Source organism: Bubalus kerabau, chromosome 16 (assembly GCF_029407905.1).
Source record: "Bubalus kerabau isolate K-KA32 ecotype Philippines breed swamp buffalo chromosome 16, PCC_UOA_SB_1v2, whole genome shotgun sequence".
Taxonomy (NCBI): Eukaryota; Metazoa; Chordata; class Mammalia; order Artiodactyla; family Bovidae; genus Bubalus; species Bubalus kerabau.
Window position 1 is genome coordinate 48,254,767 of NC_073639.1, and position 71,723 is coordinate 48,326,489.

Consider the following 71,723-nt stretch of genomic DNA (forward strand, 5'->3'; position numbering starts at 1 on the left):
CAGGACTACAGGGCACTTTAGTAGGAAATAGCCACAGTGGCTGTTTCACATTTGCTCAAAGAGTTGGGGAAAATTAAAACAGAAATGGAAACTAAAACTGAGCTCCTCTGCCGAGTTTCAAATTAACCTCTCAATCCTAAACTTTATCCCCTCTCTTATTCCACACCTGTTCCCCCTCAAGACTGAGGAGTATCCAAGAAAAGCAGTAAAATGTTAACAGAGCAGGACCTTATAGGGCCTTCCGGGAATAACTCCCCCCACCACCCCTCATCCTGTTCATGCATTCAGAAATGTAGGAAAACTTTAGCCTCCTAGGCCTTCCTCAAGTTCCAAAGAACAAATTTAATCAGAGAAGTGAGAAAATGCAGAAAGGAAAACAGTCAAGCAAGAAAAAATAATAGATTAGCCATTAAACAAAGTCAAAGACCTTTAGTTTCTCAAGGGCTATAGATAACATGCTAATAAGCCTCTTCCTTTGAGCTGTTTTGCAGATACCAAAACCCTCACCAGGTTGAAGAGGTTAACTGTAAGGTGCCCACTAGTACTAGACCCCAGACCAGTTAGAAACAGAAGGTTGGGGATCAGTTCAGTTCAGTTCAGTTGCTGAGTCATGTCCGACTCTTTGCGACCCCATGAATCGCAGCACGCCAGGCTTCCCTGTCCATCACCAACTCCCGGAGTTCACTCAGACTCACGTCCATCGAGTCAGTGATGCCATCTAGCCATCTCATCCTCTGTCGTCCCCTTCTCCTCCTGCTCCCAATCCCTCCCAGCATCAGAGTCTTTTACAATGAGTCAACTCTTCTAATGAGGTGGCCAAAGTACTGGAGTTTCAGCTTTAGCATCATTCCTTCCAGAGAAATCCCAGGGCTGATCTCCTTCAGAATGGACTGGTTGGATCTCCTTGCAGTCCAAGGGACTCTCAAGAGTCTTCTCCAACACCACAGTTCAAAAGCATCAATTCTTCGGTGCTCAGCCTTCTTCACAGTCCAACTCTCACATCCATATATGACCATAGGAAAAACCATAGCCTTGACCAGACGGACCTTTGTTGGCAAAGTAATGTCTCTGCTTACTCCTCAGCTAGCTAAGGAGTAAGCGTCTTTTAATTTCATGGCTGCAGTCACGATCTGCAGTGATTTTGGAGCCCCCAAAAATAAAGTCTGACACTGTTTCCACTGTTTCCCCATCTATTTCCCATGAAGTGATGGGACCGGATGCCATGATGCTGCTGACTCCCAATTACCTCACCGCCAGCAAATCAGAATGTCCACAACCTGATGCACCCCACAAACCCTCTGTCTCATCGTGTCTTTAAAAACTTACTGAAAACCTTCAGGGAGTTCGAGTCTTTTAAGCACCACTTTCTGTCACCACAAACCTGTTCCCGTGGATTGGTTGTACTGTGGATGGCTGAGCCAATCCAAGTTTAGTTTGCTAACAGATCATTTTTCTTTCTTGTCTCTAATCTTTTTTCATAAACTGTTCAGCTCCACCTAGCATAAGGTTCCCTCATTCAGTGGGCCTAATCTCTCCTAACCTTCCCATCTCAATACAAAGCTTCTCGCCCTACCTCCCATCCCCTCAGCCCGGAGCTCTGTCAGAGCTTAGTCCTGTGTGTGTGCTCGGGACCGAGCTGTCAGCATGGGGAGGAACAGAGCTTTCGGGGCTCCCTCTGGAGCTTCAGGGTAGAAGCCCGGCTGCCGCCTCTGCTCACGCGGACAGCTCGCCAATCTGGGCTCGGCTTGGGGACGATCGCCGATGGCCGCCCCGACCGCGGTGGTTGAGCTGCCACACCGGACTCCAGGGTTTGGGAGTCAGAGTCCCTCAGGTAGGAGGGTCCTGCCACTGCCGCCGTCTGGACTGTACGTCTTGGAAGCAAAGGCAAGGGCTGCAGTCGATTCTGGGAACAGTAGTCCAAGCGTGGATGGCTTGAACTCAGGCTGAAGCCGCAGTGGACCCTGGGAAGTGTAGTTGTTTGAGGCCCCGTTCACCTTGTGGGCGCGGGGCGTACTGGGAGTTGTCGTGTGGGGGGCTCTCTGCCCGCGAGGCGCGGAGGCCGCGGTGGGTGCTGGGAAGCAGAGCTGTTTGAGGCCTCGGCCTGGTCGCGGTCGGTGGCTGAGGCTCCGGAAGGGGCAGTTTGCGGGACTCTGGCTCGGGGCCCCCGTTGCAGAGACAAGAACTGTCCTGTACTGACCGAGGTAGGAGAAGGGCCCGCCCTGCCCGAGCCGGCACCCGCCGGGGCTGAGGTGACCAAGGGCAGTGGCCTTATCCCGAGCTCTGGAAGTCGTGGCTGCCCAGCCGGCAGCGCGGAGGAGATGCCCCAGCTGCGGCCCCGTTAAAGGCTGCGGCGCTGCAGCCTCGGGTCCGGCCCAGGCTGGGTGCCCCTGCCGCGGCGGGGAGGGAGCTGTCGTGGACGCCCCTGATCCTGCGTGACGAGGGCGGTGGTTGCGGAGCGACTGGCCCCCAGCCCGGCCCGGTTTGCCCGCACGGCGCCGTGGGCAGTGCCTCAGCTTCTTTCTCTCCCCGCCAGCTCCGCCCTCCACGCTGCGTTCTCAGCCGGCCCTACCCTGAGCCATGTCGCAGGTAAATTGTGTTTCCTTTCTTCTAAGTGCAGCCGTGTTTACACAGGCTTTCCTTCTCCTGTAACCCCTACCCCTGTACCTGCCCTGCCTCCCTCTCTTGTGCTTGAGAGGACGTGAGAGGGTTCGCTGGGGGCGCGGCGCTAGGGGCGCTGTCCCGATGTGGGCGGGGTCTGAACGTAGACCTGGCTGTCCCGTTCTCCTTTTGCCAAACAAATTGGGTGGAATGAGGAGTGCTTTAGGCTTCTCTCTCCCGCTGCCGTTCTTTCACTTATTCGTCCTGTTTTTATTGATTATTTTATTGTTATTATTTTATTGATTGTTTTCGTTGAGGCTAAATGCTTGGCAGGCAGTTGTGCTTCACAGAGGTGGGGGACAAGAAGGCCAGCCAGTCCAAATTATTCCGTCTGGATGCAGTTTCATTTCTCTGTCCTGCTTTGTTTTCATGCTTGTCTCCAAATCCAGAGGCTCTCCAACTTTTGCTGGGAGTCCAGTTTCCTTCTGTACTGCAGATCCCAGTGCAGTATATTATATTAGGAAACAGCTTCCTTTATTAGCCAATAATCTATAACAAGTTATAGGGACTTGAATTTTTGTTTTTAACTGTAAAATATAACTGTCATACCTCTGGAACTGTTACTAGTTTGGGACTTTTAAAAATCCCGTTCATGCCTAATGGCTATGTGGATCACTCCAGTGCTGCAAAGCAGGGGCTTATTATTCCCCCAACCCTGAGGGAAAAAGCTTTAGGTTCCACCCTGGAATGTTCTTATACTTTAGTCTTTATTCTCTTGTTCCGTGACTTTGCTGAAATTGTCTCCAAGTTTCACAGCTATTTCTCAGAAATGGGGATTCCTGGGATAAACCTGGGTGTGTGTCCCTTAAACAGGTGCTGCTGCTGTATGCTACAGCCAGTAGTGACTATGAAGAAATTTTTGTCAAATCATTTTAAAATGTTGTTGTTGGTTTAGTCACTAATGCATGTCCAACTCTATGCAACCCCATGGACTGTAGCCTGCCAGGCTCCTCTGTCCATGGGATTTCCCCCAGGCAAGATTAGTGGAGTGGATTGTCATTTCCTTCTCCAGGGGATCCTCCCGACCTGGGGACCGAAGCCATGTGGCCTGTGCCTCCCACATTGGCAGGCGGATTCTTTACCGCTGAGCCATCAGGGAAGCCCCCGCTAAAGTAGGCTGGTATTAAGGAAAATATACATCCCCTATTAAACATAAAGGGATTGTCTTCATTATTCATAAAGTGTTGTGAGATCTTAAGAATGTTTACATGTTGTTCACATGTACAGTCACAAAATTATAAATTATCTCAGGACAAAGCATATTTTTTTTTCTTCAACTACACAATAAAACAAAACAGCTAAGCTCTTACTTATATTCTTAATAATAACTCAGAATACTGAAAACTGTCACTGCACTACTTACGTACACTGTCCACCCTCCACAGTGGACTCATTTCACTCCTTGATCAGGGCCTTTGGGAGCATAGATGCTGGTTGTACAGATGTATGTATGTCATTTCAGGGGTCAGTGACATTCAGAGATGTGTCCATAGACTTCTCCCGGGAGGAGTGGGAATGGCTCCAGCCTGCTCAGAGAGATTTGTACAGACATGTAATGTTGGAGAACTATGGCCACCTGGTGTCACTGGGTAGGTATTTCCTCTCATCTCCTCTCATGCAGAACTTGACCTTTAGGATGACTGTTGTGAATCTTGATTATCTGACTGAATATTCCCAAGGAAGGAAATTTTTTTTTGTTTTTTGTTTTTTCTTCCAAGAGGAGGATTATAACTTCAACTAGTGTTGTGATGCCGGGGTCCAGCCCCGGTGGATCCAGGGAATTCGAAGTGGGGACGGCGTCGGCGAGATCAGAAAACAACTGCTTAATTAAACGTTTATTAAGGATATAAAGAGTGGTGAAATAAGGATAGCTCAGCGAAGAAATTCAGTGAAGAAAAGAGGCTGAATAAAATTCCAAAGCAGGGAATTTATGTCACCTACGAAGGCCGCAGGCGTCCTCCTGTTCTCCCGAAGGAGAGGAGACACTAAGGCCTCCCCGGTCAGATCTTAGAAGCCCAGGCAAAATTAGTAGGCTTGACGAGCTTCCCCGCCTCAGAGGAAAATTTCAGCTAGAAGGTTAAAGAAAGAACGACATGGGGAGACCAAATTTCGGTGAACAAAAGGGCGTACTTTATTTTCCAAAGTAGTTTTATACCTTAAGTTGTGCATAAAGGATAATGGGGGAAGGGGTAGAGTCATGCAAGGACAGCAGTTCCTGATCCTAATTGAAGCCAGGCTTTCAAACTTATCATATGCAAAAGTTTAGGTGATTTACATCATCTTCTGGCCAGGAGGCCTGTTAACATTTTAAGAAACTTATTTTTCTCTAAAGGTGATTTTTCTAAAGTCAGGCGCCAGCCTCCAAAAAAGCATTGGATAAAGTTGCATTCCTATAGGGCAAAGGTGAGGTGGGCTCAATCAAGAAAAGAATTAACTCAAAGGTCCAAGGTTACAAACATTGAGGCTACTACTTACATTTCTACACACCCATTATATCAATCAATACACTGCCAAGGACACAGTAGGTAAGGGATATGGAGACTTAGCAGCAAACATTGGCCCAACAAGTGAAAAACCCTTCACCAATACAACTTCTAATCAATCTTTTAACTACTCAAAGGAATCTGTGTTTAGACAGTTTAGAACATCTCCTGCCTCTCACAGTTGGGAGGCTCTGAACAATCACATGTGGCCGGAAAAACCTATTCAGGCAGGCTAGAGGACTTCCAAAGGAGTTTGTAGGTTGAAACACTGTCACACCCAGGAATTATTAACTGGAGCTGTAAGCTAACTCTTTTTTCAAAGAGAGGTAGTGGGGGACAGCCCCCCGTAAAGTCAGATGTGTAGGTGAGAGGGCAAAGCAGAAAGTAGGCAGACTCTGGTTTGGGGGGTAGATGCTCGAGAATTTCCAGGGGGACTCCTGAGGCTCCATCCCGCCTTTGCGTATGCCGAGCCTCCTTTCTCATGACCTTTGCCATGGGCGGAGTTCCTCATGCTGGCTCCCAGCAGTGATAGAATTCTAGTTGAGCTATTCCAGATCCTGAAAGATGATGCTGTGGAAAGTGCTGCACTCAATATGCAATATGCACTCAATATGCAATATGCCAGCTCCCGGCATTTTGACATCTTTCATATTTATATCTGGCATTTCTAATAATGGCCTCTTTTTTGGTAAGGATTCAAGGACTAATTTTGAATGTATTTCATTTTCCACAAGCAGGTCTTAACATGTCTAAGCCAGATGTGGTTTCCTTATTGGAGCAAGGGAAAGAGCCCTGGCTGGGGAATGGAGATGTAAGCAGAGAGCTGTTTCCAGGTGAGTGAGTGAGAAGCTGGTAATGAAGTTTTTTAAAATAACAACCCAACCAGTCAGTGAGAAAGCAGTACTTTTTTTGTATGTTGGATAGAAAGTTTTCCTTGAAAGGTACCAGAGATACGGGAGGGGACTGTGAGGTCTTGCCCATGCAAGGGGATCACTTCACACCTACCTACCTGTCTGCCTTCAGTTCTCTTCTCATCCTTTTTCTCACTTTATTTCTCTTCTCTTTCTTTTCAAAAATTGGCATATGTGCTTTTATTGTCTTAAGTTAAAAGGTGTATATTTTTTCCTTTATATTGCTGTTCTAACCCTCTTAAGTGATTCATTATGCTTTGGTTAATTAATGGGTTTATTCCTTCACTAATATATTAACAATATTTATTTTTTAATCTCATTAAGACTTTCTCATAGGTAGTATGCCTCAGAGAGTAGAAGGCATGGCATAGTGAGATAGTGGGTCTGTAAATAACTTGGTTAGAGGTCCTCAAGTTGGCAGTTCAACAATGAGAAGAAAGGAATTTCCAGTTGGTGTTAAAAACCTGGGTAATTCAAATAGGGATAGTAATAACAGAAATAGAAAAGACAGAAAAAGTGTCAGTTTTTGAGAAAATGTGGTGAATTAGTTTGAGATATGCATGGTGTGAGTAGAGGACGGTATTTCCAAGTAGAGAGGTGCAACAAACTACTGGAATATGTCTTAGAAAAGAATTCAAATTAGGAATGTAAAAGTGGGAATCTTGTTTCAAGAAGGAAAAGATAGAAGCAATGAGATTGATTGAGAAGGGCTTTGAAAGCCTTCTTCATGTTACGTTGAAATAAAATTGCTGGTGAAGCTCTTTAAAAATCAATATGGCCATGCTCCACCATTTAAGATTCTGACATAGACGACCTTTGGAGCCTAAATTGTATGTATTTATGACAATTTGCATAAGTTCTGTAGTTGATTCTGAAGCCAACCTCTATTGGAAATATACTGGCCTTTAGAGAGTGGTCCTCTGGAGATAACAGGTGAACATTTACATTTAAAGAGAAGAAGCTAATGGAAGGACTAGTGACAGGACAGAAGATGCCTTGAAAACAGAGTTCTGACTTTGAGAGCAAGACTTTCAGGAATAAGGACATGGAAAGAGAGTCCCGTATGGCTGAAAGTCACAAGGTGGGACAAGTGCCCAGAAACTTCCTCATCAAAGAATGAGTTGAATAAAAAGCCTCGAATACCACTACTTTAATATAGCTCTTGAAATTTTTGTGTGCTCCTTCCAGTACCCCTTTTTTTGGCGAGTTAAATTTTATTTGGGGCAAAATGAGCACTGCAGCCCGGGAGACAGCACCTCAAATAGTTCTGAGGAACTGTTCCCCCATAACTTTTTTGAAAGGTAAAACAGCTCACAGAAATAAGGCATAAAACATAAACATGCAGCTTAAATTATTATAAGACACCCATGTAACTACCACTCAGGTCAGTAAACACAGAAGTCCTGAGTCCCTAAGAGCTCTTTGGGTGCTCATCCCAGTCACCCCCCACTGCACCCCCTGCAAAGGTAATTAATTTTCTTTAATGATAGTAACTTCCTTGGTTTTCTTTATAGCTTTTTCAACTGTTTGTGTCTCTAGTCACTAGTTTACGTCTGTAAACTGTTTGTGAACTTTTTATACAGATAATCATAATATGTATGTTCTTATTTATTTCTCTCAAAATTATTATAGTATTCAGGTATTTTGCATATTGATCTAGGAGTTTGTTTCATTGTACAAGTAGATACAACCCAGTTTATTCATTCTGTTATTGACAGCTTCTTGGGTTATTTGCGGTTTAGGGCTGTTGTAAGTAACATTGCTGTTGTCCTTGGGTCCTGGCACATCCTGGCACAGGGTTCCTGTGGTTTATATCTAGAACTGGAATTGCTGAGCCAGAGGATAATGTACCTCTTTCACATCATTAGATGATGCCAAAATGTTTTCCAAAGTGTTTTTACTGACTTTGCACTCCCACAGACACCATAAGTGAGTTCCTCTTGCTCCCCATGTTTACCAACACCATGTACTATTAGATATCATAATCTTCACACCTGTCAAGAGATAGCACACCTGTCAGGAGTGTGTGCAGTGGGAGCTTAATATAGTTTAAATGTGCATTCTATAATTACTGATGAAGTTGAGCACCTTTTCATATGTTTATTGAGTATTTTTATAAATTTAAAAAATAAGTATAAAATTATAAAATAATTTATAAATTAAAATTTTTATAAATTTACCCTCATTTATGAAGTGCCTCTTAGTTTTTGCTCATTTATTGTATTCCTTTCTTGTTTTGTAGGAGTTACAAATTTTGGATACAAATCCTTTGCAATTCTATTCACTTCAGATATCTTCTCTTACATGTGACTTACTTTTCCCCTTAAAACCTCTTTTAATGAACAGAAATCTTAATTCTAGTGTGGTCAGATTCATCAGTCTTTCCCTTTATGAGGTTTTTTTTTTTTGGATGTGTTTAAGAAATATTTCCCTACCATGAGGTCATGATGATGTTTTCCTAGATTTTCTTTTTTAAAAGCCTAGTCATTTTGCCATTCACATTTAGATCCATGGTTCACTTTGGATTTATTTTTGTGTGTCACATGACTTAGTGGTCAATTTTGGTGTCTTCTTTGTTGTCTTCCATTTCTCAAGGTACCATTTACTGATATGTCTGTCCTTTCCTTCACTGGTTACTCATAAATTAAGTTTTTGTGTCCTGGGTAGGAAGAATCAATATTGTGAAAATGACTATACTACCAAATGCAATCTACAGATTTGATGCAATCCCTACCAAATTACCAATGGCATTTTTCACAGAACTAGAACAAAAAATTTCACAATTCATATGGAAACACAAAAGACCTCGAATAGCCAAAGCAGTCTTCAGAAAGTTAAGTTTTTGTGTATGTTTCTGGGTTCCCTATTTTTTTTCTATTTTTCTATCTTTGCATAAATCAATACAGTCAGTTATGGATTTAATACTGGATAACATTTGATTGTATTTGCCTCACCTCATTCCTTTTTTTGCTGAATAATGTCATTTACAGACATCTTGACACTTCACTATATAGTACTTCATTATCATGTATAAAGTATAGAGATATTTTCTATACAATTGGAATATTTTCACATCAGAATAACAGTTTTCCCTAATTTTGTTTTAATGCACTATCCATATATAAATGACTCATAAATGTGTTTATAACTGGATTATCTTTTCCTTGTGGGATGATGAAATATTCCTCTATGTCCTGTAACTCTGAGTTGTAACTTTTTTTTAAATATTAAGACTTTGGGTCTTATTTAAATCCAGTTGAGATATTAACTTTATTTAAGCAGGCTGTCAATATGGATAAGTTCTAACCTGTTTTCTCTGTACATGGTTCCAACGACAGTCTGGTTTTCAAAGCCTTTGCAGGTCTGTTTTATTTGTCCCCATAAGCACCTCTTAGTGGCCTTTCTGGAACTTAGACAGTAGGTTCAGCTTTAGGTATGCTATTTAGGGTTAGATCCATGCATGCACAGCTCAAGGATGAGCCCAGAATTTCATACACAACTTTATGAGATCACTTTCTTGAGCTCCTTTTTTCACAATCTCCCCTTTCCTTTTTGGCTCCCAGGGCCCCCTCTTTCAGGTCTTCTGGATAGAAAGTAGACCTTTAGGTTCCTCTTTGCACTTCTGTAACTTTGTCTGCCTCTGTAGCCATGCAACAAGGGGACGGAGAGAAAAAACAGGGTGAGGGGTATTACCCCTGTACTCTTAGGACCATAGGTGTTTCTGCTGAGGGAGGAAATGTTACCCTGCCTTGGAGTGTTAATTGCCTATATGGCCATCCCTGCTGCAGCATGCTTTGAGTTTGAGCAGAAGAGAATGGGAAATGAACAAACAATAAGATTTCTCTGTATGGACCCCCTTTCCCATTTATAAGACAGAAATAGAGGCTTCTCTTGGAGCTCTTTACCTGTTGCCCAGTTCTTGCTTTCAGGTTGCATTTAACTTTAGGCCTGGAGAGAGTGGAGATGGGAAAAAATACAAGAAACTCACCACCAGTTGTGTTACTTTGTGTTCTGACTTCCTTCTGCAGTCAGCTTGCTACCATTTACCCTTTTAGAGTGCTCAGCTAGCTCCTTTATGTTCATGGTTTTCACTTGTACTTAGTGGGAGAGCAGTCAGAGTGTACTTACTCCATCTGTACACGCTGGGAGCCATTCATATTTTACAAGTGAAGGGAAAAAAAAAACCCTCAGAGTTACAGCATGCATAAAGATCATGCTAATAAAGTGAGAAGATGAGGTTCCGTTTAGATTGAGCAAAAGTATAAAGTGTAGGAGGAAAATGGTGAGAATTAAGGATGGTTCTGGGAAGCACTGGTCAGATCATGCAGGTATCTTACAGGCCGTATTAATGAACTTAGAGTTCATCCCTAGGCTAACAGGGAGTCATCCAAAGATGTTAGGCTGGCGAGCACTTTAGTGACATCCTTCTGGCTGAAGTTTGGGAAACAGATTTATTGGAAGCAAGCCTAGGAAACAGGATAGCCATTTAAGAGTTGTTTCCATAACCTAATCTAGATGTAATCATCACCTGAACCATGGAGGTGTCCAGGGAATGGAAGAAGGTATACAAATGGCAACAAAGTAAGGACGTGAACTCAGAAAGACCTGGTGATTGACTAGATAAATGACATGACGATGATGGGGGAATTGTGATTGACATCACTTTTTTTGCTGGTGGTATTATTTCTTGGAAGAAAAAAAGGATGAGCAAGTTTGAAAAAAGAAAGATTATATCAATTTGTAACTTACTAAATTTTGGATCTTTGGGATACTCAAGTATATAAATTCAGTAGGCAACTGAATATCATATTCTAGATCTTAAGAGAGAGATCACAGTGCTTCTCAAATTTTAGTCCTCTGGATTGTTTTAAAACATACTTCCAGGCCCCTCTCCAGAAATTTTGAGTCATTAGCTGTGGAGTAGAACTCAAGAATTTACATTTTTAACACGCTCCCGTGATACTGATACTGAGTTAAAGTACACTTTTAGGATTTACCTGTACAGCTTCTCAAAATTTTGAATTTTCTTTGTAAAATCTCTGTACCCCTGTTGTTGAATGTATTCTTAAGCAACTTTTTAAAGTTTCTTTTCTAAGAAGTTATATTGCTTTTCTATAGGAATGCTAATGACTTTGTATATTTATCTCTCTCAGTCTTTACTGTAGCATTTTAATAATATCTTAAACCTTCCCTGCAAATAATATAATGATTTTTCTATTAATTAATAAACTTTATTTTTTAAAAAAGCAGTCTTAGGTTCACAGCAAAACTGAGTGGAAAGTACAGAGTTCCCCTGCCCATTCCCACCCTTGCTTGGTCTTCCTGACAACATCCACAGTATTACATTTTTCACAACTGATGAACATACCTTGACATATCAGTATCACCCTAAGTCCATAGTTTACCTTAAAGGTTCTTTCTTGGTGTTGTACATTCTGTGCATTTTGACAAATGTTTAGTGACATGTATCCATATGTTAGTATGATACAGAATAGTTTTACTGCCCTAAACATTCTTATTCTCTGCCTATTCATCACTCTCTTCTCCCAACCCCTGGCAACCATGGATCTTTTTACTGTTTCCATAGTTTTTCCTTTTCCAGAGTATCATATAGTTGAATTCATAGTATTTAGCTTTTTCAGATTGGCTTTTTTCACTTAATATTATGCATTTAAGGCTTATTCCTTTATACCTTTTCATGGTTTGATAGCTCATTTCTTTTTAGTGCTGAGAAATATCCCATAGTCTGGCTGTATCATGGTTTTCCATTCTCTTACTGAAAGACATCTTGTTTCTAAGTTTTGACAGTATTCAATAAAGCTGCTGTAAACTTCTGTGTGTAGGTTTTTGTGTGGACATGTTTTAATTATTTATGTAAATACCAAGGAATGTAATTGCTGAATTGTATGGTAAGAGGATGTTCCGTTTTATAGGAAACTGACAAACTTTTTCAAAGTGGCTGTACCATTTTTCATTCCCACAAGCAATGAATAAGAGTTCCTGTTGTTCCACATCCTTCTAGCATATGTTGAGAATCGAATTTTGGCTATTTTGATAGGTGTGTAGTGGTATATCATTTTAATTTACAATATCCTAATGACATGATGTTGAGTATCTTTTTATATTCTTACTTGCCACCTATATATCTTCTTTGGTGAGGTGTCTGTTCATGTCTTTTGCCTATTTTTAAATTGGGTTGTTCATTTTCTTATTGTTGAGTTTTAAGAGTTCTTTGTATATTTTGGGTAGTAACTCTTGTCAGATATGTATTTTTGCAAATATTTTCTCTCAGTCTTTTCATCCTGTCTTCTTACTCCCTTGACATTGGCTATTTCGGAACAGAGGTTTTTAATTTTAGTGATGTCCACCTTATCAATTACTTCTTTCATGGATTGTGCCTTTGATGTTATATCCAAAAAGTCATCAATATAACTAACATCATCTAGGTTTTCTCCTTTGTTATCTTCTAGAAGTTTTATAGTTTTGTGTTTTACATTTAGTTCTGTGATCCATTTTGAGTTAATTTTTGTTAACAATGTAATCTGTGTCTAGGTTCATTTTTATGCATGTGGATGTCTAGTTGTTCCAGTACCATTTTCTGAGAAGGCTGTATTTGCTTCTTATGTTGTCCTTGCTCCTTTGTCAAAGATCAGTTGACTTTAATCATGCAGATCTGTTCTGCGCTCTCTGCTCTGTTCCATTTATCTCCTTGTCTAGTCTTGCACCAGTGCTGCTCTATACTGATTACTGTAGCATTACAGAAGTCTTGAAGTCAAGAGTCAGTCCTTTGACTGTTGTTCAGTGTTGTGTTAAGTATTCTAGGTCATTTTCTTTTTTGTATAAACTTTAAAGTCAGTTTGTTGAGATCTGTGAAATAACTTGCTGGGATTTTGATTCGAATTTTGTTGAATCTGTATACCAAGTTGGAAATAATTTTAAACTTCCAGAGTTGCAAATGCAGTTGTCATTTTCAAGTCATTCTGACAGCAAATAAAGTTTAAATAGAGGTGAGGATGATTAACCACCTATCCTTTACAATTATTTATCTTCCTAATAGTTTTGTTTTTCCCTCACCTTCAATTACTTATTTTTAGTCTCCTAATTCACCTACATCTTTCTTATTTAATGTCTTCTGAATTTCTGGATATACTGCTCAGATTTCAAAGACATGACAACTATAAAAGTCATGCAATGCTAAGATAATTTTTTCAATGTAATTCTCATTTTAAAATGGAAGAACGACTTTTATGTTACTCAATACAAAAAATAAAAAAATATTTGTTTTGTTTTTTCAGCTTCAAAGTCAAATGGTGAGATCAAAGAGTTTTCTCCAAAAAATGTCATATTTGAAGATGATTCATCCCAGTATTTGATAATGGAAAGATTTCTAAGCCAAGGCTCTGAGTATTCCAGTTTTAAAGAAGGCTGGAAATGTGAGGGTGATACTGAGATGCTGCAGGGAAATCAGGGATGCATCAGGCAAATGACAGCTTCACATCAAGAAGCCCTGTCTCAGCATGTGAATGTCAGTACTGTGGAGAGACCCTATGGATGCCATGAATGTGGAAAAACTTTCAGTCGGCGCTTTTCCCTTGTGTTACATCAGAGAACTCATACTGGAGAGAAACCATATGTATGTAAGGAATGTGGGAAAACCTTTAGCCAGATTTCAAACCTCGTAAAACATCAGATGATACATACAGGAAAGAAACCCCATGAGTGTAAAGACTGTAATAAAACATTCAGTTACCTTTCTTTCCTCATTGAACACCAGAGAACACATACTGGGGAGAAACCCTATGAGTGTACTGAATGTGGAAAGGCCTTTAGTCGTGCCTCAAACCTCACTCGACATCAGAGAATTCACATAGGAAAGAAACAGTATGTATGCAGGAAATGTGGGAAGGCCTTTAGCAGTGGCTCTGAACTCATTCGTCACCAGATTACACACACTGGAGAGAAACCTTATGAATGCATTGAGTGTGGAAAGGCATTTCGCCGTTCTTCACATCTTACCCGACATCAGAGTGTCCATACCTCCAAAACCCCCTATGAATGTAATGAATGCAGTAAAGCTTTCCGTTGCCACTCCTTCCTTATCAAACATCAGAGAATTCATGCTGGAGAAAAGCTCTATGAATGTGATGAATGTGGTAAAGTTTTCACATGGCATGCATCCCTTGCACAACATATGAAAATTCATACTGGAGAAAAACCCTACGCATGTACTGAATGTGACAAAACCTTTAGTAGGAGCTTTTCCCTCATTCTACATCAGATAACTCATACTGGGGAGAAGCCCTATGTATGTAAGGTATGCAATAAATCCTTCAGCTGGAGCTCAAACCTTGCTAAACATGAGAGAACACACACTCTAGAGAACCCCTATGAATATGAAAATTCATTTAATTACCACTCATTCCTTACTGAACACCAGGGAATTCACACAATAGACAAAACCTAAGAATGTATAGGTTAAAAAAAAAAAAGTAGTTAATGCCTTACTTTGACTTCAGTGAACTCTTGAAAAGAAGCCTTATGTGAATATGTTGTGATTAAAATGTGGTCTATGCTGTAGTCAGTATTCTGGAGAAAACCCCCAGGAATATTTGGGAAAGCCATTAATAGCTGCTCATTCTCTTTTGTAACAATAGAAGATGAAATCAATCAGTATTGAGAAGATTCTTCATCTGGTGGTGGTGGTGGTGGTGGTGGTTTAGTCACTAAGTCGTGTCCAACTCGACCCCATGGACTGTAGCCTGCCAGGCTCCTCTGTCCGTGAGATTTCCCAGGCAAGACCACTGGAATGCTTTGCCATTTCCTTCTCCAGGGGATCTTCCTGACCCAGGGATCAACCCTGCATCTCCTGCATTGCAGGCAGATTCTTTACTGCTGAGTCACCAGGGAAGCCTGTACTTTTTCCTGGAGATCAGAAAATTCATAATGAAGAAAAGTCAAACAAACACAATGAGAAATTTTAAAATACTCTCCCTAAGGGGGAAAAGCAACCCTATAAATGAACTTAACACAGGGTGACTTTCTTCAGTATTTCAAACCTACTGAATTATACTGGGGAAAAACCACCATTGTAATGAGTGTGGCAAAATCTTAGAGTTCTAAGAAGTTATACTGGACAAAATTGATGTGGGAGTTTTCTGGGGTTTTTTTTTGTTTTGTTTTGTTTTAATGGGAATGTTTGTTTTGGCTTTTTTAAGAAGCAAATTCATAAAAGCTATGAATAAATCTTTTGATTTATAGTAAATTAAATGTGGTACTGGCTGAGTTTGTTTCTTCACAGCAAGTGTGATTCTGAAACTGCAACTATCACAATATTACATCAAGAGTAGTGTGCTTTTGTAAACATTATAAAGATACAGAAGCATTTTTAGATATTTTATGGTTTTAACTTTGAGTCACAGTTTGGACCTAAGGTTATGATTATTCATGTTTACCCTTGAATCTGACTAGTTGTCTTAATCAGTCTGAAATAACTGTAAATAAGGTACATCACAGGAAAATGCCAAGGTTGTTTTCCTATTTTGCTCAAGAACATTTCTTTTGTAATCACATATTTGTCAAATCAATTATGTTTTCATCTCCACCTATACCTGCCCATTCTTTATTCTCCCATTTTAAAGATTGTCTTATCTTTGAGGCATCTGACTGCTCCTTTTAAAGAACTTCTCTTGCATTTAGTACACGAAATACATGATTTAGCACTTGGATAAGTGCTTCATTCGGAGAAGGCGATGGCACCCCACTCCAGTACTCTTGCCTGGAAAATCCCATGGACGGAGGAGCCTGGTAGGCTGCAGTCCATGGGGTCGCGAAGAGTCGGACACAACTGAGCGACTTCACTTTCACTTTGCACTTTCATGCATTGGAGAAGGAAATGGCAACCCACTCCAGTGTTCTTGCCTGGAGAATCCCAGGGACAGAGGAGCCTAGTGGACTGCCGTCTATGGGGTCGCACAGAGTCGGACACGACTGAAGCGACTTAGCAGCAGCAAGTGCTTCATTAATGCATATTTTTTCATGTTCTTTCACAAGGTGAGAGCTAACATATTTCTTTTCCACTCAATGTAACAACAAAACACATAGCAGCTAATATTTACTTTTCTAGAACCATTCAAAGCCTCAAACTATTAGAATAGCTCCACTCTATAAACCCCCATTTTCCTATAGTGGTGGCCAATATGATTAATTTCCCTTGCACCCTGTGGCAATCTTTGATGAACAAGAATATATTTATCATCTCAAATATATTTGTTACATTCAGAGGTATGACCATAAACTTCTCCCAGGAGGAATGAGGCTGATTAAACCCTGCCCCAAATTTTGTATGGGAATGTAATGATGGAGGACTATAGGAATCTGGTCTAAGGTGGGTACTATTCCTCCAAATTCAGAATCTGAATTTAGGAATCTGCCTTCTCCATAGGAAATATCAGGACGTAAGCGCCAAGTTGCCTGGCTGAATTTGTAGCCCATGTTCTTGAAGTAATGTTTTAAATTGGTACAAGTTGGAAGTGGCATGCATTCTGCTTTGGTTCTTCTACTGCTTCTCTTCCTTAGGATCTAGGAGAAACAATATTTTGAATTATCTGTTTTCTCCTTATAAGCAGAACTTTCTATTTCTAAACCAAATGTGGTCTCCTTATTGGAGCAAGGGAGAATGAAGAATGATGGAAAAAATGGGAACAGGCCTATGCTCAGGTGAGTGAGGGGCACTCAGGAACACAGTGTCTTTGCAGGTCACCACAAAGTCAGTTCACCAGATATGTTGCTTGAATAATTTTATAAAAAATAATAACTTTCCCCTAAAATTTACTTCATGCAGCATCATTCTGAACTACATAATTCACCCAAAGTTCCTCTTGTTCGTTTGTGGTAAAATACTTCAGAAAATAACTATGTTGTTGTTTTTCATTTAATTAAAGTACAGATAATGCATCAAATACATTAAAAAATAGTTAATTCCTAAATTATACAATAAAAGATATGTCAAAACACTGAAAAGAGAAAGTGAAAGTTTGGATATTTTCATTTAGACAGTATGCTTTCTTTGTCATAGCAGTGTAGTGCTGGCAATTTTGCTTTCACTCAATTTTAGTACAGAAATCTGTGTTACATCTTTCCATGGTTAACATAACAATTTTTTTTAATAAGCTATTGCAGAGGTAGCAGAAGACTAAAAGAAAAGCTTCTTGTTTTTCAAGATGAAATTCAGTAACAATGGCCAGCCAAATACAAGATAGAAAAGAAAATGGCAGAAATAAAGTATATGATGTACTTTAAATTACTCATATATTATTTCAGTTCCAATTTGTTCGACAAAGAAACAATAGTGACATATAGTGTGACCATCTCAATACATGTGAAAGGGTAAACATCCAATATGAACATTTTAATCTATGTAGTATAAGGAGTTTGTATTTCAGATATACAAGTATCTTAGGTTTGCATACTCAAAAGATGTGAAACACCAGAAGGAAACCATTGTAGCTCTGAAAGAGTTGCAATATTTTTATTACTCTGTTGTCATGATTATCCAATTATCCATACTAAAACAGAGACAGAGGAGAGAGAAGGGAAAAAAGATGAGTGTAAGGCACAGACATTTAGGACAAACTCAAAAGTTCTAACATATGTGTAGTTACAGTCTTTTATGAAAAGAGAATGACAGAAGAAATAGTTGAGGAATTCACTCAAGAATCTTAGAAATGATGCAAGATAATCTACAGATTCAAAAAGCTGAGCAAATTCCAAGCAGGCAACTATCCACATTGTAATAAAAAGTAAAACCTGGTTATCTAAAACTGGTATGGGATAGGAGAGATTACCTTCAAAGAAGCAACAATAAGACTGAAAACTTCCTGCTCAAATGAAATGATGGAAGTCAGATGATAATGAAACAATGCCTTTAAAGTGCTGACAAGGAAAAAAACCAGAGATCAAATTGCCAACATCAGTTGGATCATAGAAAAAGCAAAAGAGTTCCAGAAAAACATCTGCTTTATTGATTATGCCAAAGCCTTTGACTGTGTGGATCACAACAAACTGTGGAAAATTCAAGAGATGGGAATACCAGACCACCTGGCCTGCCTCCTGAGAAATCTGTATGCAGGTCAAGAAGCAACAGTTAGAAATGTGCATAGAACAACAGAAAGGAGTATGTTAAGGCTGTATATTGTCACCCTGATTATTTAACTTATATGCAAAGTACCTCATGTGAAATGCCAGGTTGGATGAAGCACAAGCTGGAATCAAAATTGCTGGGAGAAATATCAATATCCTCAAATACACAGATGATACCACCCTTATGGCAGAAAGCAAAGAAGAACTAAAGAGCCTCTTGATGAAAGTGAACAAGGAGAGTGAAAAAGTAGGCTTAAAACTCAACATTCATAAAACTAAGATCATGGCATCCGGTCCCATTGCTTCATGGCAAATAGATGGGGAAACAGTGGAAACAGTGTCAGACTTTATTTGGTGGGGGGGGGTGTTCAAAAATCACTGCAGATGGTGACTGCAGCCATGAAATTAAAAGATGCATGCTCCTTGGAAGAAAAGCTATGACCAACCTAGACAGCATATTAAAAAGCAGAGACATTACTTTGCCAACAAAGGTCATCTAGTCAAGGCTATGGTTTTTCCAGTGGTTATGTATGGATGTGAGAGTTGGACTGTGAATAAAGCTGAGCGCCGAAGAATTGATGCTTTTGAACTGTGGTGTTGGAGAAGACTCTTGAGAGGCTGTTGAACTGCAAGGAGATTCAACCAGTCAATCCTAAGGGAAGTCAGTTCTGAATATTCATTGGAAGGACTGATGCTGAAGCTGAAGCTCCAATACTCTGGCCACCTGATGTGAAGAACTGACTCACTGGAAAGGACCCTGTTGCTGGGAAAGATTGAGGGCAGGAGGAGAAGGGGATGACAGAGGATGGCATCACTGACTCTATGGACATGAGTTTGAGTAAGCTCCAGGAGTTGGTGATGGACAGGGAAGCCTGGCATGCTGCAGTCTATGGGGTCACAAAGAGTTAGACACAACTGAGTTACTGAACTGATACTGATACCAATCTAGATTTCTATACCAACTAAAAAATCCTTCAACGTTGAAATAAGGATGTTTCAGATAAACAAAAATGGAGGGAATTTGTGCAGCACAGCTATGACTAAAAGAAATAATACAATGAGATCTTCAGGCAGTATGAACTGATCCTAGATGGAAACTTGCAATACAGAAGTATTGGGAAACTAAGGCCTATGGGCCAAATCAAGGCCAGTGAGCTAACAATGGATATTTTAAATGGTTGCTTTAAAAGATGAATATGCAAGAAATATAAGTGAATTTGACACAGTACTTTGTGGTAGTTTAAAATATACATGAAACTAGAGAAGCATGATAATTAATACATGGTAAGAGGGGATGGATGGATGGAGCCAGCATTGGGAAAGTGGTAAAAGTACTTGCTTGGCTCTCTCTTGATCTAGGGGCCAATTAATTAGTATATTCTAGTTGAGAAAATTCATTAAGCTATACACATTTCTCTATTATGTTTCAGTAAAAAAAAGTTTTTATAAGTCTCACAAAAGATTATTAAGCTTCAACTTTAAAACAATAAGTTACTGCCAGAATTCCATATTGTCTTGGAAAGCAGCAACCAATGCTTCACAGGACTTAAGATACCCACACAGAGTTAAGACTGGATCAAGTTTTGTTACTGAGAAATGACTTCAAATAATTTTCTATTGAACATTATACAGTACGTCTCAGAACAGGAAACTTGTTCAGTCCTTCAAAGAAATTTCAAAGCAAAAAGGCAGCAGACCTTGGACACTGGGTGTTAATGACTTGGGAGAAAGAGAGCAAGTCTTCAGTAACACTTTCAAAAAGTCTACCTTTAAAGGGTAGGAGAGAGGAAAGGTAGTAAACAAATTTGTTATACTTTTAAAACTTTTTAAAAATTAATTTTTTAAAGTATTACATTCTGTATCACCAATACTCTCAATGTCACAGAGGAAAACATTATATATAAAAATGGAAATTGATCAGAAAATAGAAATTTCAGATTCAATGTGAAATTTTGCTGACTGGTGAAAAATATAACTTTACCTGTTTGCTATGTCTTTCTTAAATTATAGGGCAGTTTATGTCATTACATTTATTAGTCTGTGAATTTCCTACTGATGTTAAATATGTTAATTACTGTCTTAATATAACTATTTATGCTAAGTAAATGACAATTTTCTGTAATTCAAATTTCACACAAGAACTGCTATAGTAGACTCCTAGTTTCCCAGGATTTTTACAATAGCCAGTGTAATTTTTTTTTCTTTTTTTTTAAATTTTATTTTATTTTTAAACTTTACATAATTGTATTAGTTTTGCCAAATATCAAAATGAATCCGCCACAGGTACCTCTGAGGAAAGATTTCTAAAGAACTTCTGATAGCTCTTCAAATAAAATATACACTCATGCTGGAGCTGGTATGTGGCCTACATTCCAACCCAGTCTCATATATTCTCTTTACCCCCTTGCCTGTCCATGTTCCACTGACCTATGATTTATTTAAATAAACAAACGAGGACTTTTGTTCTTGTTATTCTACTTACAAAGCTATTCTGTCCCTCCACCTCTCCAATTCCCCATGGATGACTCCTTTCCTTTCCTTCAGGTTTCAGCTTGAATGTCACCATCTCATGGAAGCCTTTCCTGACTGCCTTATCTAACATATGTTTCCTTATTATAACATCTCACTTGTTTCCCTTATATTATGAATTTTGCCTAGAGGTCAATTTAGATGAAGTCTAAAAAGAGCCCAAGCCCTTTAGCAACATTTTCAAAACATGCCTTTAAAAAACTGTAGACAGAAAAGCTGGTTTAAAATATGTTTTTAAAAAATTATCTGATATTTTTAAATGGCTAGAATTTATATGTTCAACAATAGCCTGAGAAAATATATTTATAACTTTGAAGATATTAAAATCATGCTTTAAAAAAAAATAAATAAAATCATGCTTTTGAAAATTATCTAAGTAGTTTATGATGGAATTGCTTACTATTTTAAAAAAATACACAACTTAGCTCCATTTACTATGTAACCTAGAAACTTGAACAACAAAGAAATAAAACAAAAAAAATTATGACTCAGAAATAACCACTGATAATATTTTGGAATATATCCTTCTAGGATAGTTCAATACACATATATACATACATATTTACAATATATATTTTAACAAAAACATGGTTATACTCAACTTAAATGTGAAATGCCAGGCTGGATGACTCACAAGCTGGAATCAAGATTACCATTAGAAATAGCAACAATCTCAGATACACAGAAGATACCACTCTCATGACAGACAATGAAAACTTTTCACCCTATTAATGAGGGTGAAAGAGGAGAATGAAAAAGCTGGCTTGAAACTCAACATTAAAAAAACTAAGATCATGGCATCCAGTCCCATCACTTTATGGCAAACAGAATGGGAAAAAGTGGAAACAGTGACATTTTATTTTCTTCAGCTCCAAAATCATTGAGAATGGTGACTGCAGCCATGAATGCAGCCAAGGAGCTTGAATGCTCCTTGAAAGGAAAGCTATGGCAAACCTTGACAGTGTGTTAAAGAGCAGAGACTTCACTTTGCTGTATAGTCAAAGCTACAGTTTTTCCAGTAGCCATGTATGGATGTAAGAGTTGTACCATAAAGAAGGCTGAGCACCGAAGAATTGCTGCTTTATGGTGCTGGAGAAGACTCTTGAGAGTCCCTTGGACTGCAAGGAGAACAAACCAGTTAATCCTAAAAGAAATCAACCCTGAATATTCATTAGAAGGACTGATGCTGAAGCTGAAGCTCCAATACTTTGGCCCCCTGATACTGGGAAAGACTGAAAGCAAAAGAAGAAGCAGGCAGCAGAGTATGAGATGGTAGATAGCTGCACTCACACAATGGTAATAAATTTGAGGAAACTCTGGGAGAGAGCAGAGGACAGAGGAACCTGGCATCCTGCAGTCCATAGGGTTGCAAAGAATTGGACATGACTTAGCAACTGAACAACAGCAACAATTTAAAAATCAAAATACAGTATATTCCCAGCTGTCAATAAACACAGAACATTTTAATGAGCATATTATATTCCATTTTATGGAAATATATAATTAAAAAAAATTAGCTGTTAGAGGAAATTTAAGAATTTTAGTTTTTCACTACAGTATGAAACTCAGGTGACTATTGTTACTTATATGTCGGGAGCCACATTAGGCATTACTGACAAAATGGAGGCACAGCCCCAACTCCCTCTCCTTGTCCCACAGGCACAGACCTGGGATGAAGGAGTTAGGCCTTGTGATTCTGACTTGTTTTTTCCTCTCCTTGGCTGAGTTGACTGACAAGAATATTAAGGTGCTTATTGGTCTTGAGAGGAACATGAGAAGGCACAAAGCCTTCTGCAGCTGTGCTCAGAGAATAATTCATAGGGTTAATCATTGACATTTGTTCAAGGACCTTTACAGAAGAGTGTTCCAGGATGAGCACGTAGGCCGCAGCTTGAGGCCATGGGAGGGATTGCTATCTGAAACCTATTTGTGAGGGAAATGTTTATGGCAAAGGAGTTTACTGAATTTAGGACTTCAGATCAGATCAGTCGCTCAGTCGTGTCCGACTCTTTGCAACCCCATGAATCGCAGCACACCAGGCCTCCCTGTCCATCACCAACTCCCAGAGTTCACTCAGACTCACATCCATCGAGTCGGTGATACCATCCAAGCCATCTCATCCTCTGCCGTCCCCTTCTCTTCTTGCCCCCAATCCCTCCCAGCATCAGAGTCTTTTCCAATGAGTCAACTCTTCGCATGAGGTGGCCAAAGTAGGAATAATTAAAATAGAAGCTAAAGATTTAAGGAATGTTGTGATGTTAGCGTATTTTACTATAGCTTCTAGAGATTAGGAATTTTGGAGATATTAGTGGTTAGAAGCCTTTTAGAGAAAGTGAGCTCAGGATACTAGGGGCAAACAGGATTTAGAAAGATAAGAAATAAACTGAGAAATGTGGTATGCAGCCCAGACATTAGCATGAGTTACTATGTATTCATAAGGACACATGAGAAGAAGTAGATAAGAGAATCGCTGAGGCAGGAACTCCTTTTGAGGGGCAACAATGATTTATGGAGACAACAAATCTGGGTCAGGGGGAAATGAAGATGCCAAACCTCTAACCTAATGCTTTTGTAAAAGTATAAAAGAGAATCTTAAGCTTGAAATAAATATTCAGTCCAAGAAAAATGAGATGCTGCATCGTTACTCGCTGATACCGCCCATCTCTTCAGGTTGATTCCCTGGCTGCTGGAGCTGGACTCCAGCACTTATACATGTTTGAATGAAGGATTCTTCTATAAAAGCTAAGAAAAAATTGCTAGGTTAAAGGCTAGGAATATTCTCACTCTGCACATATACTGCTTACTTGTCTCCCAGAAAGGTTTTATGAATTTTTGCTTCCATCAGTAGCCTAAAGAACACAGCACCATCACAAGTATTTGGGTCATTTCACTCCTTTTCTATGAACAGTGACCAAAGTATACGAATTTGAGGACATAGGAGGCAGGGGGAGGGAACATGAATAATTAAACTACAGTTCTCTTAACAGTCTTAGTTTCTGCATGCCTGTCAATTGTTGGAATATCTTGCTATCCTGACTGTGACTCTTGTGCTTAAAGAGAAAAGAGAAAAGACATTTTGATTGCACGCAATTTTTGCCTTATACAATCACTTAAAACCCAATTCTTATTTTAAGTTCATCCTCCACTGAAACACTAAGTAAACAAAAGACACATAATTGGGGGGGGGGGCGGAAATACAAATATTTAAATGAGTACCTATTATGGGCCAAGTACTAGGAATAAAACAATTAACAAGTTAGAGTTCCCATCTTACCAAAGCTTAAAGTTTAGATGGTAAGATACATAATTAAATAGGAAATACTGTGAAAGTTTGAAAAGTATGTTAGAGCAGATACAGGATACAATACCTAAAGGATGAACAGGCCAGGTTAAGGTCCAGAGAGAATGAAAAGATGGAGTAGCAAGGGATGTGGCCTGAAAAGACAGGTAAAAGTTTGAGCATAAAAGGTCTTGTAAAACATTTAAAAGGAGGGAAAAGACAGTGGAGGATTTAAAAGTGAAAAGTAATACAATCAGATTAGTGCCTTACACTAATCACCCTGGAAGCAGTGTGGAGCACAGATGAAAGGAAAGCAAAATATATTAACAATCTTATTCATGCAGTATTGGTTATTATTACAAAATATCTGAAAGAGAAAATGGATTAAATGTACATTATAATATATCCACATAGTCAAATACTAAGCTATTTGGATGAAATCAATGAAAGAATGAAACAGCATGCACTGACATAGAAAGATATGCTTTTTAAAAAGATATAGAATGAAAGCTATGACTCAATTTTTATAAAAAGAAAAACCAAGGTGAAATATGCTGGGTGAGACTGGGCCTGAGTCCACAGCTTCTGGTGTACCAAGTTATTGGTGAGCCAAAACTAGTACATAAATTCCAACCCCCATTTAAGCAGACCACAACTCCTTTGCTGAACATCATTTAAGATGATCTCCTCATGCAAGGACCACATGCATTTTGGGATTCTTTTCTAACTGCTGCCTGCTACTGCTATACCCTGGAGGGCTGCAAACACCTAATGAACAAAAGGAATATTTGGTGCCATAGCATGGCTGCAGGTGCTCCTTTCTAGGAGCACCTAGAAAGGTTACATAGGAAGTTAAGCATGAGCAAGCAACAAGGGGTGGCCTAGCCAAAAAGGATGCAAGCTGATTTCTAAACCCCACCCCAGGCATGGCAAGGAGAACTCACAGATATGCTACAGAAATAAACTGCAGTGACATGTGGCAGAGGCACATGGTGGATGCAAACTAACCACAGGGGCTTCTCCAACTCCTGCACATGGCAGCTGTGTCCTCAAGTAACCTTAGGCAGCAGCTGCTGCTCCTGCTGCTGCTAAGTAGCTTCAATCGTGTCCGACTCTGTGCGACCCCATAGACGGCAGCCCACCAGGCTCCTCCGTCCCTGGGATTCTCCAGGCAAGAACACTGGAGTGGGTTGCCATTTCCTTCTCCAATGCATGAAAGTGAAAAGTGAAAGTGAAGTCGCTCAGTCGTGTCTGACTCTTAGCGACCCCATGGACTGCAGCCTACGAGGCTCCTCCATCCATGGGATTTTTCCAGGCAAGAGTACTGGAGTGGGGTGCCATTGCCTTCTCTGATTAAGGATTCATAAATATCCTAAATATACATACATCTGATTATAGCAGACTGAGTTGTGGGAAAGATATGCACAATAGAGTCTGTTGTTATGTAACTTGCAACTGTCAATTGGCCTTGAGTGTATGCCCATTTGCATTCCCTTTCCTGACTGGTGGTGGATATAAACCCTATTTTGCACAGGGCAGAATCAAGAAGAGATGGGGAGAATAAAAAGGGAAGTCAAGAGGGCTTGTGGCCAACCCTTCGGGGCTGGCCTGTTCTCACATCTAGGGAGTGTACTATCCTCTGTCTGTTAAATAAAAGATCTGTCTGCTTGAGCTGTAACCAGTCTGTTGTCTCAAATCATTGCTATGATGAGATAGGAGCCGAGAAATCCTGCCTGAGCTATAATTAGTTAGACATTCCAAATCTTTGTTATGTTGAGACAAGAACCGAAGGAGAGAAATAAATGGACCTGACATTTCCAAGCTACGTGTGAATCCTATTAGAATATCCCTCATCTTAGAACCTGCTGGGATTTAATCTAGGCCCCTCTAAATTTTGTTTTCACTGGTCACAGCCCAGTATCAGCCTACTGATATTTTCTGTCTGTGTAGCCATCATGACAATCTTCTGTATTCCTCATGCCACAGTCATAAACTCCAAATTCATGCCCTTCTGGAAACTTTCCATGGTGCCCTCTGAGATCTCCCTGAGTGATAAAGAAACTCCTTTATTCCTCAATAACTTCCCTACAAATTCCCTTCATTTCTTTGCATTAACAAACTTGGCTACCCTCTGACAAAAACTCTGTGTGCATGCTAAGTTGCTTCAGTGGTGTCGGACTCTTTGAGACCCATGGATTGTAGCCCACCAGGCTCCTCTGTCCATGGGATATTCTCCAGGCAAGAATACTGAAGTGGGTTGCCATACCCTCTTCCAGGGTATATTCCTGACCCAGGGATCAAACCCACATCTCTTACATCTCCTGCACTGGCATTGGCAGGCAGGTTCTTTACCACTGAGCCACCAGGGAAGCTTGGAAAAAACTTACTCAACAACAATCACACCAAAGGGCTATTTATTCCCATGGACTCCATATCTATAGGCTGTTCTAATCAATTGCTACCTCTTGTAAAAAAAAAAAAACAAAACAACAACAACAACAAAAAAACAAAAATGCCCAAAACGAAAAAACTATTTGAGACTCATACCAGCTAGTTACAACTTTCTCTCTTCTTTGTTGTTACCTTCTATTCAACTGGACTCTCATCATTCACTTAGACTTTCCTATTTGTTTTACTGTCTTCTCCAGAGGAGGCCTATTGGTAACTGGAGCACGGTGAGGTGGCAGGGGGAGGGGGAGGGCGGGGGGTCGCTTTCACCTACATAGTCTTCTTCTCCAAAGCCTTTGACCAGTCTTTCATTCATTTCACTCTTGGTAGATTATCTTGGCATGAAATCTATAGTCTCATTTCTATATTCTTTCTGTTGGCCAAGAACAGGGGGAATGACTCATCTTGGCCATGCAGCCTGCCTGGGATAAGGAATTTTGTAACTGGACACATGTTCTCTAAGCAAAACTGGGGTACTGTTAGTAAAGGAGAAGAAGAAAACATAGCAATTAGCAGTTATCTGCCACACTGGGCCAGAAAGTAGTTCTTAAGAAACCAAACAAGCTGTATTGTACAGCTCAGACACTCTTAAGACAGCACTTGCTGCTGCTGCTGCTAAGTCGCTTCAGTCGTGTCTGACTCTGTGCAACCCCACAGACCGCAGCCCACCAGGCTCCCCCGTCCCTGGGATTATCCAGGCAAGAACACTGGAGTGGGTTGCCATTCCCTCCTCCAATGCATGAAAGTGAAAAGTGAAAATGAAGTCGCTCAGTCATGTCCGACTCGTAGCGATCCCATGGACTGCAGCCTACCAGGCTCCTCTGTCCATGGGATTTTCCAGGCAAGAGTACTGGAGTAGGGGTGCCACTGCCTTCTCCGTAAGACAGCTCTTAGATATAAGTAAATCAAGAGGTAATTAAAACCTTTCCTTTTGAGAGAATGATACAAGTATCCTTTCTGGTAGAAAACATCAATCCTTCTATATGTGTTCACAGATTCCTCTTTCCCCTTCTCAGAACTTAATGGTACTGATAGTCCCTCTTCTTATGCTGGCACATTTAATCCCTCCATACTGGATACATCACATTAGGAATTAAACATGTCCTAGTTTTTCATTAAAAAGTATTTTTCCAGCTTTGCGCAGTGGCAGTATCGTAGCCAATGAGGTTTATCCGAGGCGCGATTATTGCTAATTGAAAAAAAAAAAAAAAAGTATTTTTCCATTTGAAGAAGGAAAGGAGCTGGTTGCCCTGACTGGACTGACTCCATTTTTTCAAAGAAAAAGAACTCTATCTTACACTCTCAGTGAACTTTGGAATGCAAACCTGGGAAGCCATAGAGATAAAATGCCAACAGCCGAGCAGGCCTCCCAGGTGGATAAAAACCAGGCCAGGCAGACCCCGTACTTAGACCTCCCAGAGCCAGAAGGAATGCAATGTCCACCATGTAATCTTAATAATACTTATTGATGTAGACTAACCCACATGTCCAGATAGGTTTAGAATGTAAATTTATGGCCTTAATCTGACTGTATCTCTTACTAATATTGTCCAGAGTGGACTTTGGGGACAAGGACTTGGGGATGTGGGCTTGGACATGTACACTTTGGGTATAAAAAAAGTTTGTCACAAAAATAGGCTGAGGTCCTTGGCTAAGGAGGAAACTCTGCCTCGGACCCACCGGTATAATAAACTGCACTCCACTATAGAGCAGAGACATTACTTTGCCAACCAAGGTCCATCTAGTCAAGGCTATGGTTTTTCCAGTGGTCATGTATGGATGTGAGAGTTGGACTATGAAGAAGGCTGAGTGCTGAAGAATTGATGCTTTTGTACTGTGGTGTTGGAGAAGACTCTTGAGAGTCCCTTGGACTGCAAGGAGATCCAACCAGTCCATTCTGAAGGAGATCAGCCCTAGGATTTCTTTGGAAGGAATGATGCTAAAGCTGAAACTCCAGTGCTTTGGCCACCTCATGCAAAGAGTTGACTAATTGGAAAAGACTCTGATGCTGGGAGGAATTGGGGGCAGGAGGAGAAGGGGACGACAGAGGATGAGATGGCTGGATGGCATCACCTGCTCGATGGACTGAGTCTGAGTGAACTCAGGGAGTTGGTGATGGACAGGGAGGCCTGGCATGCTGCGATTCATGGGATCGCAGAGTCAGACACGACTGAGCGACTGAACTGAACTGAACTGACTGATCCACGCTGTCCTTCTGACTGAGTTTGCTTCCTGGAGCGTTTGGCTACAACATTTCATGCATTGGCTGGGAAGCTCCTCACTATGAGGAGACAAGTCCCATTTGGGGCTACTCTGAGACTTTGCAACTCAGATCTTCTAGAGGGGGGGAAGGCGCCTCTCCCTTCTGGAAAGATTCCATTTCCCGAGGCCTGGATCTTTCATATTAGTGGGTAGTGAACAGCAGCAGGGGAGTTGAGCACTTGGGTAAGGAGGTTCCCACCCAGCAGGGTGGAAGAGGGGGCCTGATCAAACCCCTGGGAGGGAATGGGGAAGACACTGACTGTGACTGTTACAAAGGAGGTGCTGTCCGCATTGTCTTGAGGTAAATTATTACCAGGCGATTGTGAGAGGGCTTTTGAAGGAAAAACTTGGGTGAATGTCACAAAGAAAGTGGTGTCCGTGTCATCTTGGGGTGAATTATTACCAGGCAATTGTGAGAGAGATTTTGGGGAAAGAAACTTGGTCTTTGTGTGCTCATATTCTGCCCTCCTCGAGGAGGTGTCCCATCTGTTGTGAAATTCTTGATCCCCTCAGAATTGTTAGGCTAGAAGGAGGGGGATATATAAGTGAGTATGAATTGGCTTTTCTGGAGATGGCCTGGAACATGGGATATTTAACCCATCTGTGTTTTCATCTGCACCTGATCAAGCCCACCAAGGTAGAACAGACTTAGACCACGTGGTGTTCTGGTTGGGCCATCCAACCAGCATGTGAAGACACGCCGATCCCCCTTCTCCCTCTGGGATCTGGCAGGTAAGGCTCTTCTCACCCCAATGGCAATTTAAGTGTTTCATTGAGTGGAAACAGCAGAAGTACATAGGGTACCGAGAACTTCGTAGACAGAACAAAAAGAAAAGGAAGAAGGTCCAAGAAGGTAAGCAAGATGGGGAGAAGTGAATCTAAAGCAACTGCATTGGAGTGCATGATTAAAATTTTAAGAAGGGATTTGGAGGAGACTATGAGGTGAAGGAAACGGCAACCCACTCCAGTGTTCTTGCCTGGAGAATCCCAGGGACGGGGGAGCCTGGTGGGCTGCCGTCTATGGGGTCGCACAGAGTTGGACACGACTGAAGTGACTTAGCAGCAGCAGCAGCAGCAAAACACCACTTCCTGTTTTAGATGTGTAGTGCTAGTAGGATGGAAAAGGCAATGGCACCCCACTCCAGTACTCTTGCCTGGAAAATCCCATGGATGCAGGAGCCTGGTAGGCTGCAGTCCATGGGATCGCTAAGAGTCGGACACGACTGAGCGACTTCACTTTCACACATTGGAGAAAGAAATGGCAACCCACTCCAGTACTCTTGTCTGGAAAATCGCATGGATGGAGGAGCCTGGTGGGCTGCAGTCCATGGGGTCGCTAAGAGTCGGAGACGACTGAGCAACTTCACTTTCACTATGGGGTGAAGATGGTGCCCAACCACCTCCGCATACTCTGAGGTCGAATGGCCCACTATGGGGTAGGAATGGCCACCAGAGGGCACCATGTACTTAAAAATAGTGGAAGCAGTCTATAGAGTAGTCACAGAAGAGCCAGGACACTCGGATCAATATCCATATACTGACTCGTAGCTATGGTTGACTCGAGATCCTCCTCCTTGGGCAAGGCTCTACATTCAGAAAGGGAAAGGGAAAATATTAATAGTACAAAAATTGATGACAAAAAAGAAATTTTGCAGGATCCAGACAGGAACGATTTTCCCCTTCCCCCATACTGGATGACCCACTGCCATCCAATGCTCCATCTGGACCGGAGGCCACCTTGCCCAATCCAGGGCTGCTGGGGCTCCCACAGCTGCCCTCCCACTAGCTCCCCCAGAGATTGTAGAGCTGCCATCTTGGCAAGCTCCAATCCCAGCGAAGGAGCTTCTAGTCAACGCCCACAGGATTCAGCCCCAGACGAACCTCCTAAACTATACCCACCTCTCCTGGTGAGTACTGACAGGGAAGGGGGAAGGAAACACTGGAATTAAACAGAGGCTGCACTCCGCCAAGGAGCAAGGGGAAAGGGCTCCACTACAAATGCCCCTCAGAGAGCTTCAACAGCCCCAGTTCAGGGAGCAGACGGACATTACCACCAACCTCCTGTAGCTTGTCATTACCAACCATTTTTCTCTATGGACATATTAAACTTGCAGAAACACACTCCACCGTACTCGGAGGAGCCACAAGGCATAATCAGGCTGATGGAGACTATTTTTCCAACCCACTGTCCTACATGAGATGGCATAATTCAGTTGCTACTCTCCCTCTTCAGCACTGAAGAAAGACACAGGATCCATACTGAGACTGGAAAATGGCTATGAGAAATGGTCCCTGAGGGTATCATGAACCCACAGCCTTGGGCAGAATTAGCCACCCCTGATGAAAGGCCTGATTAGGACTATAACATAAAGGGAAGGAAGGGGTGGCTATTTTGCAATGTCTCAAGAGGGGGGCCCGAAAGCTTGTTAATATGGCAAAACCTAACCAAAGTAATCCAAAAGGAAACTGAAAACACCTACTGAGTTTTATGAAACACTATGCAAGACCTGTAGACTTTCAGTTCAGTTCACTTGCTCAGTCATGTCCAACTCTTTGCGACCCCATGGACTGCAGCACGCCAGGCCTCCCTGTCCATCATCAACTCACGGAGTTTACCCAAACATGTAAATTGAGTCAGTGATGCCATCCAACCATCTCATCCTCTGTCATCCCCTTCTCCTCCTGCCTTCAATCTTTCCCAGCATCAGGATCTTTTCAAATGAGTCAGCTCTTCGCATCATGTGGCCAAAATATTGGAGCTTCAGCTTCAACATCAGTCCTTTCAATGAACACTGAGGACTGATATCTCCTTTAGGATGGACTGGTTAGATCTCCTTGTAGTTCAAGGTACTCTCAAGAGTCTTCTAAAACACCATACTTCAAAAGCATCAATTCTTCGGAGCTCAGCTTTCTTCACAGTCCAACTCTCACATCCATAGATGACTACTGGAAAAACCATAGACTTGACTAGACGGACCTTTGTTGGAAAAGTAATGTCTCTGCTCTTGAATATGCTGTCTAGGTTGGTCATAACTTTCTTGCAAAGGAGTAAGTGTCTTTTAATTTCATGGCTGCAGTCACCATCAACAGTGATTTTGGAGCCCAAAAAAATAAAGTCAGCCAATGTTTCCATTGTTTCCCTTTCTATTTGCATGAAGTGATAGGACCAGATGCCATGGTCTTAGTTTTCTGAATGTTGAGATTTAAGCCAATTTTTTCACTCTCCTCTTTCACTTTCATCAAAAGGCTCTTTAGTTCTTCACTTTCTGCCATAAAGGTGGTGTCATCTGCATATCTGAGGTTATTGATATTTCTCCCAGCAATCTTGATTCAAGCTTGTGCTTCATCCAGCCCAGCATTTCTCATGATGTATTCTGCATAGAAGTTAAATAAACAAGGTGACAATATACAGCCTTGACATATTCCTTTTCCTATTTGGAACCAGTCTGCTGTTCCATGTCTATTTCTAACTGTTGCTTCCTGACCTGCATACAGATTTCTCAAGAGGCAGGTCAGGTGGTCTGGTATTCCCATCTCTTTCAGAATTCTCCACAGTTTCTTGTGAGCCACACAGGCAAAGGCTTTGGCATAGTCAATAAAGCAGAAATAGATGTTTTTCTGGAACTCTCTTGCTTTTTCGATGATCCAGCAAATGTTGGCAATTTGATCCCTGGTTCCTCTGCCTTTTATAAAACCAGCTTGGACATCTGGAAGTTCTATAGACTTTATACACCAATAAATCTAGACGGACCCAGCTAGATCTCAAATTGTGACAAATACAGCTGAAAGAGGAAAGGAACACGCCGAACTGACTCCATCTTGAGAAGAAGGAAACTCTTCCTTTCATTCCCGGTGAATTTTGGACTATATGCCTGGTAGCCATGGAGACAACATACCTAGGCCGAACAGGCCTCCCGAACTGATAAACATCAGATTCTGTACCTAGATTTCCTGTCACCAGAAAGAATGTAATGACCCCCTATGTTCAGTTCAGTTTAGTTCAGTCGCTCAGTCGTGTCCGACTCTTTGTGACCCCATAAATCACAGCACGCCAGGCCTCCCTGTCCATCACCAACTCCCAGAGTTCACTCAGACTCATATCCATCGAGTAGGTGATGCCATCCAGCCATCTCATCCTCTGTTGTCCCCTTCTCCTCCTGCCCTCAATCCCTCCCAGCATCAGAGTCTTTTCCAGTGAGTCAACTCTTCGCATGAGGTGGCCGAAGTACTGGAGTTTCAGCGTCAGCGTTAGTCCTTCCAACGAACACCCAGAACTGATCTCCTTTAGGATGGACTGGTTGGATCTCCTTGCAGTCCAAGGGACTCTCAAGAGTCTTCTCCAACACCACAGTTCAAAAGCATCAATTCTTCGGTGCTCAGCTTTCTTCACAGTCCAACTCTCACATCCATACATGACCACTGGAAAAACCATAGCCTTGACTAGATGGACCTTTGTTGGCAAAGTAATGTCTCTGCTTTTGAATATGCTATCTAGGTTGGTCATAACTTTCCTTCCAAGGAGTAAGCATCTTTTAATTTCATGGCCGCTACCACCATCTGTAGTGATTTTGGAGTCCAAAAAAATAAAGTCTGACACTGTTTCCACTGTTTCCCCATCTATTTCCCATGAAGTGATGGGACCAGATGCCATGATCTTAGTTTTCTGAATGTTGAGCTTTAAGCCAACTTTTTCACTCTCTTCTTTCACTTTCATCAAGAGGCTTTTTAGTTCTTCTTCACTTTCTGCCATAAGGGTGGTGTCATCTGCATATCTGAGGTTATTGAGATTTCTCCCAGAAATCTTGATTCAAGCTTGTGCTTCTTCCAGCCCAGCGTTTCTCATGATGTACTCTGCATAGAAGTTAAATAAGCAGGGTGACAATATACAGCCTTGACGTACTCCTTTTCCTATTTAGAACCAGTCTGTTGTTCCATGTCCAGTTCTAACTGTTGCTTCCTGACCTGCATACAAATTTCTCAAGAGGCAGATCAGGTGGTCTGGTATTCCCATCTCTTGAAGAATTTTCCACAGTTTATTGTGATCCACACAGTCAAAGGCTTTGGCATAGTCAATAAAGCAGAAATAGATGTTTTTCTGGAACTCTCTTGCTTTTTCCATGATCCAGCGGATGTTGGCAACTTGATCTCTGGTTCCTTTGCCTTTTCTAAAACCAGCTTGAACATTTGGAAGTTTACGGTTCACGTATTGCTGAAGCCTGGCTTGCAAAATTTTGAGCATTACTTTACTAGCGTGTGAGATGAATGCAATTGTGAGGTCGTTTGAGCATTCTTTGGCATTGCCTTTCTTTGGGATTGGAATGAAAACTGACCTTTTCCAGTCCTGTGGCCACTGCTGAGTTTTCCAAATTTGCTGGCATATTGAGTGCAGCACTTTCCCAGCATCATCTTTCAGGATTTGAAATAGCTCAACTGGAATTCCATCCCCTATGTAGTCAATCACTTTTGTAATCTTTATGGCACCTACTGATGTAAACTACAATGTATAACCAGCTGACCTTTTACATTATGAATCATGACTGTAACATGATTGTATCTCTCTTTAACATTTCTCAGGCTAGGCTTAAGGAATTTGGGGATGTGGGTCTGAGCATATACACTTAAGGTATATAAGGTTTTCACAAAAGTCCGTCGAGGTCCCTGGCTAAAGAGGAAATCTGTCTTGGACCCACTGGTGTAATAAACTGCACTCCACTATCCACGTTGTCCTTCTGAGTGAGTTTGCTTCTCAGAGTGTTTGGCTACAACACAGCATTTGTATCTCAAGCCTACCCTGATATCAGACAAACTCCAAAAGGCAAATGGAGTATTAGCCATGACCAGCTCACAAATAATTGAGATTGCTGATAAGGTATTCAGAAACAGAGATGTGGAGGCAGAAAAGGAGGCTGATAAAGAACAGAGAGAAGATAACAAGAGAGCCGATCAGAGGACCGTGGTACTGGCCACGGCCTTGGGAAGACCCCTCCCTGGGCCGTCCCCCAAACCTCCACCCTCTCTAAATTGGGGTTGTTCTCCTGGCAAGCCTCCTGCAAGGAAGCCCAGGACAGCCCTGCAACCAAACCAATGTGCCTGATGCTAGGGCTTTGGTCACTGGAAAAATTAATGCCCCCAGAATAACAGGGGAAACGAACTGGTATCAGCTGTTACAGGGCTGGCCAGACTAGAGACTGAATAGGGGTGCCAGGGCTCAAAGACACAAGGTCCCTTATGAAGAACCCATGGTAAAACTAAAAGTGGGGGACCAAATTATTGACTTTATGGTGGATACTGGAGCAGAAATGTCAGTGGTGACCAAACCGGTGGCACCCCTCTCAGAAAAGGCCAATGCTATAGAAGAAGTAACTGGGGAAAAGCTGATCAGACCATTTTGTCTACCCTGGAAATGCCAGATGGGGGGACATCAAGTGACTCATGAATTCCTGAATGCCCAGTACCTCTGCTGGGAGAGACTTGTTGTCTAAATTGGGGGCACAAGTGACCTTTTCCCTCCAAGACAGGCCCACTCTCCGGGTGGGCTCAACCACCTATTTACTCTCCCTCTCAAAAACCCCTAAAGATGAATGGAGGTTGTATGACCCTCTGGAAGGGAAACCAGATGGGCTAAACAATCATGAGAGAGAGAGCTGATCTGACAATTCCCTGAGGTTTGGGCAGAATATACCCCGCCCCACCCCCCACCCCGGTGGGGCTCACCCAATATCAAGCTCCGGTGGTAGGAGAATTCAAACCCAATGCCATACCAGTCAGGAAACGTCAGTACCTGCTACCTCTGGAGGCCCGAGTTGGCATCTTGCCACATATTAATAAGCTATGACAGGCGGGCATCCTGATTGAATGCCAGTCAGCCTGGAACACACCAATCCTACCTGTAAAGAAGGAAGGGGTCTAGATTACAAGCCTGTGCAGGACCTCAGACTGGTCAAACAAGCAGCTGTAACCCTATACCCCACTGTTTCTAACCCCTATACCTTGCTCAGCCTCCTCTCACCTAGTGCTAAGATCTACACTTGCCTGGATCTAAAAGATGCTTTTTTTTTTTTTTTGTATCTGCATTGCTCCAGTATCTCAGCCCATTTTTGCCTTTGAATGGGAAGATCTAGCAGGGGGCACCAAATGACAACTCACTTGGACTCGCCTCCTGCAAGGATTTAAGAATTCCCCGACCATTTTCGGGGAAGCCTTGGCTTCCAACCTGGACTCATTCCACCCAGAAAGGTTTAGATGCTGGCTATAATAGTACGTAGACAACCTGCTGTTGGTTGCAGAGAATAAAGAGGTCACCCCGCAATGGTGAGGGAAACCGACTGGCAGATAGAGCTGCAAAACAAGTGGCTGAGGAATTTGGAGGCACTGGGGGTGGGACTGTTAAGACTCTTGTGCTCTCGAGAATGCCAATGTTGGAGTTAACTTCAACTCTCCCACAGTATACCCCGCCCCAAGACCAGCTGGCTGAAACAGAAAGGGCCACCAAAAGTGAAAAGGGTTTGTGGGAACTGCTGGATCACAGGCTGCTAGTTCCCGAGGCATTAGCCCCTTCATTAGTGTCTCAGGTACACCAGACTACCCACTTGGGATGTGACAAAATGGAAAAATTAATTTGGAAATATTTCTTAATACCACAGCTTTCTTCCCTGTGTAAAATGGAATCCCAGAACTGTTCTGCTTGCTCAGAGGTCAATGCTGCCCCAGACATAAGCAGAAATCTCCAGGAATACAGTTAAAGGACACTGTGACCTTTGAACATTTAGAAGTGGACTTTACTGAGATGAAACCCTGCCAACATGATCATTATTTACTGGTCATGGTATGTACCTTCTCAGGATGGGTGGAGGCCCTCCCCACCTGAACTGAAAAAGCAAATGAAGTGGCTTGCTGTCTGCCTCAGGAAATAATCCCCAGATTCACGTTCCCACCAAGTATATGATCAGACAATGGCCCTGCTTTCATAGCTGATTTAATTCAACCGGTATATAAAGCTCTAAATGTCAAATGGAAATTACATACAGCATATAAGCCCGAGTTCCAGAATGGTGGAAAGAACTAACTGAACCCTTGAAGAAACAATTTCAAAATGGATTATAAAGACTGATTATTCACGGATGGACTTACTTCCGTGGCCTTGCTCAAATTAAGAGTGACCCCGCATTCCCATGGTTATTCTCCTTATGAAACTGTCTATGGGAAACACACTCCCATAGTAAGACAGGTATTAGCAAATTTGCCACAGGTAAGAGGGGATGGGATTTCACAGCAAATGGAACAATTAAGTAAGGTAATAAACCAGGTAACTAAGTTTGTTCAAGAAAGGGTGCCATTCCCCCTTGGGGAACAGATTCATGAATTTGTGCCCAGTGATCAAGTGTGGGTCAAGGACTGGAAGCATGATTCCTTGGCCCCACACTGGAAGGGTCCATACACTATTGTTCTAACTACACCTATAGCAGTTAAAATTGCAGGTGTCACTCCCTGGATCCATCACACAAGGGTGAAGAGGACATACCACGCAGACCTGGAGGATGCTGAGTGGACTGCACAGAAGGACCCCACTGATCCCCATGAAACCAAGATCATCTTAAAAATAAAAAAGGAAAAATGAAGCTCTGCAATCAACTCCTGCTACATGGACTTTCCTGTATCATCTTGGGACTAACCATAATTTCAACACAAAACATTTTTATCTCATGGCACATTCCTGTGCGAACTTCCATAACACTTCTAACTGTTGGGTTTGTGGGGCAATGCCTTTGTCAGTAATGGATAGATTCCCTTGGTGGGTGTCTCCCCTCCACAGAGGGGACTTTAGCCCCCTCTGTTCCTTTTTGAGACAACAAAGAAACAACAATCTCTTTGGTAACTCATAATCTGTCACTTCTTTCTTGGTGTAAACTGAAATCTAATCAGATTGATCAAGGCCATGGGGTGACATCTGAAGTAAATGCAAGCTTTACAAAAGTGACAAAAGCCTATAGTTTTTACTTTAAAAATAGTAAAGATAAGAACTCTATGGCCAATAAAAGGGGCCAATCCATCAGGTACTTTGAACAATTTTACCAGATATGGGGTGAATATTTTTGGATGACTCCAGAAAAAGCCCAGCCTATTGTCCCTACCCCTATCTGCTGGGAACAAAGGGAGCAAAAGATTGGATTTGGTGACTATCCCATAGATCCAAAAGAATTGAAATACATGGGATACTTATCTTCTGAGCAATGTAACCAAATATTAGAGGTCACCTATTGCCAAGATTTACCAGCTCACTGGCCTAGCTCAGACTGGAAAAACAACCCTGGGATCCGAGGGGTGGCCCCTAACAACACTCAATGGCTGTGCGGGTCAAATTTATGGCCTTGGCTTCCAGTTGGTTGGGTCGGCTGCTGCACTTTAGGATTCGCCTTTGCTCATGGAAGTATTAAGCCATCCTTATAACAAGCCCCAGTAAATTTGCTGTATTTACATGTGTGGTGGGCAAGGTATGTATTTCAATGGTACGATTATCTAGCTGCCTTGTTCATACCATCTATAGGAACAACAGATATTATAATTAAAGTAGAAGCTCTAACTAACTTCAAGAAACAGGCCCTCCTAGACAACACAAAGGCTATCCAAGCTTTAAATGAAGAACAAATACAAATAAGAAGGGAAGTGATTCAAAATTGGATGGCTTTAGACATACTTACCGGAGAAGGCAATGGCACCCCACTCCAGTACTCTTGCCTGGAAAATCCCATGGATGGAGGAGCCTGGTAGGCTGCAGTCCAAGGGGTCGCTGAGAGTCAGACACGACTGAGCGACTTCACTTTCACTTTTCACTTTCCTGCATTGGAGAAGGAAATGGCAACCCACTCCAGTGATCTTGCCTGGAGAATCCCAGGGATGGGGGAGCCTGGTGGGCTGCCGTCTATGGAGTCGCACAGAGTCGGACACGATTGAAGCGACTTAGCAGCAGACATACTTACAGCCACCCAAGGAGGGACCTGTGCTATAATTAAAATTGAATGTTGTGTGTATATTCCTGATTTATCTGGCAATGTATCAGCTGCTCTAGATAACATGAAAAACCAGGTAAAATCTATGTTTAATGATAACCCTCCTTTTTGGACTTCTGTTTGGCCATGGATAAAGGGCAATTGGTGGAAGGCTATGTTAATCATTGTTGTAGTTGCTCTGTTAATTTTGTTATGTGGACCTTGTATTCTCCAGTATATTGTCTGGTTGGTGTCGCTGAGATTGGCTGCATTCACCCAAATATATGCCAAAAGAGCTAATGTACAATACATCCCTATGAGTGATGCTCGTACTAGAAGTTGAGAGCATCAAGAAGGGGGAATGAAAAAGGAAAGGAGCAGGTTGCCCTGACTGGACTGAATCCATCTTTAAAAGAAAAGGTACTCCATCTTACACTCTTGGCAAACTTTGGACTGCATACCTGGGAAGCATAGAGATAAAATGTCAACAGCTGAGCAGGCCTCCCAGGTGGACAAAAACCAGGCCAAGCAGACCCTGTAGCTAGACCTCCTGGAGCCAGAAGGAATGCAACATCCACCATGTAATCTTAATAATACTTATTGATGTAGACCAAACTGTATGTCCAGATAGCTTTAGAATGTAAATTCATGGCTGTAACTTGACTGTATCTCTTACTAACATTGTCCAGAGTGGACTTGGGAGAATTTGAGGATGTGGGCTTGGACATGTACACTTTGGGTAAAAAGGTTGTCACAAAAATCGGTTGGGGTCCTTGGCTAAGGAGGAAACTCTGTCTCGAACCCACTGGTGTAATAAGCTTCACTTCAGGGGACTTCCCTGGTGGTCCTGTGGCTAAGCCCCAAGCTCCCAATGCAGGGGGTCTGGGTTCAATCCCTGGTCAGGGAACTAGATTCCATATTCCACAACTAAGAGTTCGCATGCTGTAACTAAAGATCCCACATGCCGCAATTATAAGATCCTGAGTGCTGCAACTAAGAGCTGGGGCAGCCAAAATTAATGAAGTTAAAAAAATAAATAAATACATAAACCGCACTCCACTATCCATGCTGTCCTTCTGATTGAGTTTTCTTCCTGGAATGTTTGGCTATAACACCTTGACCAAATCCCTTTTCAGCAACTTCCCTATGTTTCTCCTACTATCCAAATTCGTCCATGTTTATTCACTTCCTCATCCTTTATCATTAAACTCATCCCAATCTACCACCCATCCTCAACATACCATTCAGTATTTACACCTAGTTCAGTTCAATTCAGTCGCTCAGTCGCGTCCGACTCTTTGCGACCCCATGAATCGCAGCACTCCAGGCCTCCCTGTCCATCACCAACTCCTGGAGTTCACTCAAACTCATGTCCATCGAGTCGGTGATGCCATCCAGCCATCTCATCCTCTGTCGTCCCCTTTTCCTCCTGCCTTCAATCCCTCCCAGCATCAGGGTCTTTTTCAATGAGTCAACTCTTCAAGGTGGCCAAAGTATTGGAGTTTCAGTTTCAGTATCAGTCCTTCCAATGAACACCCAGAACTGATCTCCTTTAGGATGGACTGGTTGGATCTCCTTGCAGTCCAAGGGACTCTCAAGAGTCTTCTCCAACACCACAGTTCAAAAGCATCAATTCTTTGGTGCTCAGCTTTCTTCACAGTCCAACTCTCACATCCATACATGACCACTGGAAAAACCATAGCCTGGACTAGACAGACCTTTGTTGGCAAAGTAATGTCTCTGCTTTTCAATATACTATCTAGGTTGGTCATAACTTTCCTTCCAAGGAGTAAGCGTCCTTTAATTTCATGGCTGCAATCACCATCTGCAGTGATTTTGGAGCCCAAAAAAATAAAGTCTGACACTGTTTCCACTGTTTCCCCATCTATTTCCCATGAAGTGATGGGACCAGATGCCATGATCTTAGTTTAACCTCATAGTAGCATTTAAACAACCGATTTTACCTTCCTTCTTCAAACACTAATTTGTTCTGGTTTAGTAAAATTCTAGTTTTACTTACTTTAGATATAGGTCTCCTTGGTCAGTGGTAGACATTCTCTTTTCACACTATCCATTTTCTCTGTGCAATTTTAGTAACCTCCACAAAACCCATTACCCAGTCTATCTCCTGATGTTGGTAAAATTATATCTCCATCCTAGACATCTCCTCAGGTCCAGATCAACATATAAGCCTGCTCATCTAATGTCTCATATAACATGAGCAAGACAAATTGTAACTACTGCTTTTTACTTCCATCATAAGTTCCTCTTTCTGTATTTTGTTTCTTAATAAATTAGAGCTTAATAAATTAGACTCTGGTCAGTATCTGTAAGACCAAGTAGCAAATCTCAAGGGTTCATTCAGCATTTAAAATCAGTAACTTCCCCTTTACTTGAAGACTCACTGGTTTTTCTAATGCTGAAATGTTGGGATTTCCTTCCTGCTTCTCTGACACCTGCTTTCAATGACCTCAGCTCCATCCACTCTACACTAAGCCCAAAAGGTCTATCAACATATCATTTGCATTCCTCCCTTTTCTATGGTATTATCCAAATTTGTACAGTCAGCATAAAATATTTAACTACAAACCTTGTGACCTTTGTCTTTTTTAAAAAAAATAAGATTACTGTATGGACTCTATTCCAATAAGCTTATTTTTCTCATATAAAAATATACCCAAATATAAGCAGTGTAGTGCTGGTACAACCATTTGAAGATATCTTTGTGAAACCAGGATCTCTCTGACATCATCCTTATTTAGGCCATGCTTGTCATCCTCCTGGTCACAAGATGACTCATTCAGCTTTATGAGTGCAAAATCCAAAGGAAGAAGACTGGGGAAGATAGAATGACAAAGTGCAAAAGGCAAAGAGAAAACACTAGATAGATCTGTCCCCAGTAATACTGTCTATATTTGATTCATCAGGAATGAGGGGAATGGCTCCGCATGGCAGCAAAGCTGCTGAAAAGAGTTCTATAATTAGACGTGTTGATATAAGCTACAATAGGATTGCCAGTCGGGAGGGATGAAGTGAATATTCATTTGGCTACTAGCAATATCTGTCACACCAGGCCAGAAAGCAACTCTCAAGAAAATGCTAGTAAAGTAGTATCATATAGTTCAGATACTTTAAACTTAATACAATTACTTAAAAATCAATAAGGTAACTGCAAACATATTAAAAATACATGATTTTAAACATTTATGGATCAAAAAAGACTTAATGTCATAGTGGATATCAGACAACACTTAGATTTAAAACAAAACAAATTATCATAGACCAAAATGTGTTATATAGCTAAAGGTGTGTTTATAGGACTATTGATAGCCTCAAATGCTTATTTTAGAGAACAAACACTGAAACAATGACCGTGAAATCCACCTTAAGACAATGAAAAAGGCAACCTCACATTCTTAACTGTTACAGGGTTTCTCTTCCAGTATGAATTCTCTTATGTATAATAAGTGAGGAACTCTGACTGAAGGTTTTTCCACATTGAATACATTCATAGGGTTTCTCTCCAGTGTGAGTTCTCACATGTCTTCTAAGAGAAGAGGAAACACTGAAGGTTTTCCTACATTCCTTACATTCATAGGGTTTCTCCCCTGTATGAGTTCTCACATGCATTCTAAGAGATGAGAGACCACTAAAAACCTTCCCACAGTCAGTGCATTCATAAAGATTCTCTCCAGTGTGTATTTTCTTGTGAACTTTAAGGTGAGAGCTTGTGTTGAAGGCTTTTCCACAGTCATCACATTCATAGCGTTTCTCCCCACTGTGTATTCTCTTGTGCACTATAAGGTAAGAACTTGTGCCAAAGGATTTTCCACAATGATTACACTCATAAGGTTTCTCTCCAGTGTGAGTTCTCACATGAACCTTAAGAGATGTTTTTTGACTGAAAGCTTTTCCACACTGATTACATTCATAAGGTTTCTCACCAGTGTGAGTTCTTACATGTCTCCTTAGGGTTGAGGAATCATTGAAGACTTTCCCACATTCTTTACATTCATATTGTTTCTCACTCATGTGACTTCTCTTGTGCAAAATAAGATTAGAAATCCTTTTGAAAGTTTTTCCACACTGATTACATTCATGTTTCTCTTCAGTAGGAGTTTGCTCCTGTTGCTCAAGGAATGAATGATGACAAAAGATTTTGTTTTTATTACATTCATAGGAATTCGCCACCATGAGAAAATTGTTGCATATAGGAAGCATATTATTATGTTTGAAGTGTGTATCACATTTGCAATATGTGTACACTCTCTGTGCTATTTGAGTTCTTTCAAGATGCCACAGAGTTCTGTCAAATTCATGACTTTCACAGAGCCTCTCACTTACAGAGATATTTTCAAAATTGTTTAGGATTGGATTATGCTTCAAACACTTAATATTTAAGTAACATTTATGGCAATGTTTACTGGTAGAAACTCTCCTTGAAAAAACAAGTGTTGATCTAAGTTTAGAGTTTTCCTCTAATTCATGATAGTCAAACAATCTCTCCTGAGATGCTGTCTTCTTTTGAGTAAATGTCACTTGCCTCAAAATTCCCTCTGGGATCTTGTGCTGTTTTCTGATTCTACCACATTCCCAGTCTTCTTTTAATGTAGAAGACCAATCATCCATTGTGAATCTTATTATTTTCATGCCACCAGATGATTTTTCACCCAAAATATTCTGATTAGAAGTTGACTCTTTGGTTTTGAATTGAATCTCCCAGTCTGGACAGGTGCCTTGGGGAATTCTGCTTTTCACAGTTCTTATGTCTTCTTGACCCAACAGGGAGATCACAGGCTTGCATAATTGATATTCCACTAAGGTGAGATTTATATAGTTTTCCAACATCACATCTCTGTACATACTTCTCTGAGCAGAGTCCAGCATCATCCACTCCTCCTGGGTAAACTCCACAGCCACATCTTTAAAAGACATTGGTCCCTGTAACCAAGTTGCTGGGAATCCTGGCACTATCCTTTCCCCCTTAGTATTTCTCATATAGAAACAGGCAGAGTCCTGTGCAGGCAGAGCCCATATTGAGGATAGGTCAGTGGCCGCCATCTTGAGCGTTTGAATGTGACATCCACCTGCACAACAGGGCTGAGAGATCTGGATATTTTTTTTGTTTCTCTGGTCCAATCAGGTCAGGAATGCATTTCACTGGGTGTCCTCCCTGTAGCCAAAGAGGCAGGTTCGGGTAAAAGAAGAAAGGTAAAAACAGGGTTCCATGGGAGGCAAGGTAAAAAAAAAACAAACTTGTAGACCCTCCCCTGTACCTTCCAGCAAGGTCTCATCAATTTAAAACATTTATTGGGATTTGTATTGATAGGCAACATAATCATCTTTGGCCCCCTTCTAGAACTGCTGCCTTGGTTATTTATACTGGCTTCTCCTGTAGACTACTATTCAGCTCTGGGTAGAAAAACAAGATTTTAAAAAATTGAAGTCAAAGACAATCAGTTTAAAAAAGGCACATTTTCTTGAATTTCATGCATACCTTACTACTTTTTCAGTTCACTTTTTAAAATAAAAAATAATTTTCCTGCTAATCACAACTGTTTTAGGTAAATTTATTTATTGTATATGTAACTAGGTATTTACCTAAACAACCTCACATATAATTAATAGGACTAATGATTTGGCTGCTACCCTACTTAGAATTTTATTGGAGTTGTTAAAGGCAAACGTGACTTTGAAACAAATGTTCATTTGATTACCTTCAATTTAATCTCTGTCCCCAAAGTCCATATTTCCTTATGATAATTCATTCTATCTAAAACTTGAATGGGATTAACAAAGAGGCATGAGCTATGTTCTAAGTTTTGAGACTGAGGCCTTTAAATTTCAGATGGTACAATACTTCCTGAATAATTTTTATAATATAAATGTTGAGACAACTGACACATTGTGTGAATAGAAATGAGGAATGCTTGGAAACTTTAAGGATCACAACAAATCATGCAATAATATATTATGCTAATATTAAATCTCACTTTTTTAAGGTTAGTTGATAACTTTCAAATATAAGACTTCTATCTCAGTATTATACTCTAATAGAGTTCAGGTTTAATGGACAAGATTAGAGAACTCACATTTTTATTTAAACAAAGATCTTCAACAGGTAGATTTTATGTACCTAATCCAGAAATGTACTTAAGACTGTCATTTTAATGTAAATCATATAGAAATATACATCTGATTTGTTCCTTGCAGGTATCCTGAGTATCCAGAACACTCCCCATCATACATGCCCAGAACTGACTCAATTAACAACTACAAACTGAAATTAATCACTACCATTTAAAATTGAAACAGAAGTCCAATATCTATCCCAAAAGATTTTGAGCCCAAAACTTTCAAGGGAAAAATCATTTTACCAAATAGAAGAAAAAAATCTGTGCTTCTCGAATTACTCACGAGACTAGTAAAATCTTGCAAGGATAGTACAAAAAAAGATTAAAGTGCAATCTTAATTATGAACATTGAAAAAGTTCTAAGTAAAATATTAGTTAACTGAATATGGCAGTGTATTAAAGTAATAATACAATGTCACATTCAAGCAGGGTTTAACCAGGAATGCAGGAATGGTTGAAAAGCAGAAAAACTATTATTGTTATTATAATGTCAGGGTATAATGAACACTCTTGTATCCATCACTCTTGTTTTGAAGCAGATCTGTCTGGGAATGATGTATTACTCATAAATATTTCAGAATTTATCTCTGAAATTAAAAACTCATAACCAAGATATTATTATCACACCTACAAAACTAGTAATAATTCCTTAATGTCAAATACACCAGGCAGTCTTCAAAATTTTCTGTTATCTCATAAATGTTTAACCCCCCTCCCACCTTGTTTCTTTGACATGGTTGAAATAACGTTCATACAATCTTACGTTCTTTAATTTAAAGTTTGCCACAAAGAAACGATATCTCATTACTGTGATACAGCTCAGTAACAGATTAAGGTGTGCGGACAAAGGATGTCACAACAAAGGATGTTGTGGCTTTCAAGCCATCGGCCACTACAGCCACCCTAGACTATGTATCCTGAGGGGGTTCAGCATGGAGAAACACAGGATACTGACCCTAGATAGATAAGGCGCATAGCAAAGGAATGATTACAATAAACTCGGACTCTTGCATCTTCCCATACACAAAAAGTGCTAAATTCATTAACCTGAGATATCTAGTTTTCTTTAATTAACAGTATTTTTTTGATGTTCCGACTACCAGTTCTTTCTTGTAAAAACTCCTATATATCCTGGCTCCTCCCTTCTCTTTGGAGCAATCTCTCAAAGCTATTAACAAAATTCACAGAATAAAATATAATTCTCAACTTTCAGGTTGTGTATTTTTTTTCAGTTAACAGTTCTGGCAACCAAGGGACCGAGAGTTGACTTCTCTCCTTCACATGAACTCTACAATGAGCCAGAGTCTTAGTAAGGCCTCCTGTGCCCATCTGCCTCCTCAAAGAGTTCAAATGAATATGGTGAATCTCTCTTGCTTCTCCTGGTTCTCCCAACTACTTGCTGATGATACTGCATTTTATTTGAGGGTGTATAACAGGTACTTGGCTCACCAGGTGAAAGATACTAGGGGCGCTTGGTTGACAGACACTATGAACAAGTTACCACTGCCACCACCCTACTTCACATACACAGTTGGAAGATCCTGGGGGACCCAGGATGAAAGACAGCAGGATTTGTTCAATTGAAAGACACTTTAAAAACTAAGAAAGACACTGAGTAATCTGGGCTGAGTGGTTAGGTAGGAGGTTGACCTGATGTTTTTCCTCAAAAGGCTACCTTAGCAAGAATTTGTCAGAATAAAAGTGAAAACATTACGATAGCTTTCAGCTCTGAAGAAGGGACATCTCATGGCCAGCAATGGCTTTCTCAGGCAACTGAGAAACTTGCAGGAGTGCTAAAGGCAAATCTTCATAGTGTCCAGCTATCCCTATAGGGAAATCCATTCAATTTAACTTTAAAAACTTGCTCTCCTGGGGACAGAAATAAGAACTAGACACTATGTGATCAAAGCACCATGATGGTCTTCTACTACCAGAGGGATAACTGAAATACATTAGAGGAGCAGAGAAGACTCTGGGGTAAAAACCTAGAGGAATTAAGCTCATAAGCAGCACACTGGTCCACCACACAATTTCACTGGTAAATTTTATCCTCAACAAATTCAATTTTAAAATGGGAAATAGATTCTCTCAGGTAAGCTAGGGGAATCAGAAAGCCAACCTCCAACTAACACCCTAGCTAGATTTATGTACATACAGAGCTCATACTTGCAAGAACCTACCTAATTGGGGATTAAAGGAAATCTCACCCTAAAAATGACTATGATGGGGCCCTTTTTCTGCATACACAGTCAAGTTAGAGAAAGTTAGCTTGATAAAACATCTTTTCAGAATTCTGACCTTAAAGATAAAAGCCCTTCTAGGGTGAACCTGCATTTCTCTTTCCTGTGTCTTTGAGACTAAAAGTTCTACCTGTTCTTGTGTGGTATATGTGTGTGTGACTTGAGAACTTGGTCTCTGCCATCCAAAAGGCACACATATCATGTTCATTTGATGACAAATAGACTGGGGTTCTGATCAGTCTTTCGTCTGACTGTACCAACTGTTAGGGGCTTTTTGTCATCTTAACCTTCATTGTGTCAGTCTGTACAATGAAGACCTTCACTTTCTTAAACTTTTTTTGGGAGTAAACCTTCTGGGTCTTGCTTAGGTGGCATCCTTTACACTGTCTTGTAGGGAAGCCTCCTGCATCTTATTAGTTTCGGTCACTACTATCATATATTTCATTAATGGCCAGATGATGGAGACATCAAATGGAAGAAACTTCTAAACTGGTAAATTTTTAGAGAGCTCTCATTATAAACAGTTGTTTTCTTGGTACTTATGGGGGGAAATAAACCACATTAAATGATGGAAAAATTATAAAATTATTTATACACACACACACACACATATAAAATAATTAACCTAAGAACTCCTTTAATTTAAAACAGACAAAAAAACAGTTTGCGAAGTCTTATTTGTGGCCTCTGCTTCCCCTCAATGGATCTTACAGATGCTAATAAAAACAAATTAATGTTAATTAGGTAAGTTAACAGGAAATTTTAAAAAACTGAAGGAAAGTCTACAAACTTTTTCCTAACAAGGGGAAATTTTAAAGTGACTCATCCCCACAAAGATAAATCTCTCAATGGTTATTAAGAAATGGGATAAATAAAACAGACATTAAGGGAATTAAAAAGTTTTGATGCAATACTATCTCAGGTTGGATGGGCCAAAGGGACCCCCATTGGTCCCCAACATTAAAGGGCCCCAAACAAGTCCACTCTATTTACTCTGAAGCAGGAGATAGATGGCCCTCAGGGCAAACAATTGGAGTTTCATTCTCTGTGGATCCATACTCCAAGATGAAAACAGCAGGACAACTGAGGAGGCTGGGCCTTGGCCAGACAAAAGATAAGTGACCACTTATTTTTCATTCTTAAAGTCAGGAGGATTCCCAAACTACACAAACACAGAAAAGTTCCTTAGGGGACAAAAACGAGGGGGCGCCATCCCATAGTAAACGATGCTAACTACCCATAGGCCTCTGCTGTAACACCTATCTTGGCTAAGAGATGCATGGGAGGATCCTGAGACATACGAAATATGTACTCCAAATCAGGCAAATCAAAAAGGACTGACCAAAGGAAAACCAGAAGAAATGCCCCATGTAAGTGATTTAAACTGCCCCAAGGGTGCAACTCTCTGAGTCCACCCATGTGTCTATACACAAGTAATGGATTCTTTTTCCTCCTAATAAACACTTAACTTGTTTCACTACTTTCCATCTTTGTGGGATTTATTTTCTTCAAAGCTGAAACGCCAGGGCCTTGCTACTGACCACTGGTCTAGTCCCTAGCATTCGGTGCTCTCAGTACCACAACTCAACCTCAATCTCTGTCCAGGAACTGAAGCTTTTGCAGCCCAAGGCCACCGAGACCAAACCAAACACACACACACACACACACACACACACACACACACACACACATAAAGGGCTGGAAAAAATTACACTGAGATAGCTGACCAACAATTACTTGGGGCAACAGGCCAATTAACCAAGTTAAAAGATGGACCAAAAAAAAGGCCTGAGTCCCTTGGTTCAACCCTTTACTAGGGACCCCAGACATAAAATAGATAAAAGGTCAGGGGATAAAAGAAGGCAAAGCTTCCATGACTCCTTGTAAGACCAATACTTGTTGATAGGCTTTCTTTACTGTTGGGGACCAATGGGTACTACGTCCCCTGCTTGGTATTGTTATTATAAGACAGCATGTAGATATGCCCCTGAAGAAATATTAATTAAACTTACTAAAGGAAACCAATAGAGTCATACAATATAAAGTAAAAACTGGGACCAATATTCAGGGGCTGCTGCTGCTGCTGCTAAGTCACTTCAGTCATGTCTGACTCTGTGCAACCCCATAGACGGCAGCCCACCAGGCTCCCCCGTCCCTGGGATTCTCCAGGCAAGAACACTGGAGTGGGTTGCCATTTCCTTCTCCAATGCATGAAAGTGAAAAGTGTAAGTGAAGTCGCTCAGTCGTGTCCGACTCTTAGCGATACCATGGACTACAGCCCACCAGGCCCTCCGTCCATGGGATTTTCCAGGCAAGAATACTGGAGTGGGGTGCCATTGCTAACAAAGTTAATAACATAGATTTTGTTCTGGGTCTAATCTGTGCACTCAGAGGGCCTTTGTTGAATGCCTTACTCAAGCTTTTGAAGACAGTGAACCCTAAAGTTCTATGAATAGTACACAGAACTCTTAATTTTCAGTTTATTTGAAATCATCTCACCCCAAATCTGATTCATAGCCTACTTAAAGGTTTATTAAGGACAAATAGAAATCGTAAAAATTTTTTCCACAAATAATAAAGCCTTAATCATCTAAGCAAGCAAATTTAATTTATTCCCACTGTTAATTATAAACTAAATGTATATTGTAATACCTGATTCAGAACTAAGTTTTTAAAGTGATGCTATGAGATCTCTAGACTGTCTGTTTATATGTGTGTGTACACATTATACATATAGATGTCTCTATCTTCAGAAAATATTATCAAAATTAAACTTATAAAGAGTTCTATTTAATTGGCTTATAAGTAAGCACTTACAAATTAAATATTTCAAAATATAAAAAAAACTGGTCAGAATGAATTCCAGGCTCACATGATCTAGAGGAAATACTCAATATTAATTAACATTCAGTATTAAAGCTAGGTTAAGCTTGCTGGTTTATTCGATATAGACAGGTCTTATTTTTATTGTACCTAGGTTTATTGAACGTCAATATGTTCATGTTATTTCTGTTGCAGATTTGTCAGCAAAAAATTAACTTGGTAGGATGGTATTTTCATAACTTATAAAAGTAAATGAGGTAAGAGTTTTCTTGAAAACTCTTTAGGAATAATTATATATCTAAAATAGTTTCTCCTGATTTTTAGTAACTTGAGTTTTTCTAAGTTAAGTTAAATGATGGGAATTCATTCAATAGCCAGGTCATTTCAGGTAAGATAAAACACGTGAACATTAATTGCTAAACAGGTCTAAATTTACCTCCTTTTCTCCTTATGAGACAGAAACTAAAGATGTTTGGGATTTTTAGACACATGTCTTGTAAGACACTGAAGAAAAAAATCAGAAAATATATGTTACTAGGGGTTATGGAAAATTCCAAGTTTGCCAACCAGGAAATGCTGCTATGACAAACAGTTCACAACTACATGCTGCATGTCCGTTTTCCCTACAGATTAAGGTTTTAAGGGTTAAAACTGAAATATAATTAATAAATATTAAGGAAAGCATTTTAATGTGCAAGGGGATTAGAATTTATGTTTTCGGTAAACGAAGGTATGAAGAATAGAAGTGAATTTGTTGGGTAAATAAGGGTGATTTTGTCCTGTAGTTGGTTATTTCTTGATTAAAAAAAAAAAATACGGGACAACCTAATATGGATACAGAAAGTTTTGGAAAGTTCGCAGAAAAGGAGCCCCGAAAAAGTAGTTTTGTATATGTCAAATTCTAACTAAAAAGAGTTCTTTTGACGTTTAGCCAACTCTGAGATGCTTCAAAGGAGCCCTGAGACATCTGACAGAAGAATATTAAACTAGGCTTACTTCGTATGTTCAATTACTTGAGAAGCATTGTCGGGTGATTGGAGATAAATCTTAGGTTATATTGTATCGGTAAATGTCATTAATACAGATATTCCAAAACTTATTTGGCATTTCTAAAAATATGGTATGTCCTGGTATAATGTTACCAGTCATAATTCTAGTTATTGAAATGCTTTATGTCACAGAAATATGCAAGTTTCTTGGCAACTGCCTTGTAATTAGACCTTTGACCATGTCATTCTAAGAATACTTTTGTAAATAAAGATAAAACATTTATCTTTTTCTCTCTACCTGATCCTTCCATAATTTGGCTTCTCCAGCTGACTGACTCCAGATGACTTGGCCTATTATGTCAAGATTACAACTAGTTATACTAATCATTGTTTTAATTTGCTCTCTCATTTTCAAATTATTTATGCCTTGTGTCTCTCTCTGCTATGGTATTAATGTTACCAGTTGCATTATATTCTGTTTTACAAGACTGTTGTCTCTTGCATTACACAATGTGTTACTAGGCCTACAACAAAATTAGTATCTCAAAACAGTTAATCATATATATAACTCTACACATAATTAATGTAATAGTACAACTCTAAATATGGTTAGAAGCAACAAGGGAAAACGTCTACTGGATCATAATAAACAAGTAATACAAGCAATCCAGAGAATTTCAGACGATCAACAGGGTCTAATCCAAAAAAAACATAAAGTGAAAAAGTGAAAGTGTTAGTCGCTTGGTCCTGTCCCACTCTTTGCAACGCCATGGACTGTAGCCTGCTAGGTTCCTCTGTCCATGGAATTCTCCAGGCAAGAATATTGGAGTGTGTTGCCATTCCCTTCTCCAAGGGATCTTCCTGACACAGGGATTGAACCTGGGTCTCCTGCATTGCAGGCAGATTCTTTACCATCTGAGCCACCAAGGACCAAACAAAAATCCTCAGCACATCAAATGGCCTATCAACAGAATCTTTTCCTGATTTAGGAATGAGAGCCTTCCCAGCACAGTGGACTAAATTGGTCATGCAGACTTCCCCAATGATCCAGTGATTAAGACTCTGCATTTCCACTTCAGGGGGCACAGGTTCTATCTCTGGTGTAGAAACTAAGATTCCACATGCCACGACATAGTCAAAAGAAAAAAAAAATTGTCATGAAATGTTATGACCAAGAGGAGGCACTGTGTTACAAGAATGTCATCTGCCATAACAGCAAAGAATGCTGCAGCCTTCGGGTGATCTGGCCACTGCAGATCAGCACCCTGAAGGGATTCAGGATGGAGAAACATAGGATACTGTCCCTGAAGAGTGAAAATCCTGATCAGAGCAATGCTTTCAATAAGCCCAGACTCTTACATCTCCCCATTCATAGAAATGTGCTAAAATCATTAACTTGATGTTTGGTTTTCTTTAATTAACCTAATTTTGTTTTATGTTCTAACTACCTGGCTTTTGTTGCAAAACTCCTGTATATTCTGGCTCTCCCTTACCTCTTGGGAAGGTGCCTCAGAGCTGAGAGGCTGCTCCCTGGCTTAATTTCTCAACAGTACACCCCCTAAAAAAAAACATAATTCTCAACTTTTAGGTTATGCTTTTCTTTTTTTTTTTTTTTTTTTTTCAACTGACAGGTGTTAAGACAGACTGAAAAAAAGCACCAGGATAAAGTAAGAAGTACAAGCTGGACACCTCTGCTCCTCTCACTCACGGAAGAAAGTCAGACTCTTCCCCAGCGCCTGGCACTGCTCACCCCAAAAACCCACCCCAAGCCTGAGTCCGTCCCAGGAAACCCGGGCCGCAAGAACGCCGCCCCCTACCCACGGCCGACAGCCTGGAGAACCCGGCAGCCCCTTGTCCCCTCTCCCTACCGCATCTCCTTGACTTCCGTGAGCCTACGCGCTCACCTGTCCTCAGGGTTCACGCCCTCGGGTCGGAATCACCCGGCCGCGGTGAAAAGGGAGCAGCGAGCACGAGGTGCATGTAGCCGAGCCGATGCTCTCAACCGAGAGCAGCAGGGCAGAGGCGCGCGCTCGCCTGGCCGCGGAGCCAGGGCCAGGACTACATTTACCAGGAGCCCCCGCGCCACCCTGCGGAGCGTCTCTGAGTTTCGCGTTCGGATACGCTTCTCGGCTGGTCGTGAGTGGACGTGGAGCGCGTGCGCGAGGGATTGGGGCGCGGCGTGGGCTGCTGGGGCTGGAGCAGAAGGCCGGGCGGGGCCCACGCTGCAGCTGCCTGCCCTGTGGACCCGCGAGGCGCGGGAGCCCGGCTGTGGGCTAGCTCGCCGAGCCGCTGCCTTTGTGACGGTTATTTTGCGCCTGCAGGTGCCGATCATAGGTATGCACGGGAGGGCTGGACGTGGTTTGCTTCCTAGCGGACCGGGCACCGCGGTTTGCTCACCTCTTCCCTGAGGTGGACGATCGTTTCACCAACAAGGGTTCTTCCCTATGGTCTTCCTGGGCTGAGCTATCCCCGGAGCCCCTTGGATTCGCGCGGTCGCGCTGGTGGGATTGGACCCTGATGCCCGCTGCGCCGGACGGTGCTGGGGAGTCCGAGCCACATAGTCTCACCCATGAGAAATAAGGATTCTTCTGTTCCTGTTTCCTTTTTCTTCCCAACTGAGGCCAGAGGTTTAAATTTTTGCATCTGGCCTTTCCAGCGTCTGCTAAACGTGATCTGATCATGCTCTTTTTTTGTTAGAGCAGGAAATTTCTTAACTGTGAATGTGTTAACGTTCATAAAAGAAATCCAACGTGGTTATACTGGTTTTGAAATATATATATATATACACTACTGTATTCTAGTCGTGCATACTGTAAAAGTTATATGCTCCAAGCGTTGATAAAAATAAGTTTTATTTAATAAGTTTTGTGGCAAAAAGATCTGGACCGATTTCTATTTCTCACTCTGAAATATTCATTTAAAAACTTTTTACGTATTGAAATTATTTTATCATTTATCTTCCTCAGAATTGCGTGTCATATTAGTATTTTCAGTGTTTAAAATAGAACAAGTTTGTGTTGGTCTTTAAAAAAAAAACACAACTGCATCTCTAGCTCCTTCGGTGGTGGTTGTTGCTGCTGCTGCTAAGTCGCTTCAGTCGTGTCCGACTCTGTGCGACCCCATAGACGGCAGCCCGCCAGGCTCCCGCGTCCCTGGGATTCTCAGGGCAAAAACACTGGAGTGGGTTGCCATGTCCTTCTCCGGTGCATGAGAGTGAAAAGTGAAAGTGAAGTCGCTCAGTCGTGTCCGACTCTTCGCGACCCCATGGACTGCAGCCTACCAGGCTCCTCCGTCCATGGGATTTTCCAGACAAGAGTACTGGAGTGGGTTGCCATCGCCTTCTCCTCAGTTGTTGAGTTTTCTCTTTTTGTTGTTTGAATCAAATAGTTTAACTAGAAGTGTGTATGTGTTTAAACTAGCTTTATTTTTCAGACTCATCTCATAATTATATTTTTTGTTTTCTCTTGACACCAGAGCACTTAAAGCAATCAAATTTGTACATAATCTAACATCTGGTATGAATGTCAAAGAAGAGGTTGACATTTCTCAAGAGGTTGACAAAAAGATTGACATCAAAATTATATAGATCCCACCCAAAGTATATGGAGAAGGTGACAAATATAAGTTCTATCTATACTTCATATACAGAATATACTGTTAAAAAAAAAAAAAAGAAGAGGGAAGACAGATTGTCATCCAGGATGTGTGTGTATGCTCGGTCATGTTGTACTCTTTGTAGCCTGCCAGGCTCCTCTGTCCATGGAATTTTCCAGGCAAGAATACTGGAGTGGGTTGCTACTTCCTACTCCAGGGGATTTTCTGACCCAGGGATCAAACCCACATTTCTTATGTCTCCTGCATTGGCAGGCAAATTCATTACCCCTTCGCCACCTAAGGAAGCCCATCCAGAATGCTAGCTAAAAAAGTGTTAGTCACATTAGGGATGTCGACTAAAGTTAACTGTCTACTAGGATGGTATATGATTTAAAAGATGGTATAACAAGTGTTGGCAAGCATGTGGGGAAGTTGCAACCCTTGTATGTTGCTTGTGTGAAAGTAAAATGATGTAGTCACTATGGAAAACAGATCAGTGAGTTCTCAAAAAGCTAAACATAAAGTTACCATATAAGCCAGCAATTCCACTCTTAGGTATAATCATCAGCAGATGAATGAATAAAATGTGGTGGATCTATTCAGAGGAGTATTATTTAGCCATTAAAAAGAGAAATGCTGGTTCAGGCTACAACTTGTATGAACCAAAATGTCAACTTGAAAAAATACACAACATGAAAGTTGTGAGTTAAGTTTTATTTGGGGCAAAATGAGGACTGGAGCCCGGGAGACAACATCTGAGATCACTCTGAGAAACTGTTCCAAAGAGGCAGGGGAGAAAGTCAGTATATTTGTGATTTTGGTGAAAGGGGAATGCATACAATCAAGTACATATACTCCCAAAGGTTTCTGCTAGTCTGGTGAAGCTTTTGCTTGTCACGAGGAACAATCATCAACATGAAGGATTTCGGTGCTTTCCGGATATGAAGAGAAACAAGAATTGGGCTCCTTAAATCTGCTCCTGAAAAATATCTAACTGAAGATGTATCCTGTCAGTTTTTGCCCCCACCGAGCACAGAGTACCTCATTTCTGCTCTCCACCCTGAACTCCTTTCAGGGAGTGTTGAAGGTTAGCAGTTGCAGCAGCATATGACTTAATCTTTATAGAGGTAGATGACAAGTGCGAATTTGTAGTTGACAAAAATATTATACTGAACGAAATAAACCAGACACAGACATATGATTTGAATCAACTATAGTATGATTTCCTTTTAACCTATAAGGGAAAAAAATCTGAAAAAGAATATGTGTGTGTGCATATAACTAAGTCACTTTGCTATACATCTGGAACTACCACAACATAGAAAATCAGCTATACTTGAATAATAAAAGAGATTTTTTTAAAAAAGAGAGAGGATTCAATATGGTATTAGAACCATTCAATTCCAAATAAAACTTAACACAAATCTAGAGATTGTGGAGGGGAGGCAGTCTTTGGAGCTCTTTTCTTCCTACTCCTGGGGATTTCAGTCACTGTGCATGTATTTCTGGAACAGTCTGATGTCCTCTGTGTGGGTATGTAGGTACATGCAGCTGATCTGAGGGAATCTAGGCTCATGATTAACGAGCCCCTGATCACAGCACCTCTCCTCAAGTTTCTTCCTTTCCCACAGCTTCACTTGCTCGATATCTCCTGCTTCTCAGGAAGTTCTGTCAGGAACAAGGAGGGCATGGAGGCTGAGTTGCTAACTGTCCGGTCCCACGTAAGTTGGGCTGCCTTCATTCTTTTTTGTTTTCCAACTGGTAATCCATTTTTGGTTAAGGGTTCTTAAGGGATCCACATGTCAGACACTTCCCCCTGAAGACTGGCACTATTTTGTTTGCTTTATTTATAGTTGTTTTATTTCCTTTCATATCAAAGAAACACAGCTTGAACAGAAATGTGTGGATTATCAAGGATTCTGATGAGATGCCATTTGTCCATAGTGAGGAACTGAGCACACAGCAAGCTTTCTCCCTCAAAGATGATGACAGAACTGGGGATACTGGTGCCTTTTTGAGGGATTCTCTGGTCCCTGGTGGTCTTGGGTGTGGGGTTGGCTTGTTAGTTCCTGCCTGGGGACTGCCTGTTTGGAGGACCTTGGGGATATGTTGTGTAATTATCCAGGAGTAACTAAAATGAAGACAGGAAGAGCCTGGGGGAGGGTGGGTCCTCTGGGGACAGAGTGACTGGGTGGGGAACCCTCCTTCAGCCTCTCTCAGCTTCTCCCCTAGATGACCCCCTCATGCTTCATGTGTATTGAAAACCCTACCAGAGAACATAGCCTTTGCTTTGGGCTGTCCTACATATTTTGAAGGATTTAAGAAAAGTAATCTACAGTATTTATCTAGATATTCACTTTTTTTTTTTTTTAATTTGGCCACGCCACATGGCATGTGGGATCTTAGTTCCCTGACCAGGGATGGAACCCACACCCTATGCATTGTAAGCCCAGGGACTTAATCATTGGACCATCAGGGAAGTCCCCAAATATTTGCTCTTTGTCTTATCTGTCATTCTTTAGATGTAAAGTTTCTCTCTTGAATTATTTTCCTTGCCTGAAGAATTCCCTTTAGCATACCTTTAGAGCTGGTCTGCTGCTAACAAATCCTGTTTAACTTTATTTGAGAATGTATTTTTCATCATTCCTGAAAGATATTTTCACCTAGTATTGAAATTCTTGCATGGCAGTTCGTTTCTTTCAACATTAAAAAAGCCCACTATTCTACTATCTTTTTATCTTCACAGATCTTTGATGAAAAACACTCAATCATTCAAATGGGTTTTTTTCCTTCTATGTGTCATCTACAGTTCTTTTTTATGTGGCTAATAAAAACCTTGCTTCTGTATCTGTTATTTTGTTACTATAAAATATAAGCTCTTCTCCATTTTTTAGTGCCTACCAATATTTAAGAAAAATGTTTTAGAAATTATTTGAGGTCATGAAACATGGCTACATTGGTCTCTTAAGCGTTAATTTGTACTTGAATTGAAGACTGTTTTTCCCTTTTCCTGCATTGTATTAGGTTCTAATTATTTCACATACGTGTAGATTAACTGATTCTCCTTGCTTTAGCTGTTTATAACTTACTTGATTTAAATGAGAGTGTTTCTGACAGTTTCTTAATCTAAAGTGTAACATGAAACTGGTTTCTAGACAGTGCATACTTAATACCATTCCTTTTAGGGCTTGACCAGAAGTCGACATAAATTATGTTCTATTCTCTTTCCCTACCCAAGGGCTATCTGCCTAATCTTCTTGTTAATATTTGGGAAAGTTGGGGAGCAGAGATACATATCAGGCTCAAATTTGCTTCATGTTGTAGACACTGGTGACCTTCAAGGACATACTTGTGAACTTCACCAGGGAAGAGTGGAAACTGCTGGACACTGCTCAGCAGATCATGTACAAAGATGTGATGCTGGAAAACTACAGAAACCTGGTGTCTTTAGGTGAGACCGACCTCTCTTTTTGTGGTGGGTAGGGAATTGTTTTGATTTGTTGAATTTTAAGAAATTGTATATTTTGTATATAATTATATGATGTATATTTTAAGAAGTGTATATTTTGCTGCCTCTGTAGCCCTACCTTGTCTATTCTTCAGAGCTCCCACAGGACTGTTGAAGGGTCAGGAGTTGGGCCTGAACTGGGATGTTTCTTTGTATCTAGCCTAGAGCTCCTAACCCTTGCCCAGTACTTTATCTTTCACTGTAAACAGGGCATCAGCTTCCCAAACCAGATGTGATCCTGCGGTTGGAGAAGGGGGAGGAGCCGTGGCTGGTGGAGAGAGAAATTCACCAAGAGACCCAATCAGGTAAGGACCAGACCCCCTGCTCAGAGAAGGAATCGCTGATCACTAGTTTTCCACATTTCAAAGACAAGGACTGAGTTTATTTACCTTCTGTTTCCCCATTGCTCAGCTGCCTTCTTAAGTCTTGTCACACTTCAATTTGCATTCATGAAAATTATCTTTCTGTGGATATGCTTGGCTCCAGCCCTGTTCATAGTGCTTTCTTGATTCTTACCACTAGCTCTAGCGTCTGCACCCTCTTGTTTATCATAGAATTACTTCTCATCTTTGACTGTCCTTTCCCTATCCTGTGTCCCTTCCCATAGCGTTCATTCTGCTGCTTTGTGTAAGCTCTGCTCTGGGACCTCATCACCCGCTCCTGCTCTGGGTTTGTTTTCTGCCAGGTAGAAGACTGATACAGACAACTCACCAGTCCTTGTTGACGTAACTCTCCTTCCTTCCCAGAATTGCTGCTCTCAAAAACACCTGTTTTCTCACTGTCATCTAGTTTTATTTAATGTTCTTTTTCAATTTACTCCTATTCATTTTAATCTTAACATCTCCAGTTTTCAGATTGTTATGAGGATTCCTAGCATCATTCCTTTTCCCAACTTCCCTGTGTAGAGCAGATCAGCCTTCTGGGCTAAGAAATAGAAGGCAGTCCTCCATCTTCCTCCTCCTCTGTTCCCACTGAGTGATCATTTCCCTTACCTCTGTTTCTAAGCTCAGTGCCCTGACATCTTTCTCTTCAGCCCAGCCATCCTGGTCTGGATCATACTGCTGATGGCCAACTTCACATGGGGCAGAGAAGCCAGGACACGTGCCAGTGACCCCTGTGCCCTTGTGGGCACCCTGGCCCCCCAGGCCCAGTGCAGTCCAGGCATGCTGTAACCCTCCACAGCCGTTTCCCTCTGACACATCCACACATACCAGGCATTCCCTGCATTTCAGGCTTCCCGTGTGATGTAACCAGAGTCTCAGTCATCCTAGAAGTTTCACCTCCTGTTCTTTGTGAAATCTTTTGACTTGTTAAGTACAGGCTCCTTAAGGTTTTCTGAGCTTTCATTTTGTTTATACCTTTTAAAAAATTATTTATTTATTCTTGGCTGTGCTGGGTCTTTGTTGCTGTGTTGGCACTAGTTGGAGCTAGTGGGGGCTATTCTCTAGTTCTGGTTCATGGGCATCTCATTGCAGTGACTTCTGTTGTTGTAGAGCATGGGCTTCAGGGCACACAGGCTTCAGTAGTTGTGATGCATGGGCTTAGTTGCCCATGGCATCTAGCATCCTCCCAGACGAAAATTGGACCCATGTCTCCTGCATTGGCAGGCAGATTCTTATCCACTGTGCCACTAGGGAAATCCTGTTTCTACTCTTAAATGTCATAAATTGTTTCAGACCTTTTTACACTGGGCCTTGTAGGTGACTGTATCAAATACCTGTCTCAGGGAAGGTCTCTTAGACACTGGAAAGTACTTGATCCCTCAGCTGCTTTGGAGCCATAGCAGGAAAAACTGTTCTCCATTTCTCTTTTTTCCCTATTTTTTCCTGTCTGTATTTTTTCCACTCCTGTGTTGAGTTTAACAAGCTTTCCTGGATGTCTATCTGTTGACAAGTATCCAAAAATAACTGTATAACCAACAGTTTACATTTTGGTGAAAATTTATTGTCAAAGAAATACTAAAGTTCCATATATGTGCTTAATCACCTGGAATTTGAGGGAATCTACAAGCCATGGGAACTTCATTATTAAAATGAAAAGTATTATGGGTGATGGCTTTAAAAACTCAGATGAGTTCATTAATGGGTGCTACAGATTTTGAAAATAACTCACGTGGGTTATCTCTCATGTTACAGAATACGTGGAATATTTTTAGGACTTTAATACATTTGTATTTTCTGTTGCTTTACTCAGACTTGTCCATCCATACCCAGCTCCACCCCTCATCGTATGTGTTCATTTTAGAATTTTCCAGCTGGCATTTGTAGTTTGAAAAACTTATCCATGGGATTTTGATGTATGAAGTAGAGGAGAGGAAAAAGATGGCATGTGCCTATCAAAACTCATCAGGGTAGAGGTATTTCTAAGTGTTCAGTTCAGTTCAATTCAGTCGCTCAGTCGTGTCCAACTCTTTGTGACCCCATGAATCGCTGCACGCCAGGCCTCCCTGTCCATCACCAACTCTCGGAGTTCACTCAAACTCACATCAATCAAGTCGGTGATGCCATCCAGCCATCTCATCCTCTGTCGTCCCCTTTTCCTCCTGCCCCCAATCCCTCCCAGCATCAGAGTCTTTTCCAGTGAGTCAACTCTTTGCATGAGGTGGCCAAAGTACTGGAGTTTCAGCTTTAGCATCAGTCCTTCCAAAGAAATCCCAGGGCTGATCTCCTTCAGAATGGACTGGTTGGATCTCCTTGCAGTCCAAGGGACTCTCAAGAGTCTTCTCCAACACCACAGTTCAAAAGCATCAATTCTTCAGCGCTCAGCTTTCTTCACAGTCCAACTCAATGGACTCTATTGCTGTTTATTGTTTAGTTGCTAGTCATGTCCAACTCTTTTGCAACCTGATGGACTGTAGCCTGCCAGACTCCTCTGTCCATGGGATTTTCCAGGCAAAAAGACTAGAGTGAGTTGCCATTTTCTTCTCCAGGTGGATCTTCCTGACATGGGCTCAAACCCACATTTCCTGCATTGGCAGGCGGATTCTTAACCACTGAGCCACAGGGAAGCCCAATGAACTCTGTTGTTAAGCCTTTAAAAGGAAGTAAATAACTGCACTTTGCTATAACATGGATGAACTTTGAGGACAGTCTGCTGGGTGAAATAAATCAGTCACAAAAGGACAAATAGTGTATCATTCCACATATATAAGGCACTTGAAGTAGCCAAAATCATAAAGACACAAAATATACTGGTAATTGCTGAGCAGTGGGTTGAGAGGAGATTGGAGCATTATTGTTTAACAGTATAGAGTTTCCATTTTACAAGATGAAAACAGCTGGTGGTGATGGCTGCACAACAATGTGAAGATACTTAATACTTGAATCATGCACTTAAAAATGGTTAAGATGGTGCATTTAAAAATTTTTTTAATTGAAGGATAATTGCTTTACAGAATTTTGTGGTTTTCTCTCATACATCAACAAGAATCAGCCATAGGTACATTTTATGTTATATGTATTTTTTTAATCACAATTTTTTTTAAAAAAAGAAATCAGAGTAGGGAAGAAACAAATGACTAACAAAGTTGTGAATGAAAATTAGGACTGGGAATGGGGATTGGGTTGTACAAAGAAGGCAGTTAGGAGCCTGGCACAGGGGTTATTTGCCAGGTTTCTTAGTTTCCTGTGGCAACTAAAACTAGTTCCATAAATCAGGTGGCTTAAATCAACACATTTATTTTCTCACAGTTCTAGAGGTCTGAAGTCAAGGTGTGAGCAGGGCTGTGTGCCTTCTGAGGCTTCAGGGGAGGATCCTTCCTGCCTCTCCTAACTTTGGTGCCCCAGGTGCCCTTTGGCTTGTAGACACATCACCTCCATCTTCACATGGTCACCTCCCCTGTGTGTCTGTCTCTGTGTCTCCTCTCCTTTCTTTGTAAGGACTCCAGTCAGATGGGATTAGGGTCCTCCTACTCCAGTAATACTTCATCTTACCTAATTACATTTGCAATGATCCTATTTCCAAATAAGGTCATAACCTGTAATGTTGGGGGTTAAGACTTCAACGTATCTTCTTTGGGGAACACAATTCACCCCTATGTCAGGTAAGAATAGATATTGCCCCACTTTTATAGGAAGAGGTGATATTGGGTAAATTGTGGATTTTTTTCTAGATTTCAGAAACAAACATTTTTGCCAAAAGGCAAAATACAACAAATACAGGCTCTGAACCAGGGAAAGTAAGTTGCAGTAGTATGCATGTGTATAAGCAGAAGGGTGAAAAGTCCAGGAGAATGTGAATTAGGGTTCAGGTTCTGAGTTAATATCCTGTGTTAGTCCTGTCAATTTTAATAAAGTCTTGATGTCTCAGAACAAAGGAATCAAAGCAGAAGGCAGGAATGATGACAGCAGTGAGCATTACAAACTGTACTGCTTTGGTGATGAACTCCCACCTTATATGATACTTAGGATAACCTTATAGGTCCTTAGATGACAGATAAGCAATATGATTTTTGAAAAGTTTAGCACTTTGTCTAAATTCACCACTAGTAGTGGCAAAGCTTAGGTTAGAAGCCATATCTGGGTAACTTAGGTGCAGTTGCTCTTCCAGCCTATCACACAGCCTTTCTGAAAGGTTCACTATGTCAGACACCTAGAATTATTCTGCACTGCTTTGGTGATATACATAAGAACCATTTCCTGACATAGAGCTGTGTTCATGGTTTAGGAATGTGAAGAATTCATGTCAGAGGAGGGCCTGGCAGCAAGTAGACCCATTAGGCTCTTATATCATCATTAGTCGAATTAGGTAATGGCAGCAGCCCCTTCTGTGGGTTTCCTAAACTGCCACCCCAGCACTGAATATCTTGATCCCACATGTCACAGCTAATCCTATGGTTTCTCTTATTCTCTTTGCTCCTTTTATATGCATATTATAGCCCATCACATTTCCTGTCAATGAGTCTTCTATCCCTTTTTCTCTATCACAGTTACAAAACCATATTTGAAAGCAACATTATAGGACTTAACATACTTTTTTCTACATCCATCCTACCATTCTGACCTTAATACTTCTTTTAGTTATAGAAGCTTTTCCATTTCTTTCAGATTTGGAAACTTCAGTTGAAATTAAATCAACTTCCAGTAAGAGCATTTCTAATGATAAATACTCCTGTGATGTTAAAATGGAAAGAATGCCAAAGAGTGATCTCTGGTATTTGTCACTGGAAGAAGTCTGGACTTGTGGTGGTCAGTTGGACAGGCCCCAGGACAGCCAGGAGAGACATCTGAGGCAAGTGGCATTCACCCAAAAGAAAGTACTTCCTCAGGAGAGAGTATGTGAAAGTGGGAAGTACAGGGGAAACTGTTTTCTGCATTCTCAACTAGTACTGCAAGAGTATTTCTGTAAACATGACTCAAATCCTAAAGGTTTGAAACACAATTTGGTTTTCAGTGGCCATCAGGAAAGCTGTGCAAGCAACAGTAATGAATCCAGTCAAACTTTCTGTCAGAACATCCGCCTTATTCAATTTGCAAGAACTCAAGCAAGAGATAAATCATACAGATGCCCTGATAACAATTCTCTTACTCATGGTACATCCCTTGGTATATCAAAGGGTGTGCATAGAGAAAAACCCTATGAATGTAAGGAATGTGGAAAATTCTTCAGCTGGCGCTCTAATCTTACCAGGCACCGTCTTATTCATACTGGAGAAAAACCTTATGAATGTAAGGAATGTGGAAAATCTTTCAGCCGAAGTTCTCACCTCATAGGACATCAAAAGACTCACACTGGTGAAGAGCCCTATGAGTGTAAAGAATGTGGAAAATCCTTCAGCTGGTTCTCTCACCTTGTTACCCATCAGAGAACTCATACAGGAGACAAACTGTACACATGTAATCAGTGTGGAAAATCTTTTGTTCACAGCTCTAGGCTTATTAGGCACCAGAGAACTCACACTGGAGAGAAACCCTATGAATGTCCTGAATGTGGGAAATCTTTCAGACAGAGCACACATCTCATTCTGCATCAGAGAACTCATGTTAGAGTGAGGCCCTATGAATGCAGTGAATGTGGGAAGTCTTATAGCCAGAGATCTCACCTTGTTGTCCATCACAGAACTCACACTGGGCTGAAACCCTTTGAGTGTAAAGACTGTGGAAAATGCTTCAGTCGAAGCTCTCACCTTTTCTCACATCAGAGAACCCATACTGGGGAGAAGCCATATGAATGCCATGACTGTGGAAAATCCTTCAGCCAGAGTTCTGCCCTCATTGTGCACCAGAGAATTCATACTGGAGAGAAACCATATGAGTGTTGTCAGTGTGGGAAAGCCTTCATTAGAAAGAATGATCTTATTAAGCATCAGAGGGTTCATGTTGGAGATGAGACCTATAAATGTAATCAGTGTGGAATCATCTTCAGCCAGAACTCTCCACTTATAGTGTATCAAATAGCTCATACTGGAGAGCAGTTCTTAACATGTAATCAGTGTGGGACAGCACTTGTTAATACCCCTAATGTTATTAGATACCAGACAAATCTTATTAGGGAAAATGCATATTAAGATCATAAAGATGGACTACTTCCCAAAGAGCAATAACTTTATTTAGCACTTGAGAGCTCCTTTTGAAGAGAAATTGCTTTCAGTCTTGTTCCTACACTTTTGTGCATTAGAGAATTGGCCCTGGAGGGGGAAAAACACAAAAATTTTACCTTAGTACCTCAGATTGTCTTGTTTTTCCAAATTCCTACATAAGTAATTGGTCTGGGAGCATTCATGGACAAACCTTAAATGCTAAAATCTGAGAAGGAACCATTAGGTAAGTGAGTTGTTGATAAGTGATCCAGCTTTGTTTGCTTCAAAACAATGAGAGCACTACCTCAAAAAGACAAATGAAAGCTGTTGCTGAGGAGAATAAAAAATGGGTGTAGTTATGGTAACAGATAATAGAAAATTATATTCCAGTGAGTTAATATCCCATTTTTCACATGATCATCCCTTTCTCCTGGGACACTTTGTAGTGTTCAGCTAATTTTATGCATCTGGTATAAACCACACTTTGGCTAGCAGCAGGGAAGATCTTATCATGAAAAATGATGAAGGAAGAACACGTTTACTACCAGTACTACCCAGGTTAGATATATTTGCATGTGGGCAAGAACTGAAAACATGTATATGGATAAATGAACAAAATTGAGTTGTTAGATAATGGAATTATGAATAAGTTTTATAGAGTAGCCAGTGTCACTGTAACAATTTGAAGACACTTTTAAATATTAAAAAAGGATATTGGTTTCTCTATTCCACTATTAGTGAAGCTTGAGAACCTCCTGCTAACAAACTTTCCCATCACTTCTAAGTTGTTTGGAGTCATAAAGTTGTACTCCTTGGGACAAGCTGCCAAAGGCTCCTGGGAGCTTAAACACAATGCTTCTCTGGATGTTGGGACCGAAAAGAGTGGCAAATTTGGGCACATTAGAAAGGGTCTCCATTTGATCCAGAGCGGGTGCCTGGGCAATACCTAGCACAAGTATGCTCTTAAACAGTGCTGCCCAAGTCGACCCTTCTTCCAAAGTAGTCTCATATATTTACAAAGAAAGCAGTGGTCAAAAGTGTATATTTGAGCTGGACTCCCAAGTTGAAATCCCACCTCTGTCCATCACTTGCTGTATAACTTTGGGCATGCTGCTTGGCCTCTCTCTGCCTGAATTACAGATGTCCTCCTCTGCAGATTAGGGATGTCATCACTTACCTCATGGAATTGTGGTGAGTAGTAAATGAGTAACCTACAAACAGTGCAGAATATGCCTGACATGTATGAAGTGCTTCATTACATTAGCTGCGATTATTAATATTACTTTATTGTCCCACTAAAGTGTCATTTACTTTAAACTGACTCAAATGCTGGCAAGAACTGGCTGAGTTCCCATTTCCCTTCCAGTCACACATATCTTCCCTTTTACCCACATTAGAACTTATCACCCAAGGAATCACTCACCCTCAGTGGGTGTTGAGGATCAGTAAACAACTTTTAATCTTGTGTGCAAAAGCAACCTCTTTTATACAGAGGTTTTCCCTTCAAGGGAGAGGATCCTAGTCTTCATATTTTCTGTTAAGTCCATGACCCAAAAAAGATTTAGAAAGAGAATCTGTTTTAATTCTCTTTCATTCTGGCTCCTGTGTGTGTGTGTGTATGTGTGTGTGTGTGTAGGGGGCTGGGGTGGGAGAAGGGGCTGACCATCATTTGCCATTTTCCAGCAAATGATACATATTGGTACATATGGTAGATGCTCAATGACTGCTGAATGATATACTATTGAGAAAAACAGGACGACGCCCTTGCTTTCTCTCCCAGGACAAATCTAGAAATGCTCCTTAGATTTGAGATACCTGAGACCTGCAGAAGTGAGAGGTCACAGCTCATTCCTCCTGGTGCAGTTGAGGAGAAGCGAGTTGGCCCAAGCCTCACATTTTGAGAACCTCCTGGCATCTCAGTTATGGCTGAGTAACTCCTCAGTGATTACACACCATTCATGTGTTTAATGTAGTCCTACCAGAAATGGTTTTGATTGCAAGCAGTGGTTCTTTGTGGGTGTAAAAGAGGAGCCCCTCAGCTGTGCCTCTTAGAATTTCTGATAACCCATGGCTCAATTTTCTTGAACTGTGTAGTGGAGATACTCCTGGTATCTACCCCTGAAGGTAGTTGTGTGGATTAAGTGAAATAATGTGTAAAGTACTTGAAACAGTGCCTGGCACATAGGAAGTACTGTATGTGTTTAGCTATTAATAATGTTACTATTATTAACACCCTAAGGAATGTACGTCTGTAGATGATCACTGAAGCATTACTTATAATAGTGTAAAATTTGCAATATTAAAAATGGATAATAGAAAAGTTGTTATTTATAGACATTAAAGTTTCACAAACAGCTTGATAACATGAAAAATGTTGTGATGTTATGAAAAAAGCATGATAAATAATTGTCAATATAGAGTAAGCTCAGATAAGTAAAATAAATTAACTTCAAACAACTGAAATGAATCTCACTCAAAACTTTCAGGAGATTTGTCAAAAGATAATAGCAGTTAACCTACATATTGGGAGAATTGGTGTTTGCTTTTTTCTTTTTTTGGTACTTTTCTTTCCAAAGTCTCTTCAAAGAATATATATTCCTTTTTAGGATCGGGGAAACAGTGTCTTCAGTGATGGAATGTTTTTTCCTTCAAAAGTTCTTCTCTACAAATAGTCTACTGGAACTTTTAAAATGGGGAATTGGCAACTAGTATCCTGCAACTAGATCAATATACAAAAATTGATTTGTATAAGCAGTGAACGGTTTGTAAATGAAATACCATCCTATTTGCACTGATACAAAAATATGAAATATTTAGGTATATTTAATGAATGGAGCAAGATCTATACAATGAAAGTATTAAAACATTGCTGAAAGACATTCAGGAACACAGAAAACACGTAATAAACACATTATAAGTGCAAAAATTCACTGTGGTCAAGGATGGAAAAACTCAATATAGTAGGAAAGTAATTCTCCCCAGACTAATCTTTAAGTTGAGAGGCATTTGTAGAAATTGACAAGTTAGGGGATGGTCCTAAGATGGTGGAGGAATAGGATGGGGAGACCACTTTTCCCCCCACAAATTCATCAAAAGAACATTTGAACACTGAGTAAATTCCACAAAATAACTTCTGAATGTTGGCAGAGGACATTAGACACCCAGAAAGGCAGCACATTGTCTTCGAAAGGAGGTAGGAAAAAATATAAAAGGTAAAAAGAGAGACAAAAGAAGTAGGGACGGAGATCTGTCCCGGAAAGGGAGTCTTAAAAAACAGAAACGTTTCCCAACATCAGGAAACGCTCTCACTGGCGAGTCTGTGGCAAGCCTTGGAACCTCAGAGGGCAACATAACCAGGAGGAAAAATAAATAAATAATTAAAACCCACAGATTACATGCCTAATAGCAACTCCCTGCGGAGAAGCAGTGCAGACGCTAGCATCCACCACTAGCAAGTGGGGGCTGGACAGGGAGGCGTGGGTTGCATTGATTAGGGTAAGGACCGGGCCTGAATACCCCGAGGGCAATCTGAGGGAAGTAACTTGAGATAGCAACCCAGACTGTGGAATAGCTAGCTATCCTGCTAAAAGGCCTAACCTAAGACCGCCAGGCCTGCTCACAGAACAAAGGACAGCAAAGCTAGCTGGCTGCGGACCGGCCCATCCCCCGCTGGAGACAGGCAGGTGAGGGCAGCCAGAGCCGGAAGGGGGCAATTGTGGCCACAGAGAGGCATCCTCTACCAAACTACAAGCAGGCTTTGTAGATAACCAAGACTTCTTGGGATTCTGGATGGTCGACTTCCGCTGGAAGGGTCGCATCCAGATATCAGCTCTCCAGAAGAGACACACAGCACACCTGAGAAGGTGCATCAGTTGTACACCCAGAAAACCAAGTGGCAGGGATGGGGGCGGTGGTAAGTCACAGCCCCCACCTGGGGGCAACTGCGCTTGCCAAGCACCTGGTCACCTGAGCTGCTTGGACTGGGGAAGGGCACAAAACGCAGGCCCAACCAAGTCTGCGCCTCTGTGGAGTACCCAAGAACCTGAACCTGAGCAGCTTAGACCTGGGAAGTGCATACAATTCAGGGCCCGCCTCAGACAGTTCCCGGCAGAGCAACCTAGAGCCTGAGCAGGGTAGATGGAAAGCACACACGCTGTGACCAGGGGCAAACCCAGTGGGGCCGAGACACTGCGAGCACAAGCCAGTGTTATTTGTTTGCAGTGTTCCTCCTCCCCACAGCACGACTGAACAAGTGAGCCTAAAAAAGTGACCACCACCGCCCCCTTGTGTCAGGGTGGAAATTAGACACTGAAGAGACCAGCAAACAAGCTAAAACAAACAGAGGGAACCGCCTTGGAAGTGACAGATGCAATAGATTAAAACCCTGTAGTTAGCACTGACTACATAGGAAGGGGCCTATAGATCTTGAGAAGTATAAGCCAGATCAAGGAACTATCTGAAAATGAACTGACCACACACTGTCCGCAACAACACCAGAGAAAGTCCTAGATATATTTTTACCATTATCATTTTTTTAATTAAATTTTTTAAATTTTAAGTCCTCTATTACTCCTTTAATTTTCATTTTTATAACCTAATATTACTTTGCAAAAAAAAAAACCACCCTATTTTTTAAAGCAAACTTCATATATATATATTTTATAATTTTTGTGACTTTGTTTTTTTCTTTAATATTGCATTTGTGAGAAACCAACCTTTACTCCAGATTTTTAATCTTTGCTCTTTGGTATTTGTTATCAATTTTGTACCTTTAAGAACCCAATCTTCAGTACCCATTTTTACTTGGGAGCGAGATTACTGGCTTGACTGCTCTCTCCCCCTTTGGACTCTCCTTTTTCTCCACCAGGTCGCCTCTATCTCCTCCCTCCCCCTTCTTTTCTCTACCCAACTCTGTGAATCTCTTTGTGTGTTCTGGGCTGTGGAGAACACTTAGGGAACTACTGGCTAGATCTGTCTCTCTCCTTTTGATTCCCCCTTTTATCTTCCTGGCCACCTGTGTCCCTTTCCTCCCTCTTCTCTTCTCTGTGTAACACCATAAACATCTCTGAGGGATCCAGACTGTGGAGAGCACATAAGGAATTGATTACTAGCTAGCTTGCTCTCGCCTCTTTTGATTTCCCCTCTTCTCCTCCTGGTCACCTCTATCTCCCTCCTCCCTCTTCTCTTCTCCATGTAACTCTGTGTACCTCTCTGGGTGTCCCTCACTGTGGAGAAACTTTTCATCTTTAACCTAGATGTTTTATCATTGGTGCTGTATAGATGGAGAAGTCTTGAGGCTACTGTAAGAATAAGACTGAAAACCAGAGGCAGGAGGCTTAAGTCCAAATCCTGAGAATACCATAGAACTCCTGACTCCAGGGAACATTAATCGATAGGAGCTCATCAAACGCCTCCATACCTACACTGAAACCAAGCACCACCCAAGAGCCAACAAGTTCCAGAGCAAGACATACCACACAAGTTCTCCAGCAACACAGGAAAATAGCCCTGAGCTTCAATATACAGGCTGTCCAAAGTCACACCAAACCCACTGACATCTCAAAACTCATTACTGGACATTTCATTGCAATCCAGAGAGAAGAAATCCAGCTCCACCCACCAGAACACCGACACAAGCTTCCCTAACCAGGAAACCTTGACAAGCCACCCGTCCAACCCCACCCACAGTGAGAAACCTCCACAATAAAGAGGAACCACAAACTGCCAGAATACGGAAAGGCCACCCCAAACACAGCAATATAAACAAGATGAAAAGGCAGAGAAATACCCAGCAGGTAAAGGAACAGGATAAATGCCCACCAAACCAAACAAAAGAGGAAGAGATAGGGAATCTACCTGATAAAGAATTCCAAATAATGATAATGAAAATGATCCAAAATCTTGAAAACAAAATGGAGTTACAGATAAATAGCCTGGAGAAGGCAATGGCACCCCACTCCAGTACTCTTGCCTGGAAAATCCCATGGATGAAGGAGCCTGGTGGGCTGCAGTCCATGGGATCGCTGAGGGTCGGACACAACTAAGCGACTTCACTTTCACTTTTCACTTTCATGCATTGGAGAAGGAAATGGCAACCCACTCCAGTGTTCTGGCCTGGAGAATCCCAGGGACGGGGGAGCCTGGTGGGCTGCTATCTATGGGGTTGCACAGAGTCGGACACGACTGAAGTGACTTAGCAGTAGCAGTAGCAGCCTGGAGACAAGGATCAAGAAGATGCAAGAAAGGTTTAACAAGGACCTAGAAGAAGTAAAAAAAGAGTCAAAATATAATGAATAATGCAATAAATGAGATCAAAAGCACTCTGGAGGGAACCAACAGGAGAATAACGGTGGCAGAAGATAGGATAGGTGAGGTAGATGATAGAATGGTAGAAATAAATGAAACAGAGAGGAAAAAAGAAAAACGAATTAAAAGAAATGAGGACAACCTCAGAGACCTCTGGGACAATGTTAAACGCCCCAACATTCGAATCATAGGAGTCCCAGAAAAAGAAGACAAAAAGAAAGACCATGAGAAAATACTTGAGAAGATAATAGTTGAAAACTTCCCTAAAATGGGGAAGGAAATAATCACCCAAGTCCAAGAAACCCAGAGAATCCCAAACAGGATAAACCCAAGGCGAAACACCCCAAGATACGTATTAATCAAATTAACAAAGATCAAACACAAAGAACAAATATTAAAAGCAGCAAGGGAAAAACAACAAATAACACACAAGGGGATTCCCATAAGGATAACAGCTGATCTTTCAATAGAAACTCTTCAGGCCAGGAGGGAATGGCAGGACATACTTAAAGTGATGAAAGAAAATAACCTACAGCCCAGATTACTGTACCCAGCAAGGATCTCATTCATATATGAAGGAGAAATCAAAAGCTTTACAGACAAGCAAAAGCTGAGAGAATTCTGCACCACCAAACCAGCTCTCCAACAAATGCTAAAGGATCTTCTCTAGACAGGAAACACAGAAAGGGTGTATAAACTCGAACCCAAAACAATAAAGTATATGACAACGGGATCATACTTATCAATAATTACCTTAAATGTAAATAGGTTGAATGCCCCAACCAAAAGACAAAGACTGGCTGAATGGATAGAAAAACAAGACTCCTATATATGTTGTCTACAAGAGACCCACCTCGAAACAAGGGACACATACAGACTGAAAGTGAAGGGCTGGAAAAAGATATTCCATGCAAATA

The 71,723-nt window shown here is 41.1% G+C and overlaps 3 protein-coding genes and 1 pseudogene across 7 annotated transcripts; 3 read left to right on the forward strand and 1 right to left on the reverse strand.

The window, feature by feature from the left end:
- The first annotated feature begins 1,749 nt into the window (after window positions 1-1,749).
- Window positions 1,750-15,313, forward strand: ZNF140 (zinc finger protein 140). 3 transcript variants are annotated; one of them, XM_055550781.1, is made up of 5 exons: window positions 1,750-2,201; window positions 2,534-2,586; window positions 4,121-4,247; window positions 5,876-5,974; window positions 13,348-15,313. In XM_055550781.1, exons 2-5 carry the CDS (start codon window positions 2,578-2,580, stop codon window positions 14,514-14,516), a joined length of 1,404 nt encoding a protein of 467 aa, XP_055406756.1. In that variant the 5' UTR covers window positions 1,750-2,201; window positions 2,534-2,577; the 3' UTR covers window positions 14,517-15,313. The 3 variants fall into 3 exon arrangements, with proteins under 3 accessions (XP_055406756.1, XP_055406758.1, XP_055406757.1); XM_055550783.1 differs by lacking the exon at window positions 4,121-4,247 and having other exon boundaries at window positions 1,751-2,201; window positions 5,879-5,974; XM_055550782.1 differs by lacking the exons at window positions 1,750-2,201; window positions 2,534-2,586 and having other exon boundaries at window positions 4,109-4,247; window positions 5,879-5,974.
- Window positions 15,314-27,579: 12,266 nt separating this feature from the next.
- LOC129630459 (uncharacterized) lies at window positions 27,580-27,755 on the forward strand (annotated as a pseudogene).
- Window positions 27,756-41,690: 13,935 nt separating this feature from the next.
- ZNF891 (zinc finger protein 891) lies at window positions 41,691-52,909 on the reverse strand. The gene is made up of 2 exons (XM_055550780.1): window positions 52,786-52,909; window positions 41,691-43,868 (listed from the first exon to the last, which is right to left on the reverse strand). The coding sequence occupies exon 2, from the start codon at window positions 43,754-43,756 to the stop codon at window positions 42,119-42,121; it is 1,638 nt and encodes a 545-aa protein (XP_055406755.1). The 5' UTR covers window positions 43,757-43,868; window positions 52,786-52,909; the 3' UTR covers window positions 41,691-42,118.
- A 121-nt stretch (window positions 52,910-53,030) lies between these two features.
- Window positions 53,031-66,949, forward strand: ZNF10 (zinc finger protein 10). Of its 3 annotated transcripts, XM_055550777.1 has the most exons (5): window positions 53,031-53,215; window positions 56,107-56,196; window positions 57,800-57,926; window positions 58,193-58,288; window positions 63,029-66,949. In XM_055550777.1, exons 2-5 carry the CDS (start codon window positions 56,164-56,166, stop codon window positions 64,486-64,488), a joined length of 1,716 nt encoding a protein of 571 aa, XP_055406752.1. In that variant the 5' UTR covers window positions 53,031-53,215; window positions 56,107-56,163; the 3' UTR covers window positions 64,489-66,949. The 3 variants fall into 3 exon arrangements, with proteins under 3 accessions (XP_055406752.1, XP_055406754.1, XP_055406753.1); XM_055550779.1 differs by lacking the exon at window positions 56,107-56,196 and having other exon boundaries at window positions 58,169-58,288; XM_055550778.1 differs by lacking the exon at window positions 56,107-56,196.
- Window positions 66,950-71,723: the final 4,774 nt, after the last annotated feature.

Bases quoted from the DNA above. Each gene is read 5' to 3' on its own strand.
- ZNF891 (XM_055550780.1), bottom strand. From the start codon at position 43,756: ATGGCGGCCACTGACCTATCCTCAATATGGGCTCTGCCTGCACAGGAC.
- ZNF10 (XM_055550777.1), top strand. From the start codon at position 56,164: ATGGAGGCTGAGTTGCTAACTGTCCGGTCCCAC. The intron at 56,197-57,799 runs GTAAGTTGGGCT...TTCATGTTGTAG, and splicing joins TGCTAACTGTCCGGTCCCAC to ACACTGGTGACCTTCAAGGA. The intron at 57,927-58,192 runs GTGAGACCGACC...CACTGTAAACAG, and splicing joins CAGAAACCTGGTGTCTTTAG to GGCATCAGCTTCCCAAACCA.
- ZNF140 (XM_055550781.1), top strand. The intron at 4,248-5,875 runs GTAGGTATTTCC...ATTTTCCACAAG, and splicing joins TGGCCACCTGGTGTCACTGG to CAGGTCTTAACATGTCTAAG. The intron at 5,975-13,347 runs GTGAGTGAGTGA...TTGTTTTTTCAG, and splicing joins AAGCAGAGAGCTGTTTCCAG to CTTCAAAGTCAAATGGTGAG.